The sequence below is a fragment of the Phoca vitulina genome, unplaced genomic scaffold (genome assembly GCF_004348235.1).
Source record: "Phoca vitulina isolate PV1807 unplaced genomic scaffold, GSC_HSeal_1.0 scaffold5, whole genome shotgun sequence".
In the NCBI taxonomy this organism is placed as follows: domain Eukaryota; kingdom Metazoa; phylum Chordata; class Mammalia; order Carnivora; family Phocidae; genus Phoca; species Phoca vitulina.
Genome location: NW_022589708.1, coordinates 63,449,594 through 63,513,998, shown reverse-complemented (window position 1 = coordinate 63,513,998; position 64,405 = coordinate 63,449,594). Strand labels below are relative to the sequence as shown.

At 35.9% G+C, this 64,405-nt stretch overlaps 1 protein-coding gene across 2 annotated transcripts; it reads left to right on the top strand.

Moving 5' to 3' along the window:
• The first annotated feature begins 18,896 nt into the window (after positions 1-18,896).
• Positions 18,897-35,626, top strand: UFM1 (ubiquitin fold modifier 1). 2 transcript variants are annotated; one of them, XM_032403118.1, is made up of 7 exons: positions 18,897-19,007; positions 19,084-19,140; positions 23,443-23,500; positions 27,031-27,070; positions 28,255-28,287; positions 30,110-30,173; positions 33,641-35,626. In XM_032403118.1, coding segments are annotated over exons 1-7 (255 nt in total). In that variant the 5' UTR covers positions 18,897-19,005; the 3' UTR covers positions 33,642-35,626. The 2 variants fall into 2 exon arrangements, with proteins under 2 accessions (XP_032259009.1, XP_032259008.1); XM_032403117.1 differs by lacking the exon at positions 33,641-35,626 and having other exon boundaries at positions 30,110-33,633.
• The last annotated feature ends 28,779 nt before the right edge of the window (positions 35,627-64,405 follow it).

Genomic DNA, 64,405 nt, shown 5'->3' with positions numbered 1-64,405 from the left:
AGAAAGAAAGAAAGAAAGAAAGAAAGAAAGAAAGAAAGAAAGAAAGAAAGAAAGAAAGAAAGAAAAAATGAAAGAAAAAAGCCATAAAAAACACAAAGGAAGAAGTAAAGCTATATTTATAAATAACATGGTGTTTATATAAAAATCACAAGGAATCTACAAAAATGCATCCTACAAGATCTAATAAGTAACTTTAGCCAAGTCACAGTATATGGAATCAATATTTAAAGAACAATTGGATATTTATTTGCTGGCAACAAACAACTGGAAATTAAATAATAAAATATAAAATAAAATCAAAATGAAATATTTAAGAATAAATGTAACAAAAATGTGAAAGATCTCTATACCGAAAACTTTAAAATATTTTTGAGAAATTTAAAAATGCCTAAATAAATGTAGAAAATACACCATGTTCATGGATTGGAAGACTCAATATTAATAAGGTGCCAAGCCTCCTCACTTTCTTGTTAAGACTATACAACCCCAATTAAAATCCCAGTGAGATATTTGTTGAAATTTCCACGCTAATGGAAAAATTTACATTGACATCCACAACATTTAGAATAGCCAACACAATCTTGAAAAGTAAAAAAGAAAGCTGAAGTACTTACACCACCTAATTTTGGAATTACTCTAAAGCTACAGTAATAAAGGCCGTGTGGCACTGACAAAAAGATAACACAGAGCACAAAAGCACAGGACAGAGTCCATAAGTAGACCTACACATATATAGTCAAACGGTCTTCAACCAATGTTACTAAGGTAATGCAATGGGCGAAAGGGTGGTTATTTTTTCACCTTAATTTGTTTTGTTTTCAGCAAGTGGTGCTAGAACAATTTCATACCTCTGTGAAAAAGCATTAGCCTCGACCTTAGCTTTAAACCACCCACTGAAATTTCTTTGAGACTGATAATGAGCCTAAATGTAAATGCAAAAGTTATTAGGCTCCTAAGAGGAAATACAAGAGAATATCTTCATTATTTTGGATTAGACAAAGATTTCTTATACCAGCTAAAAAATCAGTAACCATAAGAAAAAACAATTGGGCTTCAATAATCCAATAAGAAAATAGCAGAAGATCTGAACAGCTATTTCACTAAAGTGATTATGCAAATGGACAATAAACACGTGAAAAAATGTTCAACATCACAAGACATCTGGAAATGAAAATTAAAACCACACAAGTTACCACCATACAACCACTAGAACGGCTAATTTTTTTAAACAATGATAATGGCAAATGTTCACAAGGGGAAGAAATACTTGGCAGTTCATACATTGTTGATGGGATTGTAAAATGGTAACACCACTTCGGAAATCTCTTGAGCAGTTCTTTCGAAGTTTAACATACATCTGCCCAGCAATTCTACCACTAGAAATTTATTCAGGATCTATAAAATATATGTGACCAAAGTGATTTATACAAAAATGCTCATAGAAGCCTTATATGTAATAGTCAAAAAACTGGAAGCGACCCAATTGTTCATGAACAAAAAAATAGATATACAAATCGTGTATATCTGTACAATGGAATACTATTCAGCAATATGCTGATAATATGAATTAATCATTAGACTGAACAAAAGAAGCCAGATGCAAAAGATAGTATTCTATATAATTCCAATTATATGAATTTTACAATAGTAAAGACTAAGCAATGGTGATGGAAATCACATTGATGGCTGACTCTGGATGAGATGAATGGACTGGAAAAGAACACAAAGGAAATTTCAGGAATGATGGAAATATTCTATATCTGTATGAGGTGCTGGTTTCACAAACGTATATATTTATCAAAACTAATTGAATTGTACATTTAAAATCTATGCATTTTATATGCAAATTATGCATCAATAAATAAAATTAAATTAACTTTCTCATGCATATGCTTAAGTATATTGTATTGTTATATGATGTACTAAGAGAGCACATGTAATATAATGGAATAAATTTTTTAAAATGCTTTGATATCTGTTTCTTTATAGTTGATTCCTTTTGTAATCCCACATGTTTTGTTTTACATGTTTAAGAACATTACTCAGGTAGGTTTCACGTGAGTATTAGTGTCTGGAAAAACACTGTGCTAGAGATGGGACCTTACAACTAGTTGTCTAGCTCCAGAAGCTGTCGTCTTAGTCAGTACAGTGGGGAAAAGAAATTTATAAACTCTACATTCTCTAATTTAATCACAGCTAGACATTAAACTGAAGCCGGAACCTATAGGCCAAAATTCCCCATTTTCTAAAAGGTTTTAAAAGAATGTTTTTAGAAAATAATCACTAACTATCCATTATGCCTTGTTAGCAGTTAAGAAAAAGGTTAGTGAAAAATTACACGTTAGTTAGCATACATTTAAATCTACTCATATTTTGTGTTTCATCTTCCATGATGATTTCCTGTCCGTTGAAGAATAACCAGATCTGTTTTCTTTCTTCTTTAATCTGAATTTATCAGAAACACCTTAATTAAATGGCCAAATAGAGAGATGACAAATCATGAAAGCCATCTAAGAAACTTAGTTTTATAACTTCTTATAGTGTCTTTTTTTTTAAAAAGGAATTTATTTATTTGAGAGAGAGAGATAGTGAGAAAGAGCACGAGGTGGTGGGAGAGGGCTAAGCAGGGAGCCCGACGTGGGGCTGGATCCCAGGACCCTGGGGGATCGTGACCTGAGCCAAAGGCAGATGCTTAACCGACTGAACCACCCATGTGCCCCAACTTCTTATAGTGTCTTAAAGAACAAAACCAGAAATGAGAACTACATTGATGATATCATTTACAATATGAGAGAAAATAATCATGTTTTTGCTTTATGAACATTTTTATATTTTACTATTTCCAACAGTTTGCTCAAATTTAGACATTAACAAGTTACATATCAGGTGCCTAAAAACAATCTTTTCAGTGAAAACATTTTAATAAGTGTCATCTTATCACATTGTTATCGCTTTGCACTGGATAAAAAGAATTCACACAGAAAGGGAAGCTGGTCAGCTGAAATACTGAAGAAAGATGTACTTAAATTGACTCTTAACAGCACTTGACTTTACAGATGATGATCAGCTACCAAAGCTATTTCTTTCCTTTTTAGTCCCTTTTAATCAAGGCTATACAAACTGAAACTTGCAGAATTATTTTTTAATTTTCTCTTAACAAAGTAATGTGTGTGTCTATATATATCAAACATCTAAAAATATATATATTTCAAGTCCATATGTTGATGTCTCCTTACCACGAAAGCCAAAGTATTTCCTGTAACATAGTTTGTAATGAAAATTCCAAGAACTGCTACTTGAAACTTTTCACTAAAAATATTTGTTATAGGAAATCATATTTGTTAAAATGTTTGTTGCAGAAAACTATAGTTTGTTCACTCAAAGTTAAATAGCATGTTTTTTATAGAGATTGATTTTACCCCAAACCTTATAATAATGAACTCAGTATGATCTTGGTCCAATTAGCCCACACATGAATAAAAACATGGTAGATTTTCTTAAAATTAGGAACATAGTTAAAAGCATACTCACTGGTAAAATTTACATGTGAAAAAAAACTGAAAATCATTTTAAAAACTCATTTTGCCTATGTCAGTGGTGTCCTATTTCTTACAATGGTCTAAAGAGGTTATTGTAAGGAGTGTGATATCTTTGATGAATGTAACACTTCAGTGTGTAACTACCAGGACCTAGTTAATAGCAGGCAGATAGCAGGGAATGAAAAAATATTTAAAAGGTAAATATGACACATCTTAATGACAGCTTGTTAAAAGCTGTGAACAAATTGTGAATTGTAGTCTCGTTCCTCTGAAAATTGTGAATCATTTCAAGACTCCAAAATGGAGAGAAATCAAAATTTCGAGAAAAGAATATACGGAATTACAATGACATCCATATTGGATTTTTTCAGGGCAGGTGAACTATTAAGAAATTAAATTTTATGATATTCAGGAAAGACGAGAATTAAGGAAATGCAAATAAGAAAGTCTTAGAAGGCAAAGTAACTAATATCTTTGTAGCCAGAGAATTTCAATAATTTTGGCTTGTGTTCCTAATCTCAGACTGCTAGACCACACTTCCATAGCTCCTAGAATATAAAACCAATTAAGATTCATTCTGTGTCATTTATATTCAGTCTAAACTATACTATTTAGCCAAATGTTTAAATCTGTTTACTTCGCTACCAAAAAAAAAAAAAAAAAATCCTTCAAAAAATCTTTGAATCTATCATCCATTAGCTGCCAAGCAGCTGGTCAAGAAATGCTCAACAGCCCAAAAAATTTCAATTTTAGAAGCTATTCTAAGTCAAGAGCCTTGCCTTGGGAATTCAACATATCTGGAAAGTATCCCAACAATGGAACAGATGAACTATTTCTTTTTTCTCCTGCTTAGCTACAGGCAAAATCTAAAATTATAAAAATGATCATCACCCAATCCTTCACAGATTATGATGTTGGAAATCACAATAAAACAAAACAACAACTGCATTCCTTCCAAATTTTCAGATTTCTCGTTCTCTAACATTTGTATACATTCCTCCCAATGAAAGTCTAAGCAATATTCATAAGCTAAATACATTATATTAGGGCTCTATAGTCTTGTATATAAATTTAGCAATTCCTTTACATGAAGACATATATACTCTCTTCATCAGGTGGCTATATAGTGATCTCAAATTTTCCCATTTACTTTCAGTGGAGGCTTATCTTCATCTGCGTCGTTACTGATGTGTTTAGAACATTTACATTCCATGGTTGGGCTTCCATCCACCACCTTATTCTTTGTTTTCCCTTTGTTGCATCTGTTCTTTGTTTCTTTTTTCCTCTTTTCCTGCCTCCTTTAGAACTGAATGATTTTTTATTACATTTAATCTCCACTATTGGTTTATTAGCTATAATTCTTTATTTTTTGTTTTAGTGGCTACCACAGAGTTTGCAATATTCATTTTTATTTATCACAGTCTACTTTCAAATAATATTATACCATCCACTTATATTCAAAGAGCCTATGTTTCCACTCCCCTACCCCTTGCTCATTATCCAAATGGTGTCATGCACCTTGTTTCTGCATATGTTATGAACACCTACAACCAATTTTTATTGTTTTTCCTTTGAACAATTAGCTTTTAAGGAATATCTCAGAATTAGTCAAATTGTCATATATTTATCCAACTAGCCACCATTTCTGGCACTTTCCATTCCTTTGTGTAGATCCAAACTTCCTTCTGGTATCTGGTATTATTTTACTCCTGCCATTAGAATTTCCTAGGACTGTTGGCCATGAAATCTCCCAGCTTTTGTTTATCTGAAAAAAAAAAATCTTCATTTCACTTTCATTTTTGAAAGATTTTTATGGGTACAGTATTCTGACAGGTTTTTTTTTTTTCTTCCGGTACATTAAAGATGCTCTATTATGTTCTGGCTTGAGAACTTTGTGATGAAAAGGCTGATTTTCCTATCCTTGTTCCCATGTATATAATGTGTCTTTTTTTTTCCCTCTGACTGCTTTTAAGATTTTTTTATTTATTTCTGCTTTTCAGAAATTTGATTTTTCTGTACCTTGTTTTTGCTTGTTTCTTTGTTTCTTCTACTTGGGGTTGTTGAATTTTTTGGATTTCTGGACTGAAAATTTTCATTAAATTTAGAACAGTTTTCAGCCACTATTTCTTCAAATATATTTCTGTACCCATCACATTCTGGGTATCACCCTCTTTCTTACATATATTTTATATTTTCTCTTAGGTCATTGATGTTTTATTCATTTTTATGGACTTTCTTTTGGATAGTTTCTATTGCTAAACTTTCCGCAGTGTCAATGAGTTAACCACAACCACAACCAATAAGATTTTTATTTTAGGTATTACCATTTTCAGCCACGTTTCACCTGAAAAAAATATATATATATATATTCCATTTCTCTTGTCATATTCATGTTTTCCTCTATCTTCTCGAATTTATGGAGAAAATTGTAACAGGTATTTAAGATCATGATCTGCCAATTTCATTATCTCTGCCAATTTGGTCTGTTTTCATTGACTGATTTTTTTTTTTTTTTTTGAATGCCTGTTAGTTTTTTATTGGATGCTGAACCTTCCGGGTACTAGATTTTGCTATACCCTTTAAACAATGCTGGATGATGTTATGGCATGAGTAAATTACTTGGAATCAGTTCAATCCTTTTGAGGCTTGCTCTTAAGGCTTGTTGATGTGGGTAAAGTAATTAATCTGTGGGTAAACCATTTAATCTGAAATTAATTTAGAACTACTACTAAGGCATAACCCTTTCGAAGATTCTACCTAATGGCCTGTGGATTAGACTCTTTCCATTTGATGGGTGGGAACACAAATTATTTTCAGCTCTTTCTGAGCACTGGCGCTCGTTAGGCTTATTGTTTTCAGTCCATACGCCCTCTGCCCATGCCTCTAGCATTGAGGAGTTTCCTGTCATGCCTGGGCAGATCAGAACTCAGTGCAAGACCCTCTACAGATCTTAGGGATTTTGACTCCTCGAATTCTGACCTCTGTCTCCTGAGCTCCTTGAGACCACTGGGATCTGTTTGAGTTCCTCTCCCTGTGCTGTGTTCTAGAAGCAGAAAGCTGTGGCAATCACAGAACTAATCCTGTCTATTTCTCTTCTTTTTGTTGTTCCTGTTTTCCAGTATCTGAAAATCATTGTTCCATATATTTTATCTAGTTTTCTAGTTGTTTAATGCACAGGAATAGATCTGGTTCCTGTTATTCCATTATGATCAGAAGTAGAAGTTCTAGCTTACTAATTATGATTTCAACTCATTTTATTTATATTTTTCCTGCCCCTTAAAATTTCAATTTAATTAGTAAATTTTTATTTTCAGAATTCATTTTTCTTTTTCAAAATTTCCCTTTTTCATAGTGCATAACTCTTTTTTAGAGTTAGAGTGATTTTATGTTGTTTAGTCAAACTTTTCAAATTCTTGGGAGGCTGTTGGCTTGTTCCTTTTGAATTTCACTCCTGGTAGCTTGTTTCCTTATCTTATAATTTTGTGAGGTCATTTTAGCAGCCTCTTTCTTTACATGAGTACCTCATGTGCCCTGAATTAAGAAGCATGTGCCCAAAGACTATTGGTTTTTACCTCATTCAAGAGTCCTAGTACCCTAGAGGGAGCCCTGGACCATGTGTGAGTAATATATATGTTTTTATTCAAGTTTGATTTCTTCTACTGTTGAGGTTGGTGCCTCTCTTTTAAATCTTTGTTGTATTAGGATTGTTATTTAGACTGTTTCTTAGTGCTTTATTTTTTTATTGCAGACTTTTTCCAGTGGATTGCAGGTTGGGGTAAGATATGATGGATGGGTGCCCCAGAAACAGGTCTTCTGAGCCATGAGGTCTCTCCATTATTGCTTGGTAATCCCAGTCCCCAAGTTAATACCCTTAGTGTCTCCTAAGAACCTATACTCAATTCTCCCTAGAAGGAGGGTGGTGCCATTACTTGATGCTCCTTGCTTAGCTAACTTCTTAACCAACTAAAGAAAAAATAAGAGGAGGAATAGGCTAAGCCCCATCCTACTGTTTCTGTTCATACGTTCTGGCTTACATGTGCAGCAGGTACAAACCGTGACTTGTACTTATCATTGTAACCCCGTTAGCTCTGTGATTAAGGCAATGTCTTAAAGAAAAGCAGAAGGTTTACTGCTGACTGCTGTCCGACGAAACTGCTATGTAGTCATCACTCCTGTTTTGTGTTATGCCTTCATCAGTGTTTTCAGAGAAAAATAAGAGGCTGCATTAGAGATTACTAACATTATACTTTCTTAACCCTAAAATCCATTTTGGAAATTCTACCAGATAATCAATTATGTTATTCCTTTATTAAGGACAATATAAACGAGCCTATTTGGTAAACGGTGCTCCTAATATTGTACCCATAGGATTTTAACTTATAGAGGTGACTGAGTGATGACATGGAGAGGCTAATGCCATTGGAAGACTTTTATTACTCAAGAGAAGGGGACATATCACGCTATGCAAGCCCACATGGAAAACACCAGATATGGTGCAGGATGCAGAAGCAGGAGCGAAGGAGAAAGCTTAGGCCAGACCCTTTATAGGGATATCTGCAGGAAAGGCAAGGCAGAGCAGGGTAAACGGGTTAGAGTTGGTTAGTTTGCATAATCCAGGTGGGCTTTGGGCTATAAAGGTGGTCTCTAGTTTCCTGGTACCTGAGTTGATTTAGGGCAGAGCAAACATTGGCTGGTGTGTATGAGTTGGATAAGGAGGTAGTCGGGGCTGTAGGTTCCTTGAGATTGGCTGGTCTGCCGGATGAGAGGTGTGCTCCCAGCCGAGCCCTTTGCTATCCTGAAGAATTGGCCAGTCCTGAAAGGGGCAGCCTCTCCATGATCAGCAAGCCTTTCAAGATGTCAAAATATCACAAAATACAGAAAATAAAAAACATGACTAATACAAGTAGAAATAGAAATGTGTGTTTAATAGCTCTTGAGATATAACCTGGTGATTGAGAAATATTCCACGAAGATAGACAATAATAGTAAGATTATATCATTATAATTTACATCTAAGTTAATACTTTTTCTTTTGACATTACCTAGTTTATAAATAAAACACTCCATATTATGCTTCCTATAAGAAATGGGGTGGCTGGGTGATAGACATTGGGGAGAGTATGTGCTATGGTGAGCGCTGTGAATTGTGTAAGACTGATGAATCACAGACCTGTACCTCTGAAACAAATAATACATTATATGTTAAAAAAAAAAAAAAAAAGATAGTAGGAAGGGAAAAATGAAGGGGAGAAAGAAGCAGGTGAGACAAACCATGAGAGATTATGGACTCTGAGAAACAAACTGAGGGTTTTGTAGGGGGAAGAATGGGTTAGCTGGGTGATAGGTATTAAGGAGGGCACATATTGAATGGAGCACTGGGTGTTATACGCAAACAATGAATCATGGAACACTACATCAAAAACTAATGATGTAATGAATGGTGACTAACATGACATAATAAAATAAAATTTAAAAAAAAGAAATGTCTTAATGTATTGTGAACTATCTTTGAATTTTATGTTATAATAAGATATATTGGATATAAAGGTCTTTAACATTTATGCTACATAAAAGTCAAATTAAAATGACTGTATTCATGAACATTGTTTGAAGAGACCTAGAAGTGAGCAGGAAAATATTAAGTTATGCAAATATCTATTAGAATGGCATCTATTTCTTGTAATAGAAATTTGAAGTTCATATTAGCAATGAGTCAGGACAAAAAAAAAAGTGCCAGGATATGCTAAATCTCTTAGGAAGTAATGACTGATTTAGCTGGGAGGAAAAACAAAACTTTACGAGCAAATTTTATTTAGTAATCACAAAGTAAGTAGGACGTAAATGAACCAATATTTCATTCTCCTCTAAATGAAGGACAAAATATTCCCGATAACTGCTTAAGACACAGGAAAAATACTCTACCTCTCTGTAATAGTCTGATAGCTTCTGGAAGAAATTCTTATCAATTACAAGTTTGTGACCTATTCATTTATCATCATAGGTCCATCTTTAAACTACTAAGCAAAACAAGCAAACCCAAAAAACAAAAAATAAAAACCAAAAATACACATGCAAAACAACTCCAAAAAATGAAGTTTTGTAGGATAGAAGTTATTTTAATACCTCAGGAAGCAAGAGAAAAAATAGCTATGAATAAGAAAAAAAAAAAAAAGGAAATACTAAAGGAATTAGTATAGATTTTGGATAGAATCAACTAAACCAATGTGATCAGAGGTGCCGAAAGGCATTCAGAATTGCAGCAATGACAATGTGGTCACAGCAGGTAGTTGATCTCCTTTGCAAGATTTCTAAAGTTGTTACTTGAAATATTTAAATTCTGTGCAATTAATAGTTTTAGAATAATCTAGAATAGATCAATCTAATATCTACAGTTCTTTCAAGTCAACTTTTAAAATCAATTCCTCTTCCTGACATAGCTCTTAAACCATAGGTAAGGTTTTCACATAGTTATTTGGGTCTTTAAGATTTCTAATTCCTATACTCTAACTGCAAAACATCTATTAAGTATTCATATGCTTCCTTTGGCTAGTGGAATTGCAATTACAAATGCTTTCTCTAAATCCTACCATTTACACCAAAGGTCAAAAGCTCAAATGGCTGCAGGGGATGAACAGAACACGTGAAGGTGTGATTAGGATAATAGGAGCTGAACCATTTGTATCTGCACCAAATAGAACACTTACTTAGCTGCACTGCACAGACTAAACCCAGAACTCCCCACGGCTATTTGCTATTAGTTCATTACCCTACTTTACACACCACCACCTTGAAAGCTACAAGGAAGGTTAATATCAAAGAGCAATCCTTCATTTCTAAGAAATATACAATCCTAGGAGAATCAATAATGAGATTTCTAATGCAGGGGCTTTGATTCAGAATAAACACATCACATAAAGTAATGGTGAGGGAACATGTGAGGATATTCACATACTTTTTTATTTGAATGGCTTCTTTATATCATCATATTGGATAAGAATCTTTAATTAGCCTTTTCTAACCTCAGCTTTCACTAGAAGCACTAAATTATGTGAGTAGTCCTGTCCTTTGAATAGGTAAGCCTTAAGAACAATGCAAGAATCAAAATGTATAATCTACTGCATTAAGAATATTTATGACTGTAGGTAATAACACTTAAAAACTTTACTGCCATTAGAATGCATTACCAATCTATAGCATGTTTAATATTAATTCACTAAATAAATATTGAGTAGTGCTATATGCCAGATACTGTTCTAGGTGCTGAAAATAAAAAATGAGTAAGAACTCCTTGAGAAGCTCATTAAACAATTAATACTATAAATAAACATTGTATAGGATCAAGTTAGATAAGTTTTGTAAATAAATATCAGTAACTACGCCTTTTCACTAATCTCTTACAAACCGTGTGTGACCTTAGACGAGTACATAACTTTTCTTGTTTATTTTCTCATTTTTAAAAGAGATAATAGTATCCACCCTAAATGCTTTCTACGTTTTATTTTAAACATCAAATAAGGCAGTGAATGTAAAAGCACTTCAAAGAGAACAAAATGCCATGAAAATGTAAGGGAATATTATCAATGGCTGTTTCTTGCTTTGATTCTCACGATTTACATCTTTTTATATATATATATATCTATTAACATTATTTATACTTATTTTTAATACTTTTCTCTTTTGACTTTTGTAATAGAATTAAAAGCAATTTACCCACCCCCATTATAGTAATACAATAGTCTGTTTTTATCTCTATATTTACCTTTACCAATGAGTTTTATACTTTCTTATGCTCTTGTGATGATACAATTCTTATTTACTTAAGATGCCACACCAGTTTTAATACTTTCAAAGTGTCTCAGAGACTAACCTATATAATGACAACTAATAATACTTTAACTGAAAACAGGGGTCTGATGACCATGTTAATTCTTAAGGCAAATTACAAAAAATTAAACATTGTGAGAAAATCTTATCATATAATTCCATACAGAAAACTAAAAAGAAAAGAGAAAATATTAGTTAGAAACAAATCTAGGGGCTCCTGGGTGGCTCGGTTGGGTGTCCAACTCTTAATCTCAGTTCAGATCTTGATCTCCAGGTCGTGAGTTCAGGTGCTGCATTGGGCTCCATGCTGGGCATGGAGGCTACTCAAAAAAAAAAAAAAAAAAACAAGAGAAAATCTAGGACAAGAATTTACAAGATAGAATATTAAAATAAGAAGATAAGGAAAGGCAATTTCATTTTCCCTTTAAGAAATAACTACTAAGTTCATTCAATTTACAAAAATATTAAATGAAAATTTCCAGTATATATGGAAATAAATTTTTGTCTTCTTAGAGACTAAGCATTTCATACTATTATATGAAGGCACGTGCTTCAGTTTAAAGTACATTTCTACTCTTTTATTTGTAAATTCATATTTATATCAGTTATCATCATTATTTTTTATTTTATTTTTATAAAAATAATTTATTTTAATTGAAATAAACTGGTTTCTTTTCTAAATAACATATTCATCTATCCCTGTTTGTCTTTTATTTTTTTGTTTTTAAATCACTCTTTACCATTTTTATTTTCTTATGTCATTGTAATTATATTTCTTAAATGCCTTTGATCATTATTTGACGTTATGAAGAATAAGATTAAGAATAAGGAAGAGAAACTTTCAAGGACTTGTAGTGTGGTTTTGTATGAAATTTACTTCTTTTGCAATATTATTTCTGCTACATATAGAATAATTATGAGACACATTTCCCATAGGTTAATGTGAAAGCAGCTCAGTAAATTAAGACTCTGGTACAGGACTTTAGACAGAAATGAGAACTCTCTCCACCCCACCACCACCAAACCTGCCTGCCCAACACAGTGTAGCCTGAAGTGGACATGTCTTCAATATACAAGTGGCAATTCTTCAGTGATTAATTACAGGACTTGTTTTTATGTGAGAATGATCTTTTGATAAATTCATCTACAATTCCACATTTAAGAATGTGTTTTTTCGGGCGCCTGGGTGGCTCAGTTGGTTGGGCGACTGCCTTCGGCTCAGGTCATGATCCTGGAGACCCAGGATCAAGTCCTGCATCGGGCTCCCTGCTCAGCAGGGAGTCTGCTTCTCCCTCTGACTCTCCCCCCTCTCATGTGCTCTCTCTCTCATTCTCTCTCTCAAATAAATAAATAAAATCTTTAAAAAAAAAAAAAAAAAGAATGTGTTTTTTCTTATAGGAAGTAAAATAGCAGGAACTAAAGAAGAGAATCTGATTACATATCAGAGAAAATAGTTTTACATTATATCTAACAGGAACAAAGTAAAATATTGCTAATCTTACCTCACCAGTAAGATAGCCTTGCATCTGTGAGGTTTTAAGGAATACCTGATTTCACCAATAGTAGAGTTACTAGATTATTTAAGATCCTCAAAGCATATATCCCTGTGTACTAGAACAGAAGAGCAGTCAGGAAACCTGGAAGATCTGTTTTGCCCCAAACTGGTTTTATAAATTCTGGGCTTTAAATTCTGCACCACGGTGGCATCAGGAAAATATTTCCAAGTAATAATAGAAGTTTCTTTCTCCTTTTTAATCTTTACTTCATTACTCTTTCTTCTGTTCAAAGACACTAGTACTCCAGTACTTCATAGAGAGGAAAAGCATGTCAGGCAACAGAGAACAAAATAAGACAATTCTAAGCTTGTGAGTTGCAAAATATATAAAGTAGATACTTGAAAGCTTAATTTCTGAGCCACATACATTTTCCCTCTGCTGCCTTCTCAACCTTCTCTAGCCAAGATGTTAAACTCATTTGGGCTGAAGTAAGGAGGAAAAAAAAAACCATAGAGTTAGGACATGGAAGATATTCCTTAAAAAATGGACCTATTCCCTGATCCCTAGGAAAACAACCGCTATAGAATTATAGAACCCGAGAAAAGAGTCTAGTTTTTGCTCTAGTGGAACCCAGGAAAGCAACAAATTCCCCCCTCCATTCTGGAGAGAGAAACTCATAACCAGTTAAAGAAGACCCAGCCCTGCTGATTTCCTATATTCACAGAGTAATCTCTTATATCCCTTAAATAGGACTGGTGGGTCTGAAGACACCTTGCCATCATTCAAAAAGAATATATATCCCCAGAGAATAATGGGATAGCAGATATCTCAGATGATGTCAGTGGATATAAACTACAATGGGTATATGGACAGATGATGACAAACAGATATTCTGAAAGCCTGTATTCTACATACAAGAAGAACTGTAGTGGAACCACATTGGATCTAGAAATCCCAATTTGACTAAGAAAACTTTGATTTGGCCAAGAAAAATCAGGTTAATTTAGTGCCAGTAGGTAGAAATTGGCTTGAAACAGAGAGACAGAGAGAAAGAAAAAAGGAAATATATTTTTAGTACACCAGAGATCGGGCTGTGAGAAGTTAGTATCCATTATAAACCAGTGCTTCCCAATGCCCCTTTTCTTATTGCAAATATTTTAATGCTCCCTTTTTAATCCTGAATATAGGTTCCTGGATAATACAAACTACCTACACACATAGTTTTAAAAAATCTGTATCATGTCCTAACTGTAATATATAAGAGAAATAAAAGTAAATTATAATAATTTGGCATGTACTTTAATATAGGTTTCACATAAAATCTATACAGTGAAGTGAAATGAAGCTGTTATAGTGAACTGGCTAATACTTGTACCAATGTGTAAGGTAATCATGAATAAAATAGCCACAAATATACCTTGATACTGCTGTATTGATTGGAAATTCAAATACCATGAAAAGTGTAGCAGTTGATTACATGATTTTTCAAAAAGCTTAAGAAGTCTTGAAAAGTACCAGGAAAAAATAAAAAGTAAATCTCTTCTTGATTTTCATTGTACTTGCATACCTTGAAAATGCACGATTTTTACCCTTTCCCACTCTTTGCATTTAGCATTGCTAGTCCCCTGACAACCTGCCCACTAAAATTCCAGTATCACTCCCAGTTATTTTTTTGTAACTGTGTTTTTCTTTTAGTCTTTAGAATCTTTAAAGATAAACTTTTATTGGAATAGAATACACACAAAATACACAGACCCTAAGTATATAACTTGATGAATTTTCATAGAGTTAATACAGCAGTATAATCAACACCCGGGTCAGGAAACATGTTGTCAGCATCCATGAAGCTCCTTTTATACTTCCGTCACTGTGCCCCCACAAAAGCAACCTCCATTCTCACTTCTAACACCATAGATTAATTTTGTTGATGTTGAACCATATATATAAATGGTCTCATTCAGTGTGTACTCTTCTGTTTCTGGTTTCTTCTCGAAATGGTACTGTCTCTCCTGAGTTCCTTTTGAATTCCTTTTCAACATAATATAAAAAGATTCTACAATTATATGAGAGGAATAACTATTATTATATCTGGCACAGGATAAGAAATCTAACTGACTTTGAGACTGAAGTGAGAAAAACAAAGTATCTATGATGTAAGTGTAATATTTATAAATAAGTGATCATAGATTCATGGTATATCACGTTGAGGAGTGTAGGCTCTGAATCCAACCTGCCAGGATTCCAATACCAGCTCTGGCACTTTACTAGTTTTGTGACCTTGAAAAAATTAGTTTCTCTTAACTTCCTTATCTGTGAAAGAGGGATAACAATATTTGCTACCTCAAAGTATTGTTTTGTACTAGCTAAGGATACAGCTTAGATCCTTAAACTCCTGTAGTAAATAAAACCCGATTTTAATATCAGATATCTGAGTTCGATCTCATTTCAACCACTTACTTAAACTTAGGATAAGTCTTTTAATTGTTGTGTGCTACTTTCTTCTTCTAATAGTGGAATATTAATAGTATTAACCTCATAGCTGTTGGAAGAATAAAAATGAGTAGAACAAACCATAATCCTGTGTTTGGGAATAGATCTGTCAGAGATTATTTTAATTTTTCTAACAAGTAATGTTCCCATTAAACAAATAATTCACATGATATTTAGAGAGAAAATTTAATTATACAAGACTGGTAAATTCCCATTTTGTTTTGTTTGTTTGTTTGTTTTTACAATTTAAAATGTTTTCTCACAATGAAAGTATTTTACAAATTCTGTAGTTAAAATATTCCAAGTCTTGTGATTATATCTCACATTTACAAGGCTTATAGTCAAACAATGACCTTCCTAAGAAAAGCCCTTTTTTTTCTCATTTAATTTCAGGAAATATTTGGGAAGGGTATGGAATCATAATAATCAAGGGCAGAGGTGCCTGGGTGGCTCATTCGATTAAGCATCCGACTCTTGGTTTTGGCACAGGTCATGATCTCAGGGTGGTGAGATAAGCACCCTGTATGGGGTCCAAGCTCTAGGTGGAGTCTGCTTGGAATTCTCTCCCTCCCCCCTACCCCCACCCCAGCTCTCTGGCTCTCTCTCTCTCAATCAGAAAAATAAATAAATAAAATAATAATCAAGTGCAGCATATTTAGAGCTGTGATCTCCTCTAAGGCTTTACTAGGCTCTAATCTCACCTATATTTCATCGTTCTTTGGCTCTCAGGGATGTAAACTTATAGTCCTTATCTTAGGATCAACACAACATTTACATATTCCCAAGTACTTCTGTCTACCAGATCAACTCTCCCATTTAAGGTTTCTTTTCATTGATATATAACTTAAAGGCAATCATAGTTTAAAATCTGTATTTTGTGATTCCCCTTATACTAAATGTTCAAGATAATACTTACCACAAAGTAAATCTTAATACATTTTGAGCCATTATTATTATCATGGCCCCAATGATATTAATGTCCCATAAAGGATTGTAGGAAGAGTAAAGATAATTTTTAAAAATGACCAAATTAAACTGCAATAAAAATATCCATTCATTATCAATTGACCAAACTACAATTTTTTTCCTGTAGTATGAAATGTTTGGAGTAAAAGATCCTAAGATTTATCCCAGTGAAAATCTTTCAGGATTACATAATTAGAGTATCAGGTGATTTTAGTCATAATCATAAATATAGTCAAATTAGGGTGAAAAACTTAGGAAGATAATTTTTTTTTTTTTTGCTTCCAAATCTGATGTTTTCTATCTTATTTAAAGCTGGTTACAGATATACTGGTAAGAAGGATTTTTATGACTTCATAAGCAAATCTTTTTAGTTCTTATACAAATTTAATTTCCCTCCAATTCCTTTCTAATAATGAGAAATTGGTATGCTTTTGCAAACAGAACATTGGTATGTTTCATTTATATTTAATGGGTTCTAATATGGTCATACTGTGCACTCTATAATCATTTCTGCCTCTACATGATACTAATTGGATCCCTTCCAAAACACATTAGGCCATTTATGCTGTTACTTGCCTTAAAATGTTGCATTTGCCAATTACCTCCTAAAATCCAGAGTTCGCTTTTGTTTACGGTCATTAAATGTACTTCAGCACTTTAACGTTTCAGTAAATAAGGTTCTTTTTCTGATATATTTGCCAAATTTTGCTGGATGCCCTAGCAAAGTTTAAAAGAACAAATAATATTAAGTATAAATGAATCTATTTATCAATTCTTTTCTTGTATCAAGAAAATAAAACTCAGAAGGCTCTAGAAATTATGCTGTGACTCTGAGGATACAAATATATGGGTAGGAGGGTTAGGGTATTGAGGTGGGAAAGAATTCTAAACATTTAGGAATAAGTTCTTTTCAATATCTTTTGAACACAGTATTTTCCCCTTGTCCTTTTGATATAATACATTATATTAATATGTTTTCTAAAGAGGTAATGGAATGTGAGTACTGAAGTCACACTGTCTGGGGTTGAATCTTGTCTTCATTACTTTTTATAAATACAATAAAAACTCTATAAACAAAATACTTTTTCTCTTCAGGATTTTACAACATGTTTTTATACACGAGCAGAAATAAAACTATAAATAAAAAAGATGCAAATATTGTTTAAAAATACATATGTATTTTTAGAAATAAAGACTGTAAGTATGCACTCTAGTCTCTTCATTGCTTGGCTGACACCAGGTAGACACAATCAGTAGTTTTCTTCTTACTGCTGTTCTCAAAAATCGTAGTCATACCAACTAATCCCATAGTTTCAGCTATTAATGCTATACCTGTCAATCCCCAAATCTATCAATCAACATTTGCCTCCAGCTTTCTCCCTATGGCAAGACCCGCATTTTTCTAAGTGAAGAACACACATGAGTGTCACGAGAATATCAAAGCCTTTCTTTTCTAAGGCAGAGTCAGCACTCTCTCCCTGGGGAGCTGTGACCACAGAAGAGCACTCTGATACAAAATTACAGAAATTGGTCTTTAACATTCCTACTGCAGTTGCTTCCCTATTCCTCTTAGCTATCTCTCCTTAAAAAATCTAACATAATATCTGAAAAATTAGCTAGATCTCCTCATTATTTTAGTACTTACCTGTTTCCTATTTTGTCATTCATTGCAGTATTTCTTAGAAAAGGCATTACAGACATTGTGAGAGGGATGTTTATCTTGCAAACACAGATGATTAGATTTGTAATAAATTTAGAGGACATTCAGTCTGTCTTCACATACTAGAACTTCTGTTAGATCCCAGAGGGTTGGCACCTACCTATCTTACTCATTCCAGCATCCCCAGCGTTTAGCTTTACTGCCTGCCACATAGAAAGGATTCAAAGTTTGTTATTAAATTGAATAAATGTGCTGATGATCGGCACCCTAGTTCCCTGGTTTAATCCAATTAGGCCACACAATAAACTTTTGGAATCCTGTTCATGGATTGCTCTTTCCATCTACACTCCAAGTTGCTCTATCACAGGGATCTTGTCTATGTCACCAACTTGGTAACTGTTGTCTGTTGAAGTTAGACGTCAGTATTGTGTTTAGTGTTCAGGGGAAAAAATTGGAAATACAAGATATAACAGCATTGCATTGCTGGAAAGACAGAAGAATACTAACACTAAAGCGGGGCGAAGATTCCAGTTTCTTGAACTCAACACTCCAGATTTTCCGCGAACCGGTTGCCTTAGCAACTTCGTGGAACGCCGGCCCCCCCCAGCCCCGCCCACCTCCCGCCCCTCGCCACGCCTCACTCTGCGCCCGCCTATTCTATGCTCTTACTTCCGCCCCAGGCTGCCAGCTGGGACCTAGAGTCCTACCGTCTCTACCCATATTGGTATTGCCTGACTGAAAATACGGAAGAACATAATCGCAGTTAGAAAAATATTCTTCCATACAATCCATGCTTTAGTCTCAGAGCATAAAATGTAAAAGAAGTAGCTCTTTGTAACTTGGAGGCTCCGCCTAGCTCGAACAACAGGAGCCGATTTTCAGGCAGTGCCTTAGACAACAGCAACTTTGGAGGCCCCCAGTTTGCTGAGGGAGACGTGGACCTGAGTGGGGCGGTGCGTTCCCGGGCACGGCAGAGGAAGTGGGAGACCAGGCGGAATTGGCGGGCATCTCCACTGGGAGCGGCTCCACCATGTAAGTATTTTTTGACCCCGATTCCAACCCCTGGTCCCGCTGCACGACTTTAATTCTCTCCCGTTCTCTTCCTCAGGTCGAAGGTTTCCTTTAAGATCACGCTGACGTCGGACCCGCGGCTGCCTTACAAAGTGTGAGTAGCCTGGCGGCGGTGTGCCTTGCGGGTTAGGGGGGACCAGGCTGGCCTCCAGATCCTCTCCCACCCCAGCAGGCTGCATGCCGTCCCTTTTCCCCTCCCTCGCTCTTCCTGGAGCCTCCCCCATCCCACTCGAGCCTGAGAGGCGACATCCCGCGCCCGTTGCACTGAGTGTCAGCTCACGGCGCGAGGGAGCAAGGGCGTGTGACGGGAACGTGGTGACCTGTCCACGGGACTGCCTGGGTAGGTGTTGGAGCGGGAGGACGTGTAGACGACTCTAATGATTTGCTGGGGTCCTTAAAGAAGTCCCTATCTGCTCCTGATTGGAAGGGCCTTTTGCCGCTTTGACCAGCTGTTACAGGAAGGGGAAGACAACCCAGTTCAGATTCTGAAATTACTTGAAATGTTTATCACTGTCCGTCTTCTGATTCCCGTGTGAGTGACTCAACAGTCGGACGTCACAAAGTAATGAGCTTCAAGTCATACACTTCTTATGTTGGGATTTAATAAAGTGTGATTAGTAGGAATGGGAAAAGCAGAAATAAGGCAGTTTATCCACGCGAGGCCTTTTTTTCTCCTTTAGCAGTTGAATGATGGATTGGCACGGCCTCAACTACATATTCATCCGGAAATTTCCGTGATTTTAGATAAACATTATTGAGGTTATTGTAGCTGGAAGTCGCATAAAAGGCGGCAAAGGACAAGACTTCAATAGGATTTTAAGCATAGTTAATATAATTAATATCGAGACCCACTTAACCAAACTGTTAGCAGTTGTCAGCCTCAGTGACTTAACTATCTTTGACCCATGCAACTCCTACCCTTAAGCTTTTTCCCATGCAACTCCTACCGTTAAGCTTTTTTGATCATTTGATCTCTAGATGAATCTTTTTTTCACCTTATCTCAAATATACATGGTTACAGCCTAAAACCTTAAGGTCTTCTTCAGTAACTGTTCCAGCTAAGGTGTCATTTTCAAGTATGCTCTTGTGGATGACCACATTTTCTCCTTACATCTAATTTACTCTAATATTTCAGAGTAATGAATTAAAAGGAATTAATTCATTGATCAGACTGCTTTTTAAATCTGTCACTACCCTCTCCCCCCTGCTTTACCCGGTTCCTTTTCTTACCCTCCTAGAGTCCATGGTCCGGTCATTCTGTCTGGTGTCCACTCACCTCAGCTCTGGTGTTCTCCTCTCCCCAGTATGTTTTGCTTGGTGAAACATCCAACTCTGAGCTCAACCACCATGTTCTCTGTACATAGCTGAATGTCTTTAGAGAAAATTACACAATTAGGCTGATGGATTTTATGTAAAATTCACAACTATGCTCAGTAGTACCTAATGCTCTGCTACAGTTCCCAGGTTTGCTTATTTTTCTTTTTATTCTCTGAAAGAATTTTAAAAATCTATTCATACTTTTTACAATGCTTTTCCCTTTTTCCGAAGCCATCAGAGGAAAATTCATCTTTCCATCATCACATCTATAAAGCTACTACTATGTCTATAAACCCATAGTTTCTGTCCACCATCCTATTACAAAGGAAAACATGACTTTATTCCTATGAAAACCAGCTGTACCACTTGGGCTCTGGATCTCATCTATTTTAGTCTTCTCAAGATTAAAGTAGATGGAGTCCAGAGATTCCTCTCTCCTCATCATCTTTGATTTCTCCCTTTATACTGGGTTATTCTCGTCAATGTATAAATATTCTCTAGAAAAAAAGTGAGAAGGGGGAAGAAAGGACAGAGTAGGACAGCAGTAGTATCTGTAAGAGTGCCTGGAATTTTGTACCAGTTCAATTAATATTGGTGACTGAGTGAATATACTAGGCATACCTAGTGTTTGGTGTGTGTATGTATGATCTGTATATGGGTGTGTGTGTATATAAAATACGTATAACGTGTGTGTGTGTGTGTCTGTGTAAGGTTAGTTATGCTATATATCCTATTCAAAGTAATTGGTAACTAGTACTTGGGTACTATTAAATGCAATTTTTAAAATTTATGGGAGAACATGCTTTGACTTTTTAATGTTACTTTTCACTTGCCAAGCCAGTAAATACATGCTTTGATAGAAAAATGTCCTTTGAGTTTCTAGCATTACTAATAGTTGAATTCTAAAAAGGATGTTTCAGTTCCTCATTTATTCTGGGGGATGTCAGAGTTTTTACGGTTTTTTTGTTTTGTTTTTTTGTTTTTTGATAGATTCACTCTTGGTATTGCCATTAGGTTATAGAAATGTTCAATCAAATGTGCTCTTGTATATATGGGATGAATTAAATGTAGCTTTGACTTTTTCAGTCTGATTCCTATCTTTCATTCTCATTCCCACCTCTTCTCTCACCTTCCTTACTACCATAATTACTTAATCAAAGCTTCAGTCAATGTTCACATATTGACAAGGGAGCCCTTTAGTCCTCTCTGCTTTTACACATGTTCTTTTCTGTGTTTGGATTGTAGTCTTGGGACCACCACTTCTGGACAAACAACACCCTTTAATAATCAGAATGTCACCTCAGTAAAGATTTCTGTAATTGTCGGGGGAGTTCATCTCTCCCTTCTTCAGTTTCCTATAGAAACTTCATTCTCAGTTCTTTATAATAGCACTTGTCAAGTTTTGTCATATTTCTGTTTATATGTAATATTTATTAAAAAGACAAAATTTACTAGTAATTTATTTTAAAAATTCATCTTAATATACAAAATAATTCCCATTTTTTCAAACCACCAGTGTAGTGTTTAAGCACCAAATTTGCAAAATGATGCAACTGACAAAACAAATTCAAATCTAGATAAAATTTGTGGAGTTGCGGAACTCCCAGTCCCTCTGTGATTTTTCTGCCACTTAGAACATGCATTGAAATACGTTTTCATTTTACAATTTTATTGGATTATCTTTGGACAGTCTCACCAATTTAAAATACAGGTAGAAACATATTTTAATGAATATCAGTATGACATTTAGGTATGTATTACAGGGACATTTCCTGTCTGCAGTTCACAAGTGAATTGAAACCCTAAGGTTTTAAGAGTTCCTTTGAAGCACAGTTTTAGGAAAATGAATCTCAGTTTTGAAACTGTAAATGTACTACAGAAATACTTGCCAAGTACAATTGCCTACTTTGTATACTATCATATTCCCATTTTAGCAGATACTTTTTAAACAAATGGCTATCCTTTAGAATTTTGTTTCTATTGTCTCCAAAAAAAACAAGGAAAGAAAAGGGGAGAAAAATGTCCATTTTCACTCTTGAGTGGTATTTTGGAGAAGTAGAATGGTGGCAGCCAAGAATCTCCTACTGGAAGTCATTATAATGTGTTGTGGCAGCTAGTGATTTTTATATTCAGTGATCTGTAACTAAGTGAAGAAATGGGACACATACCTAAGATGTTACGTAATGGTAATTTATTACAACATTAAAGAACAATACTCTGGTGACAAATAGAGAAGTTTCAAAGAGAAATGTTAGCTTGCCAGTCACTTCCCTGCTTTGAAAGATAATCTGTTTAACAGTCTTGAGTCATTTTTATTTATTTCACATTAGGAACTTTTTATATATTTTTTAACTTCTTTCTTTGTTTTAAAGTGTTTTCTTAGGGTATAATGTCAATTCTATTTTTAGTTTTTAAATTGGAAAATTCATACAGATTGACCATTTATCAGTAATCTTTCATATACTTAACACAGTACAAGTTAGTAACAAAATCACATATTACTCTACAAAATGTTATTTCAGGTTGTATTAAGCCCTTTTTCTAATGACAATATAAAGGTAGAAAATCACTTCACATTTTATCATAGTGAACATACTCATTTACACCAATTTAATCTATTTCAGACTTGATTATTAAGAGTGCACTGGAAAGTTCATGAGAAGGTTAAGCTAGACTCTTACAATGAAAGTGATGATCTTCCTGCATCAGGTGCAGAGGTGTTTGGACTGGAGGTGGTAAAGTGGACTGATGACTAAGGAGAAATGTGACTTTTTGAAATCCATTTGTGGAAACCAGCAGCCTATATGCTAGACCTTTTTGTATCAAAGTATTACAAATATATAAGGTTTCACCTATATGGGTTAATTTTCAGGTGGAGCTGTGGGCATCATCTCAGTTATGAAACTAATTGCTTTTTTTTTTCATTTTAAAGTTAATGAGCATAGTGTGCAGTCAAAATAGACAACCTTCAGCCTCAAAAAACAGTTTTGTCCAGGTCTACCACATTAGCCAAAATAAGGAACAAGGGGCTTTAAGAATAATCAGCTTTTTAAAAAATTCTTTTTAATTCTTCTTGCAGACTTAGTGTTCCTGAAAGTACACCTTTCACAGCAGTCTTAAAGTTTGCAGCAGAAGAAGTAAGTATAGAAATTGGAACAACCTGTATGGAATGCAGTTTACTGGTATCTTTTTCAAAAGTCTTTAAATTTGCGGGGCGCCTGAGTGGCATAGTTGGTTAAGCGTCTGACTCTTGGCTTCAGCTCCGGTTTGATTTTAGGGTCATGAGATCGAACCCTGATCTGCTTCTCTCTCCCTCTCCTCCCTTCTCTCTCTCTCTCTCTCAAATAAATAAATAAATCTTTAAAAAAAAAAGAAAAAGCCTTAAATTTTGCATGTACTCTGACCCACCACTTCCATGCGGATTCATTACTAGGTTAATGCTATCAAAAAGTTAAGCCCTACTTACAGAAGTAAGTGAATGGAAGTTAAGACTTAATAGAAGTAGGGAAAGTGAGTTAAACAAATCTCTGTTTAATGCATCCATTGAAAATTTTAAGGAAAAGTTTTACTGAAATTGAAAAGGTTTGAGGATATGGGAATTTTTTTAAACAGCAACATTATTTTACAGCGTAGTCCGTAAACCTGTTTTTACTCATTTTGATTCTCAAATTAGAATTTTTTAATGTCTTTATCATATTTCTCAAGTTTTCTGTATGAGCATGTCAACTGGTTGCTTTTAAAAGTGTGTAGTCTTTTAAAGCATTTTGCGTTTTTGGTTCTTAAGAAATAAGATTTTTTTCATCCGGAGTTATCAGATGCATCCATAAAGCAGCTCTTTGGACATAACACTACAAGAGTAGCTTGTCTGGTGGAAATGGCATAAAAATGTGACTTGGGAGACGTTTAACTGTGTCATTAATTATTTGTGTGATATGGGCAAACCTCCCAATTTCTCTTTTCTTCAAATTTCATATCCTGTAAAATGGGAGTAATTAATATCTATCCTTCCTGTCTGATTAAATGATTTTGAGTAAAAATATAATTGCATTTACTGATATTTTGTGAAGTTAAAAGTGCTGTACAAATCTAGAGTAACTCAAATCCAAATGTTTTGATTCAGAATCTTCGAAAAAGTTTATAGTCACAGAAAAATAATTTTAGTAACTAAATAAACTGGCTTAACCCATAATCCTACCCTGAATTTAAGTTATTAATGGAAAATCAGCCAACACATCGGTAGTTACAGATACTGTGCGGGACCACTGACATCATTTATCACTCCTTCATAATTGAACTGAAAAGTGGTAGTACTTGTTTTATAGTCAATTTTAATCTTTTTCACCCATATAGAATAACTAAGAAGGAAACAAATCTGAGTACAGCATCAGCATTACTTTCTGCTGCACAGATCACCTGCAAGAACTATTCCTGGTCCTGGGGCATAGCAGATCCCACAAATTATAATTTAAGAAGTATGTCAATTTGAGCTATAATTAATATTTTATTATTATATTTTGTAGTTACATGTGTTCTTTGTAAGGCAAAGGCATTGTTGTGATCTTGGTCTTCTGGTGAAAGTATAAAAAAATTACAACAGACATGCAATAGAAAATAAACTTAAAAATTTCACTTAGCTGCTTATATTTATTGAGATTTTAATGTAGCTTATAACCGTTGATGAATTGCAGGTGTTACACCTTTAGAAAGGTTATGACTTTCAGGCAGCAATGAGAAGGACTTTCACAAGATGAGACATTATAGGATCTTACAGTGAAGACAAGAGTTGACTTGACAAACTGAGTCTGTGGATTTAAATCCCTAGTAAAATCTCTTAATAAAAAAATAAGAAAATTCCCCAATAGGAGTAAGAATTAATTTAAGTAATGAGTTGTGAAAACCTGAGAATAGCCTTTTAACATTCTAAGTTACAAGATTTAGGGGTCTGAGAAAGAAAAGAAATGAAAATTTAGGAGCATGAAATACTTTGCATCCAGAAGGAAACTTGTCAGTAGTGTAAGGTGAACATAATAGTTGCTGAATTTTACATCACTAGTGATGCTTCCCAGATTTCTGCTAAACTGTTGCTACTACATTCTGGAAAAGGGAGTAATTATGTCAGCAGTTGCTTATGGTTTTTAATGTTCATAGATATGCTGCCACTATATGGATGTGACTAAAAATGCATAGCTTATCCTAAAATGGACATAATCTAAGAATAAGACAGTAGGGTAACTAGAAACTTTGTAATCTCAAATTTTAGAAATCTGAGATGTTTTATTAAGTATTATAATCTCTATAAATAACTTTTGAAGTATTTTAATATTAAAGCACATTTTGAAGTTATTTTAAGTTAGGTTTATTTAAATTTTTAAATCTTTAAAAGGACATTTACAAATAAAAATAGACCATATAGACTGTGAAGTTATGTGTTTATTAGGTGCATAATCCAGTAACAGGTATTGTTCTCATGCATAGTTAAATTTTTATTTTAAAACTTGATTCTTTAATTTATAACTTAAAGTAAACTTTTAGTTGTTTTTCTTAACTATGTATATGTGGCCATTATAAATACCCAGAGCAGCATTTCCCAGAATACTTTTCCAAGGCCACTAGAACCACCAAAACAACAACAACAAAAACAATGAAAAACTAGAATTAGTGGCCAAAGAGTATGGGAAATACTTTATTCACCATTTCCTTCTTGACATTAAATCAACTATATTAGCTGCATATTAGCTGATTTTGAGAAGAATACTACTTTAAGTGTTTTCCAGATTTATTTGATCACAAAACTCAACTGTAATATCTATAAAGCTAGTCTATAAGCATAGAAGTACTTAATAAATATTTGTTAGATAAATGAATGAACTTATGAGTACATGAACACATTTTGACAACTGCTGGTCTCAAAAGAATTAGGACTTCTCTAAAGGGAGAAGTTCCATACCACATTTTATTGATTCAGAAAACAAATCTTTTTACACCTCTGGAAGTACATCAGTGGAGTCTTACTCTCACTATTAGCCAAGTGGCAGTCACATAATTGTCTAGTTGACATCATCTGCACCCACTTGAACTTAGTTGTTATTTCCTGGTGGCATAATTAGACTGTTGCAATCCTGTGAAATGTAAGTCAGCAATATATTCAGAGGAGAATTTGAGGAAGGAATTTGAGCTTTGGTTGGTCTTCCATTAAATACAAGATAGCATTTGTTTGATCTTACTGCTTCTACAGAGAAATTTTAGGAATGTTCTAAGCAAGTGGTTTGCTTTTATTTTTGATTATGCAAGAGAGTTACATATGATAAAAGTAACATGTCTAAGTCTGAAAGAGTAAACATCGATCGTAGCTTTATTGACAGTGTTTTTCTTTTTCTGTAATGCATAAAATAAGATGCATTTTCCAATCCCTGGTGTCCTACATGCAGTGAAATGCAGTATTTAGAAAAAAATATTGTTCATTAAATATAAGCCAATTAGTAGTATTTTCTTTGATGACATTATTTATCCTAAAAGATAAATCACATTTTAGGATTATAGAATTGATTATATATACCCCATCCTTGCTAACCATCTTTTATAGTTTATGTATATAAATATTTATATATTTTTTATATAAACTTTCACAAAGATACAAAATAATTTTTTTCCTTTTTCTCCTTTTTAGTTTAAAGTTCCTGCAGCAACAAGTGCAATTATTACCAATGGTAAGAAATTATTTTAAAACTATTACCTCAAAGCTATAGAAATTGTTTTAAAAAGTCAAATTAATTAAAATCGACTTAAAAAGGCCAAAATTTATATTAACATAAATGATATACATAATTGTAAATACTAAGTCAAGGTATTGTCCATAATGAGCTCTTTTCGGTTTCTTTATGCTTCTGGTATTTTATAGCACTTTACAGTATCTTGTGTCCTTACCACTTCATGCCAGATTATTACTAAAAATAACTTTTCCCTTTATTTAACAAGGTGTGTTGTTGTTTTTTAATAAGTTGTAGATGCTTTTAGAATATAAGAAGTTAAATGGGAATGTACCTTTGCTATAGCTTTTTATTGCTTTCCTGTAGTAAACTATTTCTTGTAAGCTTGAAATAATGAGGATTTTATTCAATTAGATCTATAGTTTAAATTCTGAATATCTTAGAATACTAGTAATAATTGTCATGGAACTAGCCGTGTGAGAAGATACTGAAATAAGATGAAGGGTAAAGATTGCGGGAAGGCCTTCACAATCTTGCAAAAATACAAGGTAGTATTTGTTGGTGCTGGCCAGTGGTTCAGGTGCAGTTAGGATAGTCTAAGAGAACATGGGTTTAATGCACGGTAGCATGCTTTAGTTTAGATACGACAGAATTTCTCATTCTGAAACATTCCGTATGCTGTCATATTGCAGTGTTTCTCTACCTGACCTACTTTCCAGAAAGTTTTAGATTTACAAATTAGCTGTTAGGAAAGTGCTTTGTAAACTTTGATCAGGTGTCACTGCAACTTGAATTAAATGACTTTGGGGGCTCTCCTGGGGAGATTTTATGCCTTGGGAGCAATATGTAAATGACGAAGGACATAACCTAAAGTGCTTTTGACTTTATTTTTCACTGGGTGTGGTGTGGTAAAATACATTGTCTTCCATGGAACTTATCAGGATCATGGCATTGACAGGTGTTCTTGTCTAACCCAGCAATATATGTGAATGCATAATAATAACGGATATTTATTTCAACATATTTCAACAGGTAACTTACTGAAAGATTTGTCATTCATGTTTTTGGATTTAAATTGTTTGGCTTGTGCCTGTATACATAGTAATGACAAATCTCTTGTTACATTAAACCATTTTAGCTTTAGAAATAAAACCACTTAGATAATTTTACGACTTCTTTTCTAGATGGAATAGGAATAAATCCTGCCCAGACTGCTGGTGAGTATTTGTCTGAAACTCACGGACATGTGGGTGGGGCTCTGCGTGTCAGTTGATACTGAACATGTGATTCATTCTAATTAGACTAGATAGGGTTTTTACCAGGATAATAGCTATTTTTTAACGGTTATGTAGGAGTCTTTACCCGTGTCTTGGAGTAATAATTTGTTTTGTTATGGGTATCAGTTATATATGCTTTTGGCTACAAGTAAGAGAAAACCTCACTAATAAGCATTAAAAGGTGTTTAATACATGGAACCAAAAGTGACGGTAAGATCGTACTCTTTCGGGAATGATTTGGACCTACCTTTATATGATAGTGGTGAGGTAGTCCATGGGAAGTGCTTACAAGTCTGCATTATCCGTAGTAAGCATTCAGGAAGTGCTAGCTGTTAACTGTTACTTTAAAAAAGAACGGTCTTTCAGGGGACTTAGTCCACACTCAGAGCTTCAGACTTGGTATTATACAGTGCTGTATATTGATGTCCTAACAAGCAGGCAAAGTAAAAGTGATCTTAAACTTTTTAATAGGTAGTTTTATATTTTTTAGATGTACCTTTTTTTGGCTTATAATCTAAATACAGTGTTTTAAAATTAAGCATGTGTTAATATAATGTGATCTCTATTTGAGCAGTAGTTATGTTTAAATCATTCTAAAGTACTTCTGTATTATAAAAAAATTATATTGTCCTCATAAGGCCTTGGAATTGAAATTTAACCGTATAGAAAATGAAGAGGGATTTAAAATTGTAATTTTTTTTTAAGATTTTATTTGAGAGAGAGAAAGAGAGAGAGAGCATGAGAGGGGGGAGGGTCAGAGGGAGAAGCAAACTCCCTGCCGAGCAGGGAGCCTGATGAGGGACTCAGTCCCGGGACTCTAGGATCATGACCTGAGCTGAAGGCAGTCGCTTAACCAACTGAGCCACCCAGGTGCCCTAAAATTGTAATTTTCTTTTTTTTTACTTAAATCAATAGTTTTAAGTATATAATGTTATTAAATTAAAAAGATTATTGAGAATCATGAGGCATTTTATTGTGGAGATGTCTTTAAACTTCGGTTTAAAGGTTTTATTTCTTCTTGCTGTAGAAATGTTCAGTAGTTCATACTAATTTGAGTTACCGCTTATTGTAACATGCTGCCTGTTGTATTACCCTTAAAAGTTGAAATCTGCATATCATGGGACATGAAGAAAATTTCAGCAAGCAATTGAGCAAAAATAGGTCAGATCAGGTTTCTAAACCTCTGTCATTTGTGGTAATTTAGATTTACTATTCTTGGGGCGCCTGGGTGGCTCAGTCGTTAAGCATCTGCCTTCAGCTCAGGTCATGATCCCAGGGTCCTGGGATCGAGCCCCACATTGGGCTCTGCTTAGTGGAGAATCTGCTTCTCCCTCTGTCACTCGCCCTGCTTGTGTTCCCTCTCTCACTGTCTCTCTCTTTCTCTGTCAAAATAAATAAATAAAATCTTAAAAAAAAAAAAAAAAAAAGATTTACTATTCTTTCTGTCCTCAGATACTTTATTGTGTATTAAATTAGCAAGTATTGATGGTTAAATTACATTGTTGTTTGCTGAGTGTATGCATTAGCACTTTTGTGGCTAGTGTTCTTATTTAAAATGTTCAGACATTTGGTTGGGTTGTCAAGATGTGAGAGGAATGGGAACAAGCCTTAAAAAGCTTGGAGTTAGATTCTGAAAATACTTGAGCTTCTGTACCTACTTACTTTACACTTCTTTGTATCTTGTATTATGATCATTGTTGGAATGTTAAGATAACTTGTCATTTTTTAAATACCTAACTTTATGTTTTGTTTGTTTGTGTAGGAAATGTTTTCCTAAAGCATGGTTCAGAACTGCGAATTATTCCTAGAGATCGTGTTGGAAGTTGGTAATATCTGCTACCTGGAACATAAGATGACCTTTCCAAATAAATTTTGGTATTGTTGTAAAACTGAAATCAGCCATTTAAAACACTATGAAAACACCAGTAGTTGATGAAATAATGAAGGGTGACTCTGTCCCTTCTTGTTATTCACACTCTTCCTGTGAAGAGGGACTGCTTATGCGTAGAGGGTATCATCTCCACAGAAGATCCTAGCCTGTCATTGCTACCTCACAACACACAGGTAGTTCATTCGGGCCAAGTGGATTATCCAGCTGTGTTTTGTAAGTGGTGGATGCTTCTGATAACTCTTTCTGAGAACATTTGGAAAATTAAAGTTTACTGAATCTTCCTATTTGTCTGAGTTAAACATTTAAAAGGACTGTGGGTCATACATGGCAGTTTGCTTGATAGCATCTGACTTACACACTTAAAAATAGTTGAATTCTCAATTGTATATTGTTCATGATAAAGGATATAGACATATCAATGAATATGTAACTATCTTTAACTTTTTATCATTTAGGTTTTCTTAAGTTTCAAACTATATCAGAGACTCCAAAATTGAATTTTTTGATCTAGCCCTTTTGTGTAAAATTGATACCTCACACCAAAGAGTTTTAACTATCATCTTGCAGAATCCACTACTTGGTAAGAATTGAGAATAAAGTTAGAAGCGTTCTTTGCTAAGTTACGTATCCTTTGTCAGTCTCCGAATACAACCTTTAAAACAGGAATCCTCAAGAAATTCTTGTCTTATTGTGAGGGTAATATTTCTAAATAGCATTCAGGAAGAGAGTATTGGAAAGATCTGGAATTCATAACAGAGCTCTAGGAAACGCTAATTGGAAATGCTGATTATTATACTTACTAAAGACCCAACATTTAAGGAGGTGTTAAGTTTAGTCACTCAAGTGAATAAGAAGTCAGGAAAGGGATCCTGGGGAAACCCCAATGACCAGTTTTCTAGTAAGGAGGAAAGAAACAAAAGACACAGTGAAGGGGAACAGAAAGCTGTAGCAAAGCATCACAGAAAAAGCCAACTGGGTTGGCAAAAGTGCAGTGTGTGTTGTGGAGAACGAAGGGGAAAAGAAAATATCTGACATTGTCAGAAGGAGCAGAAGGCAATTAGAGAAAGCAGAGTGTAGGCTTTGTCAACACACAGACTTCAGAATTCCCCTTATGATAATCTAAAGAATGATACGCATAAGGGAAGATTTTATTTGCCCTTACAGAGGAAATCAGTATCTATGCAAATCTTGAAAGATGAAAAGAAGGCTCATAGTGATGCAGAACCAGTGCTTGGCCTGCTGCTATATACTGGATGGTGAGCTCCCTGGAGGCAGGCTTTGTGTCTGTCTTGCTCTTTTTAGACCTGGAAATGTAGTAGGCTTTCAGTAAGTGCTTGCTGAATTATTCATGAATAAATTATCTCTAAGACCAGTTTTTATCTAAGCGTGTTTCAATTATCTTCCCTGTCATAGGCATTAGGTTTATTGGGAAAAAAATGTATAAGGAGATGCAACTGGGTCAGCATCTCAAGGGTGACATTGGTAGTTAAGTTTAAGAAATTAACCAGATATTGTCATATATTTGACAAATGAACAGTAAGATTCTGAATTGTAAATGTTGAAAAGTATGCTTCTAATATTTGGGGAGTTTTTATTTTTCTAAACAAAACTGATGCTCAAAGACCCCAGTTTCTTAACATCATTAAGCCTCAGTTAACCAGAAATTTATGAATACCCATTCTCTGAATTTTTAAATTTAATTTAGATTTCCCTCCATCCTGTTTGTACAACGAAATCTGCCTGCTGTGTTACCTAAGTTATGATTTCCTGTGCCATAAAGTAATTTAATATTTTTGTCCTTTGGTTTTGAAAGTTTTGTTATAGTAAGTCCTTAAATTAAAAACATTTCCTAAAGAACTGGATATTTGTTATTAAATAAATGTGATCTGTAAGCTCTTTGTGCAGAATGTTTTGAAGTATTGTATTTTGTTTAAATACATTATTGGTACATAATTAATATCTTAGGGAAATACATTTTGTCATACTGTAAACTGTATTGTCTGCTCTTACTTCATTATTAAAGCTCCTAATCAGCACACCTGTTGAGCTGGTGTATAACAAATGTTGCAAAAAAAGGTGGGGGGTGGGGCAAAGATGATGAATCACCATAGGTCATAGAAATGAATATATACTTCCAAATGCCCGTCCTTTTTCAGGAACAAAAAAGAGAGCAGTTACAGTAATTGTGTAGGCTGATATGTTCCAAACCTAAGTGATTATCAGAGCCACCTAGAGAATTAAAAATACGGATATCTAGAAATCACCCCTCAAGTTTTGAATCCTTAAATCTGGTATGTCATAGAAGAATCTCTGTTTACAAAAAGCAGTCCTGGTGATACTTGTTGTGAAGCTGGGTTTGAAAATGATAAGGCCAACCTTTTCACTTTGTAGATGAGCAAAATTAAGTCCAAGGGGTAGAAGTGACTAGGATATGTTCTAGAATCTGGGAAAGTGTACATCCACTTCTTGGTTCTCTAGTAGCTAAGTGCAGAGACACTAGCTAACCGTCTCTCTCGCTGGTAGTAAAACCTCATTTTAAAGTGTTTATACAATAGTTTTTGTGGATATTTTATTTCTTAAAATTAATTCGAAAAGAAAGTTAATGGGAAGAAAATTCAATCCCCTTTAAGGCCCCCTCTCCCCAAATTAAGATATTAAAAATATTTACCATGTCTTTTACCCAAGGCATTGAAATATTTTTGAACTTGGAAGCATTAATACACTTTAATGGAGCAGTTCTGAATTGACTGTTCAGTGTTCCCAAGGCTGTTTATAAAGCAGCAGGTTACATAGGTAAATTACATATATATATGTGTGTGTGTGTGTGTGTGTGTCTATATACATATGAATATATATTACTTATGTAGTTTGTGGTTCTATATGTACATACACATGTATATATGATTTACATAGGTAATTCACCCAAAAGAAATGTATTGAACATCTATGTGTCAAATATTTTGATATGCTTCCTCATTCTTCACAATTCCAAATTATCCCCATTTTACAGAAGAAGAAAGGCTTAAGTAGGTTGAGATTTGGATTTGACCCCTTTTATGACTTTGGAACTCTTCACATCATACAAGGAGAATTTTTAGTATCTTTTTTTCTCCGCAATATACCAAATCTGTATCTGTATTGAATTATAAATTTAAAAATAGAAAATGTCTAGGACTTCAATTCTTATTTCAGAGTACTTAATGTGTGTGTAATAATCATGAATGGCATTACTTTTCAGTACATGGTGTAAATTTGATGGTGTAAATGTAAAATTATAGGACATTCAGTAAAAGTCAGTCAAATAAAGATAATTATGATTCTGGTGCGAGAGCAGGACTGTGGCGCCATATTCATCAGCTTCATCAGACAATTTATGTTCCTGTCATTTTATGTATCTTGCAGATGCAGCTACAAGATTGGTACCCTGCTCTTCTGACCAGATTGGTGCCCATAAGCCCCTCCAATACAGAAATTCTGGAACTACCCTTTGATAATACTAGAGATAGATATATCATTATTTAAATTAGGCTATGTAGTTAAACCATTCTATTTGAAATAAACATTCTCAAAAGGTTTAGCCTATCCAGTCTATTAGCTACAGCCTCCAAATTGCCTAAGCCAGGTACTTGGGACTCATTAGATTTTTTTTCCTTTCTTTTGCCATAGCAAACCCATCACAAGATTCTATTCCATTTACAAAATCTGTCCAAGATCTGTAATTAAAGCCCTCATCCTCTCATAAATGCTATTAGAAAAGCTTGTAGTCTCTCTGTTCCCTCTTTCACACTGTTGTTGTAATGAGGTTTTTGGCATGGAAATACGATTGTGTAGTTCCACTAGTCAAAATCCTGCTGAATAAAAATCTATATATGACCTGTGAGAACCTTCATGAACTGCTCTTCGTTCAGAGTCATCTGGTACCACGACTGATTTGCACTGCAGCTACATTGAACTACAGATATTTATTATCTCCATTGTGCCATGGTCTCACCCCTCCATGCTTCTACTTTCTCCAGTGGTCTTCCTGAAAAATCCAGGATTGATTCTTCAAGTTTAAAAGCTGGGGAGCCTTTCCTCACTCCTCCCGAGCAGAGCTAGGTTGTTTAACTCTCCAAGCGACCATTGCATTTTGGACATTCCCCCATTGTAGCAATTGTTAAATACAGAGTTATATTTGTCTCTGATTTAAAGTATAAATTTTATAAAAGTGTAAGATTGTGACTGAAACAGGATTTCCAAATTACCTTGCCCATGATAGATAATAAATACTTCATGATCAAAAGACTACATAAGAGAATAAAAACTTTGAAAATCGCAACAATTTGTGGCTCATGCCTAATAAATTCTTTTGCTAGAATATTTGGTTAATGAATATATTCCTCACCATTTCTTGTAGTAGAGAATTTACTCTTGACTCAGAAATGAATTAATCGCTCTTTTAAAAGTGAAAAGCATTCTCCCATTTTTAACAAATATGTATTAATTATTTAGCTGTATCAAGGGAATTGCTAAATGCTGGAGATGAAATATAATCAAGACTCATTTCCTTTTCTTTGGGTCCCCAAAATTTACACATTTCAGAAACAGCAAAATCTGAAGATGTAATTACATGGAAATAAAGATGTTTATCAAGCCCTTTTTTAATGTGCTGGGCACAGTGCTAGGCACTTCACCATCATAATCTCATCTAATCCTTAATCTCTGTACAAAATGCTGGTGTTAATTTTTTTTTCTTTACTGTTAAGAAAGCCAAGATTTAGGTTAATGTGTCCAAAGTTAGAAGGAAATTGGCTCCTAGGGCTATATGATTATGAAGTCTACCCCCCAAATCATTACATGTTTGCTATCATTTTCCTAGAACTATATTGAAATATTTCTCCAAGATGAAAAAGGGTACTTCACAGGTTGCTTTTGAACATTTCTGTGATCTCACTTGGCTTGAAAAATTTAACATTCAATAATCTGTATAGACGCACTTAGACTTTTTCAGTATATATATATATATATATATGTATATACACACATACACACACACACAAAGAATTGTGAACATTCGAGAAGTAGGTTTATGGCTCTATAATCTGCTTTGCTATACAGAGGGTGTTGTGGTAATTTTGTCTTTGGATGCAAAACAGCGGCCAAGGTTGGCAGACAAACGCAGAGAGCCAGTTTTTGGCATAAATCTCTTGATTTTCTGGCAAAACTCGTTAGCAATGTAAAAACTGTTATTGAGAGCATATTGTGATGATACATCATGTCAATATTTGTTTGGCTGTGTAACACTGTGGATTTAATAAATTAATTCTTAAATGTACAATTTACAACTGATGAGCTGTTTTAGAAATAAACTGTATGTGGTACGTGTTGTCAGTGCCACAAACATTTTGATGTCTCAGACTTGCCTCTCTGATTTTCTAGATAAATGTATGGATGGATTAGGGCTCATTAAATTAGCCTTCAGTGTGCAAATTAAGCAGGAATGAATAAGTAAATGAGTGAGTCACAGAGGTCTTAATCCTTTGTGACTTCTGTCATAAATCCATTATCTGCTAGACTGTTTTACTCGGCATTCTCAGTTTGGGCATAGAGTTAGAAAATGCCTAAAAAAAATTGTTGAGTTACTAAATCATTTTTTGTATGCTTATTTTCTTGGTATATGAGAGCGGTATACCTGGTACTTTGAGCCCAAAACCTAAATTATAAAAGAAGAATCACTATTCTTCCTAAGAAGGAGTTCATATGAACGACTAATACTTCTTGAGTTTCTAGTATGTATTAGGCACTAGATTTTATGTTTTACATTCTTATTTAATCCTCTTTGTAGTCTATGAGGTCAATAATATCTTTTCACCATACTTTGGATTTTTAAGCTGGATCTTTCAACGAGATTTGGTACTTTCCCCAAGGTTCTACAACTACTAAGCAGCTGTGGTGTCAAGCCTTCATGTGCCGCTGCAGGACGTACACTCCTAGCCACTGCACCACACGGCCTCTGTGCGGGGTGGTGGGGGCGGGGGGGCGGTCCTGGGGCATTAGCCTAGTTCAAAACCCGGAAAGCTGGTGCCTCCCTCTGGCTACCTTCTGCCTCTCTCTCTAGCTGCTTCTTCCTCATTCTCCTGGCCTCTCCAACCCCTCCATGTGTCTTGAAGCCTGTGAGAAAGGAAAGTGACATGAATATAGTTGCATTTACATTTCTTCATGTTGCTTCATAGATATCTACTTGAAATTCTTTCAGTCCTTTATTCAGGTATTTATTTATCAAGAATGAGAACATGAATTAGACCAGCTCACTGCCCCTCGGAGTTAAAAGTCCATGCTCCCGAGGCTTGGAGAGCAGGCTGTGTGGGCAACAGTTCCTAGACCTTCAGCCAGCTCTCGTAGGTCTCATTGGATGTTCTTATCCCTTGGTTAAGGCCTGACAAATCCCTATTACAGCTTCGGACTCACAGAACTTTAGCCTCCACCAGATTATTTGAATGGCGTCTAGTAAAGAGTAGAGGATCCCTGAGGCCAAGGTCAATGAACCTGGGGAGAGGGAAGAAACCATGTGAAGCAAAAAAGGTAAGGCCAGGAAGCAAGGTAGTAACCAGAGGAGAAGGACAAAAATAGACAAAACTTAGAATTTGGGAATGAAGACGGAAATAGAAATTCTAAACTGGAAGACTGATGAAGAATCAGAAATCTCGTGGGTAATGTGTCAAGGCATGGTAGGTATTTTGGGGTACGAAGTGGCAAGAGCAGTGGGTAAATTCGTATAGGTGTGTCTCAGAGGGTGTTCAAAAATTCAAAATTAAATTTGACACAACTACTGTCCCAGCCAAGAAGCAGGAGGAAATCTGAAGTCGAGGACCTGATCTGTTTGGTCCCTGCTGATGAGAAGCAAAGAGCTATGTTGGGAAGATGCTTAAATAGGTTACTATAATATAGTGTGTTATTACAACAGATACAGAGGATGCACATAATTATTCTTTTTAGAAACTGCACTGAAAAGTAGCTATAAGAACAATGGTATCTCCAAATTAATTTTTCAAGTGAAATTGTTCTTGTAATATCTAGAGTGACCAAGTTAATATCAATGAAACAATATGATGTCTAAAGTAAGAAATGCCAATTTTAAAGTGTAAGCCTCTATATTAGTTTGGTATTTAAAAAAAATACCAGAAACTGAGTGACTTATGCAACAGAAATTTATTATTTCACAAACAATTCTGGAGCCTAGAAGTCTGGGTGTCAGCAGGGCTGGTGTCAGCAGGGCTGGTTCCTTCTGATGGCTCTGAAGGATAGATCCATTCCAGGCCTCTCCTTGGGTGGTTGACAGCATTCTGTTCTGTCTCTCTGCATCTTCTTCCCTCTCTCTTTATGTCTCTTTGTTCTAATTTTCCCTTTTTATAAGGATACCAGTATATTGAATTAGGACCAGCACCAATGACCTCATCTTAACTAAACTAATTATATCTGCAATGACCCAATTTCCAAATAAAATCACCTTCTGGGGCACTAGAGGTTAGGATTCCAACATACCTTTTTATTTTTTGTTTTGTTTTGTTTGTTTGCTGGTGGTTGGGGAAAAGGACACAATTCAACCTATGACAGCCCACCTCATGCTGCTGGGCAGTTGCAGCTTCCCAGATAAGCCTGACAAATCCCTATTCATGAAATTCATGAATTATGAAATGTGCCCACCACCATCTTTGCATGTGTGAATGCAATTCACAAATCCAATCAGAAATGTATTAATAAAGCTCCATAATTTAAAAAATTTTTTATAGATTTGATTTATTTCTTAGAGTGAGAGAGAGAGAGCATAAGCAGGGGGAGTGGCAGGCAGAGGGAGAGGGAGAAGCAGGCTTTCCGCTGAGCAGGGAGCCCGATGAGGGGCTCGATCCCAGGACCCCAGGATCATGACCCGAGCTGAAGGCAGACGCTCAACCGAGTGAGCCACCCAGATGCCCCAAAGCTCCATAATTTAAAAAGTCAATTGAATCCATTGGAATAAGTAGAAGGGAAAGTGAAATGCACTTTAATCCCCAAATTCACCTTAGCCTCTTCCAACAATCCACTGCCTATGCTGATGCAGAACCACAGCAGCCAATGACACTGAGTTTCTCTTTTCTTTAGGCCCTTGGCTGGACTCACAAAGGGCATAGCAATGCTCTAAAGGCCCACAGTTGAAGGAACAGAAGTTCTGGCCTATAATTCAAACACCTTCATGATTAGTCCCCCAACAGTCATCAGCTTGAGTTTTTGACAGTGGCTGAAAGGCTGTATCTGTAAGATCTTTTAGCTTGGATGTTTAACTGAATACAACCATATCATTCAAACAAATGAAAAGCTGGGGGGGGGGGGGGTTTCTTTTCGGTAGCCAGACTACTTTCCATGGCTTACACTAACTTACAAAGATGCGACAAGCTGTATCCATCATTCAACTACCCATTTGGTACCCCAAAAAAGTGTGGGCAATCCAAAGTATCCTCTAAAAGAACAAAGTGTAAGCAGGGAGAGGCTGTTAAGCTGGAGACTTCATATTAAGTGGGAAATGGAAGCAGCAGAGCCAATTATAGGTACATTTCTGCTCATTGAAGAGACTTCAAAATAGAAGGTTCTTTAAAAAAGAAACAGCCTCTAAAGACTTTCTTTTCAGTAAAATTGAAAATATATATATATGATAGGGCATATATAAAAAAGAACATCCATCCTGCCTGCCAAAGAAATCGTTTTCTTCCTCTTACCAGATTCCAGGCGCAAGCTAATTGCCCCTCCGAGGTGCTTTGTCGGAGGCGTTCTAAATAAACCACTCTCAGCGGCCCTCTTCAGAGCAGCTCCCCCTAGGAACCCGCCACTGAGCCTCCACACTATAATTTGTTTCAGATACTCGGAGCAAAATACATTCTTTCCCGATCTCTAAACTTGATAATTAGGTGTATTTAGTTAGAGTCAAAAATAAAAGGAAGTGGAAAGTTACCCAGATGCAAGTTATTCACCTGACGTGAGGGCAGAACAGAGTGGGGGTTTCAGAAAGCAAACACGCTTTTGGTGCCCATCACACCTGACACTTTGCTGAGGGCTTTGTCTAATGTACCTCTTCTTCACGACGATCCACTCATGTATTCATGTTATGGATGTTGAGAGAAATGGAATGACTTCCATGCCAAGTAAATGGTGGAAGTGGGATTCAAACCCATGCTGGTTTGACTCCAGAGCTTACACTCCTTCCACTCACTTCCAGCAATTGAGGCATAGGAAGAGAATGTGCAGAGCATGCCAATTTAACCTCTTAACCCGTCACCAAGGTCCCTCACCTTCTGGTCCCTGGTGTCTTTATCAGAATTCTATCTCTGCTACATCTCACCCTACACCCTGATCCATAAACCCTTTATGGGCATTCTTATAGCCATTCTTTTGGTCATGCTCTTCTTGCCTACAACGTCCCTATCTGCTCTTCTCTATCTGCAGGGTTCTTAACTAGGTGCAATGCCATTCTCTTAGGAGATGCGTGGAAGCGTGTACAGCACTGACGGTTCCCTCGCGGTGGGGGCGCTATGGGAAGCAAGCTCCCGGAAGCCGGAGCTGCAGAGCAGTCTGCGAAGCCGTGCTGTACGGAGAGCTCCGTACAGCGGACACCTGCTCTGAAAACGTCCCCAGAGCCCCACTGAGAGCACTGACCCCGAATCTGGCGCATCCCTCCGGCACCACCACCTGCATGCCGTGTTTGATGTCCCACACGCTTGGACCTCCTTGGGAATTCGGGAGGACTTCTTTATGTATTAGCCTGTGTGTTTGGTGCTAAGCAGTTTGAATTTAATTATATGTTATCTTTTCATATTACATTTATTCTCTCTTTATGTTGCTTGAGGGAAGGCACATGTTATATGTTTCTTTCATCACAATCCCAATGACAAATATTTATATAGCCTACCTAGCATGTATTTGCCAGCCACTGTTTTAAGTGTTTTATGCACCCTCCCAATAACACTACGGAATGTTAGTGGGTTTTTTTTTTCTTTCATTTTATAGACAGAAAAACTGAGGAACAGAGAGATTGAGTAACCGATGCCAGTCACACAGTTAGCAAGTGTTGGGGGCTGTGCTCAAACCCAGAGATTTGGGCTCCAGAGTCTGATTCTGTTAACTACTAAATTCGATGGGCTTTCCTAAAAAAAAACAAACAAAAAACAAACAAACACCACCACCAACAACAAAAAACATGTCCTGAGTGCCTAGTACAGATCAAACACAAAAACTTTGGTTTTTAGAAAATATTAATACAATTCTGGAGTGACATATAGAAGATCCAAAGATGGAAACTTAACCCAGCTAAAGGGGATAAGGGAGGCTTCCCAAAAGGATGAACTACATCTGGAGCATCAAGTTCAAGGTAAGGAGCAATGGAAAATGAGGCTGAAGAGTAGGCAGAGACAGATAACAGAGGAGTCCTATCAATTAGCTTAAACCTAATCTTGCAGATAGGAGGTTTTAAGCAAGTGGTTACCCAGTCGAGTAAGGGTTTGGTCAATATCACCTTGGCATCTGTGTGAAGACGATGTGAGGAGAGTAAGGTTAACAACGGTGACGGCTGTCAGGGGGCTGTGGTAGTACGGAGGAAAAGACGTGGTTGAGGATGATGGTAACCATGGCAATGAGGACGCAGGCCTGCCTGAACTAGGACATCACTATCTCTGCCATGGACTGATGTGATGTCCTCTCCACACCTTTCACTCAGCTTCCTTCAGCATCCACCTAATGCAGCCCCATATGGCCCGTACAACTCTGCTTGGGTAAGTGGATTCCAGGTCAAGCCTGTATTCCTTATATTCAAACAGGGAGGCAACATCTTGTACTGAGATGAACAGTAAGCTGGGGATCCTAGAACCTGGATTCAGTTCTAGTGTTGTGTTTTGATTGCTTGTGTCTCTTGACCTCTACGAATATGCTCAGCAACTTCATTTTGTTAATGTGGTTTTTTCACAGTGATTGATTTGCTGATGTTGAACCATCCTTTTTTTGTGTGTGTTTAACCAAATGATTATTTTTTTATTATAAACTAATACATGCTCATAGAAATTTTTTCTTAATATTGAAATGTGTAAAAAACAAAGTAAAAATTTCCTATGAACTCATTTTCAAGTTGTTTTGCCGTTGGTGATTTTTGTTTCTTTTCAAAGCTTTCTTTGTTTTTTGCATAGAGTTGACAGCTATTCATTTTTAACTAATATTTATTGAACATGTCTATATTCTAAGTTTTGCTCTAGGCACTGAGGAGGCATTGGCATTAAGTATATCCCTAACCCTTAAAGGCTTTTGATTTTCGTAGAGTAACAAATAAGAATAACAAAAAAGTACATAAAATAATATTAGGACACGATAAGTGCTAGGAACAAACAGTACAGCAGGATAGGAGAATAATAAATGATGGGAAGGATGGTATTAGTTAAGGTGGTCAGAGATGGCTCCCTTGAGGAAGTATTATATGCACAGAGACATGAATGAGATGAAGGAACATGCTCATGATGGAAAGACAAGCCTGCCAGGCAGAGGGAAAGAATGGATTCAAGGTCCATGAGGCAGAAGCAGTCTTGGCATGCTTCAAGAACACTAAAAGGACCAGTGCAACTGCAGTACTGGCCATGGGGACAAGAGCAGGACCAAATGAGGTCAGAGGAGCATCCAGATCATAGAGGCTTTGCTAAATTCTTTGGATTTCGTTCTGGTGCTATAGGAGGCCACTGGAGCATTTAGCAGGAGAGTGATGTGATACAATTTGCATTTTTAAGGAATATGTTGGTTTCTGTGTGGAGACTAAACTATAAGAGAGAAGGAGTATAAGGAAGGAAGAATACAAGTCTGGAAGTCTTGCAGGCAAAGTAATAAAATCGCTTGGATTAGAAATGAAGGTGACAAGAAATAATCTTATTCTAGAGATATTTTAAGTGTGGACCCAACAGAATCTGTTGAGAAAAAAAGATGAATCAATGATGACTTCTATGTTAAATCTGAAATGTATGGAAAAGAAAGGACTTTTGGGATTGACATTGATAGTCTCAAACATCTCCCTGGAAAGAATGCTTACTTGGTCTTGCTATGACCTCTATCTTTTATATTATGAGTCGAAGTGGTACTGATTGAGATTTATCATTTGTGGTGAGTCTGACTGGACTAACTTTTCACTGGGTGTTATATTTATCCATGGTTTACAGATGAAGAAATTAAGGAACAGAAAGTTAAGCAACCTGCTGTAGGTCTCATCACAAGTTAGTCATGAGTCACAGTTTGCACCAACGGACTCTGACACCAGAGGTTATGTTCTGTGCTATTGTGCTACACGGCCCCTCCTCTTGTCTCTGTTAACTCTTGGTCTAAAATCCTCCTAGAGAAATAACAGCTTCCTGGCAGTTCGATGGTGTGCCATCCTGACTTACTCATCTGGCAAGACCAGTTAGTACAAGGATCACTATGAACTCATTCCTTCATCTGGGATCGGATGGGAACCCATCTTTGTCTGGGGTGGGACCAATGCTGATAATGTTTTTAAAGGCTACCAGAAATGTGTCTATTACACTGGTAACTTCACAGATCATCTTGTATCTCTAGCTATGCCCCTACAGATGTGACTCTTCTGTGTGATTTCTAAGGATAATATTTTTTTTCTGTTAGTTGCTCCCAAAATTACAACAGCAGTAAAAAATTTTTCTTTGGTCTGGGCTAAAGTTCAAGAAAATTGGTTGAGAATGTATGGTGTTAAGAAGGTTCTGTCCCTAGAGAACATTTTTCTTAGTGTTAAATGAAGAATCAACTTTCTATCTTTGACCTTTAAAATGGGCTCATATTGCCAAGAATATTACTTAGTACTTCAGACGGGAGACAACTTTGAGAACCATTAAGTCCATGACTATGAAATGTCATCAGATACACATTATGTGTATACATACATATACATATCAGGAACATATTTTTGCCTATAAAAATATTGGAAGTCTGAATAATTTTGGTTATTTATTCTCTGTGTGTATTGCATTTCCAAATAAATTCACCACAAGGAACATGAGTTGGCTGATCTATGCAGTGATTTATAATAAAAGGAGAGAACATCTGATTTGTCTCAGCTTTTGAAATAAGGCACATTTTTATTAAGTTGTGCCTGACAGAAGCAGTTAAAATTTGGCACTACTGTGAATCTTTTCTTTCTCTTCCAGATTTTATTGACATATTGGGATGGACTTATCTTTTTACTAAAGTAAAGAGTATTTATGGGCTGTGGTTATTTGTGAATTTCTTTACCTTGACTTTCCATTATTTGCACATATATATAAATAAAAATTAAATTTCCTTTGTAAAGATTAGTCTTCATTCCAAACATTGATTTTCATAATTTCATTGAGTACAATTGATCCAGAGTGTCTGTACTTTCGTTATATCCTTGATTTTGGGCCAAACATGACACAGACATTTCTACAACTTGGAGAACAATCTCTGTTACCAGGTCGGTCTTACTTTTCAGCCTGGAGATGTCACCCTGGACCCTTATATGGAGAAGGAATGTTGTATAATTAAAAAGACAGCTTCGGATTCAAATCCTGGATCATTTTTGTTTATTTTTTAATAAAATAAATTAAAAAAATAATGATACCAAGCATGAACCAGTACATGTGGAAGTACCTGGAAAAGTTCTCAGTAAATGTTAGCTTAATTTTTTGTCCTATCATTGTCTCTCTTTGTCCCCACCTTCTTCCCAACAAAACAAACAAGAATTGTATTTTTGTTGTCTTGTAAAAACCATTAAAAGCTAGACATTTATATTCTCATTTCAAAACATATGAACATCTTTCATTTCCTTACCATCTGTATTCCCATTAAACCTCTGAATTACACATTACATTTTCTGGGTTGCTATGTTTTTTTGTTTTTTTTTTTAATTTCCCTGGCTAAGTAAATGTTTATTTTATCCCTTATTTCTATTTGATTATTTTAAAAAATGTTGTCTTCTATTTTTAGGATCTAAGAAAATATACATTACCAGTTATGGTGGAAATATGATTAACTATGAAATAGTCATTTTGTAGTAAAGGAAGCTTGATTGGAGTGAGGTCTCCTTTGCACTCCATGTGCTTTCTTTTAAAGATTCCTGGTGAACTGTCATGGATGTTGTTCCCAAAGGGCAGGCATTTCTCATTATTCAGCACTGCGAGTCACTCTCACTTCCAAACTGAGGCATAGAAATAGCCCTCTTTGATTCCCTTATATCTCTAGAGGAGGCCAACATTAGATGGAGAAATCACAAGTGGAAGGCAACATAGATTTCTAGGTCATTCCATGAAGGATAGCTGTCTTTGAGTCACTGGATGAGCAGAAAGCTCTGCATGAGGAAGAAGTAGTTTCATGTTGGGTTCACTCTTAAGAGTCTGGGTTCATATCACAGACAACAAGCCAATCTGTCTTGTCTAAAGCTCTAAGTGGAGAAATTCATTTTATTTGTGAAGGTGAGTAATTCACTCGGAAAACTTTCACGAACTATTTACATCAGGCCAGGAATTGTGCTTGATGCTGTGAAGGATAAAAGAAAACCTGAAGAAAACTTAGAACCTGGTTCGTAGATGCTGATGGTCTAATAGCACCACTGTCCTAAGTTTCATTGGTTTATTTATAGTCTTGCAAAGTATCTTTACACACTTAATTTCACTTGATTTTCACAACCCTATTACTATTTCCAGTTCACAAATGAGTTAACCAAAACCCAAATCCGTTGAGCAATTAAGTGAGAAAAACAGAACTTAAATGAGGTTGGTTGAGAATGTATGGTGTTAAGGTTCTGTCCCTAGAGAACATTTTTCTGGGACTTCATGAGGACTTCAATGTCATTTCTCATTATATATAGAATTCCTAGATGGGACATTTGCCAAATACATTTTTTTAAGATTTATTTATTTTTATATTATTTTAGAGAGAGAGAGTATGAGCAGGGGGAGGGGCAGAGGGAGAGGGAGAGAGAGAATCCTCAAGCAGACTCCCCACTTCCCCACTGAATGAAGAGCCCGACCTGGGGCTCAATCCCTCAACCCTGAGGTCATGGCCTGAGCCAAAACCAAGTGTGGACTGCTTAACTGACTGAGCCACCCAGATGCCCCCAAATAAATTTTTAAATAAATTTGTATAATATTGTGTTATAATTTGCCTTTAAGTGATTATTTTATGTCTTAAAGTCATTAATGAAGAATTATTCTAAATTACTAAGTAATATATCTCATTCCACTAACTTCCCTACTAAACCCTATTAGTATGCAACATTTTTCTGTTTGGTAAGTCATTTCATGAAATTATAACACACACACATATATATATTCTTTTTTTAATTAAAAGTAAAAACTGTTAGTATTAATTAAATATCTTCTAAGACATGAAGCCTATAAAATTATGAACTTGTGAATACAGAAAATGTGCATTGTTATCACATATATTCTGAATGCCTAGCAAGGGCTCATTAAATATTTATTAAGTCAGTGCATGATAAATGATAAATGAATGCAAAAAACAAGGCCACCAGGACTACCCCTATGATACATTTAGAGAAAAATTAGAGCAGAACATTGCATATTACATTTTAAGGGAAATAAACATCAAACAGAAGGGAAAAGGGGTATGAGTTGGAGCAATTGAGAATATCCTGAGGGGTTAACTTAAATGTGAGTCTTTAAATCTCTATCCAAAAATTCAACTCAAATATTTGACATGAATTCTATTATAGTCAGTATTGTTTTGTTTCCATGTTTACTTTACCCCTTTTCATCTTTCGGCACTGTAAAAAATAATATAGATGAGTTACACATAAGATTGCATTTTCCACCATCCAGACAAAGAGAAGATCATTACACAACTGCCATGAAAGGACCCCAGGTGCAACCTTTTAGAAGAAAAAACCAAAACCTACATTAATCCAGGCTGACTAATAATTGCTCCTAGTGTTCTATCCTGGACAATCTAATTAATTAACTATTATTTCCCAGTAATGATCAAACTAGAGAATCACCATACCTAATCACCCTTTCTTCCCTATGTGAAAAATTCTTTTTCATCATTACATGAGCAAAGGCAATGAACAGCAATTACTGGTGAATGAGCAAGCAGCTTACTCTGTACACTTTGTTAGGAGAAAAGTAGATCTCTCCCCAGGAAAGAAACATTAGCATAGCTCTGATTGGATCTGTATGTGAGAGTACTGCTGTATCACAGAGTTTCAGAATTTTATTGTATCATTGGGTTAAAAGCACACTAAGTTCTTATGATCTAACTGAATGCAGCGATACAAATCACAGGATATGAATGCTGAGTATTTTATATAGTCAATGAGTGGGATAAATTTTGTGCAATCAAATCAAAGTTGATTTCTCTGATGAATACTGTAAGTGCCTGGGTGTTACTTTATTGATTACTAAGAGCTTCCTATGTTTCACAGGCCTCTTTGCAGGCCACAAAATTCTGTTTCATGAAAACTGGAATCCAATGGTGGATCCAAGATCCAACTCCACTGCTTTGGTGGAGATTAAGGTCACAGGAGTGCCTCTGATTAAATTCAGGATTTCCCTCCTAGCTGACCTTAGATTCTTCTCAAGAATTTGGAGCAGTGTGTAACTGAAACTCCAGAGTTCTGTTATCATAGCATAAAACATTCTTGCCTTGACATAAAATAGCATCAACAGGGGCGCCTGGGTGGCTCAGTCGTTAAGCGTCTGCCTTCGGCTCAGGTCATGATTCCAGGTCCTGGGATCGAGCCCCGCATCGGGCTCCCTGCTCCATGGGAAGCCTGCTTCTCCCTCTCCCACTCCCCCTGCTTGTATTCCCTCTCTCGCTGTGTCTCTCTCTGTCAAATAAATAAATAAAATCTTTTAAAAAATTATTAAAAAAAAAAAAATAGCATCAACAGGCTCCCATAAAGATGATCTGAATTGCATCTGTGATATCCTTGGATAAGTTGTCTGAAAAATGATGCTCATGAAGTGTTCAAAACTTATCCTTAGATAATGGTTGATGGAAACTGGCCATTGAAATGCTGGGAAATATTAACTAAAAGCAAAGACTGTGGTTCTAATGTATTTTGTGTTAAACCATTCTAACAGTTATTGACCAAGAATCTTCTTGCATATGTTTCTACTTAGGAAAAAAATATATCAACATATAAAAAAATGCGTCAGTGCTTTTGATTTCTACTATAATCAAATTGTTACTATGAAATATTATGAAATTCATAATGAGAACCCATATTTGTATATTGCTTTGAAGTGCTTTTACATATATTATCTCGATAAATTCTAATAACCACTCTGTGAATAAGATTATTTATATTTCGCAAGTAAGACTGCTGAGGGCTCAAAATGATTAAATATCACGCCTAGTTTATTAGTTGAGTTAGGATTCACTGAAAGAGAAGCAAGAAGCACTTTGGCTTAAACAAGATAAAATTTCTTTTTTCTTAAGGCTTTATGTTTATATTTCCCTCTCAAGTCCAGGGCTGCTATAGTGCTTTACTTGTCAGAGATCAAAGATCCTTTTATCTTATTGCTTTACAGTATAAGGCATTCAGTCCCAAGGTCACCTCATTGACAAAAAGGGCTGCTGAAGCTCCAGCAATTGTGATCATATTCTAGTTAGAAGGAAAAACAAGAAAGGGAAGCATCATCTTTAAAAGTCATACATTCCTTCTGCTGACAAGAACACACAAATTGTTTGGTTCTGGGCTCCATGTGCCTAGCTGAAAATGGGGGATTCCAGTACTATGAAAACAAGAGGGAATATCTATAGAGGATCAACTTCCTGTCTCTATTACACTTAGCATCTCACTTCTAGTAAGTGATGAAACTGGGACCGCAACTCAGGCTTTCTTGCTTCTTATCTCAAGGTGTAACTGCCATATGTTGTCATATAATAAGAAAAGAGGTTGGGACGGAGCCTCGCTATGTCACCGTTTGGAGCTGTCATGGTATCCATCATGATTCCTGCTTGCCATCATTTTCTTACAATTGTTTAGATATAAACTTTGAAGAAACATTAATATCAGTTCTGCCATTATGAAAGATTAATCTGTACAAAGAGTCTATGGAGTTAACATCCAAAATTATTTCCCTGATTGCCTTGAAAAGTCCACAGTGTTCTTAATTGTCTGTTGCTAAGAAAAAACTGTCAATAAGCAGTTTTGAAATGCATGTATCTTCTACCCCATGCAAGATTTTAGATCAGGATTCACTTATTTTCAGTGACTGAGTAAATAAATATCATTTGGGGGGACTACCAAGGATAAATACCCTACCAATTTCAAAGCGATGGAAGAATTTACATCTTGTGCTTAGTTGTCCCCTTTGGGACTAACCTTAGAAATTATGAATAATTTAGCCAAGATTGGGGCATATAATTCAGCACTGGAACTCTTCTGAGTTTTCTTCTGAGGGAGAGACAATTTCTTTAGCATTTTGACATTAAGATAGATAAAATATTGATGTGAAGAGTGGCTTAAAAAGTTTGCTCAGTGATTGGCTGAAAACAGAACTATGCTTGACAGAATTTCAGCACTTTCATATAGAAATGTCTTATATTTGGAATTCTGCTTTCAGGCCGAGATTCCCCCAAAAGTCCAGAAGATGTGAGAAAATGAAACAAAAAAATGCTGAAGGATATAAAATGCTTAATGAATGAAAAGGGGGAAAAATGCTTCATTACATTGATGTTAGCAGAACATAGAGGTTTAAAATAGCCCGAAGAAGTAAAAAGCCTTAAAGTCTGTGTCTGGAGATAGAAAAGAGGAAATAAAGAAATACACTATTTCTCCCAGTTCAAAGAGTTACAAGTGCAGTTAATCTGAAGAAGAGAAGCGGATCTGGAAGTTTACACTTTTTTTTTTGTTACAAGAGTCTTCATATTTTAGGGACTGTCAGAATCACTTGCAAGGCTTGTAAAAACACAGATGACTGGTCCCCAGTGCCAGAGTTTCTGATTCAGTAGATCTGGGGTGAGTCTTGAAATTTTAATTTCTTACAAGTATTTCCAGTGCTGGTCGGAGCACTGCACTTTAAGACCACTACAATACAGAGTAATTGCTCAAGGGAAATGATGGGCATTACATTTAAGAATAGATAGGATAACATTCTATGCAATGTTTTCAGTTCTCCGGAAAATGGACTGGCTTTTATTGACAAAGTAGATGTTTTCATTACCAATAAACACAATATTCTGAACTATGACCATTGAAGCAAAATTCACTCTAGTTCTGTGACCAGATAGTGCATATTCTAGCTTATCAGAAAGGGAAAAGAGAGGGAGATGTGTTGTGATTGTTCACCATCTGGGAGCATGATGATTTTATGGCACTCCCACATCTCTGGCATGACACCAAATTATGTGTGTGGAAAGACAAACAGTGCACAATTAATCCAGATGTTTAGCCTGTAACTCGACATGAGGCCAAACATCTAGAAATTTCAAGTAAATCAAAGTTTCAAGTAAATCAAACATCTGGATATTTAATTGATTTTTACCGTCTAATCCAGTCTAATATTGTGGGATCATGAAGACTCAATCTTGCCCTTCCTGCAATTGTCAGACTAAGGAGTCGCCTCCCACCCCATGTGTCTGTCTACTTCTGTTTTTTTCCCAACACACAACAGCAATGCTACATGGATCCCTGATGCACTTCTGTGTCTTCAAGGTTGGCCGTCTAAATATTATTTCACTTGTCATTTCCTTACTCTTCAGCTGTTAAAATTTCACAGCAAGAAATCCATGAAGCTACTTAATAAGAAGTTTTATGTGTAATGATTCCATCATGGTGGCAACTGCAAAAAGAGAGGACCTCATGAATATGTACAATACTAGGTGGCCACATTCCATTTGGATGGAACTCTGGAATATCCAGTAGATCTACTTTACCATGATTTATCCAGACAGTCACATTTGAGCCAGCATTTTCACTCCTCAAGCCATTATATTAAGAGAGTTTAATAAAAGTAAGATAGAAGAAATGTTTTAAATATGTGTGAATATACATCTACATTTTATATAGAGCTATAGTCAGATTTAATAATATAAAACACATATATAGTCAGATTAATTGTATATGCCTCTGTTTAGTTTCTATCTGATCTCCTACCTGAGAGAAAATACAAAAATTCTAGTCTGGGTGAATGGTGCATATTTTTCAAGTATTATTAGAAGCAACAGAATTTGAGTCCAAGAAACGGATTTGTTCAGTCCACTGTGGTTTGTTTGAGATTTGAGGTGTGACTTACTTCAAGTCGAAATCAAATGAAACACACACACACACACACAGAGAAGGTATCTCCATTAATTTATTTTCATATTGTTATACAAGAATTTTTTTTGCATTATACATTTTGGATTAAATAATGCCTTTTTTTAAAGATTTTATTTATTTTGACAGAGAGAGAGCACAAGCAGGGGGAGTGGCAGGCAGAGGGAGAGGGAGAAGCAGGCTCCCCGCTGAGCAGGGAGCCCAATGTGGGGCTCCATCCCAGGACCCTGGGATCATGACCTGAGCCGAAGGCAGATGCTTAACCGTCTGAGCCACCCAGGCACCTCTAAATAATGTCATTTTAAAGCCTCTATCTCTCATTTAGAAGTCTGATATTGTGGTGCTTCAATGACAAGTAGTTTTTTTAGGTAGTGCCACAAATGGATAGGAACTATTGGCTTTAGAAGTGTCCTTGAGATAAAAACATCATGCTGTGCTATGCATGATGCTGAAGAACATAAAAACTTCAAAGGGAATAGAGTTAAGAGCTGATCCTAAATTCTAATTTAGTTCGTGTGAAAGAACACTCATTCAGAGACAAGGAAGAGACTAGGCAAGTGTTTCTCTGCTGGATACCAAACCATACAACAAGGTAGCGAAATAAACCTTGAATTATGAGACTCTGCGATTGACAATATGAGCTGCAGGATGGGCAGATCCTGCTAAAGTGTGCTGTGCTCTGTAAATATCCAAGGAGTCATCCAAACGTAAGTATAGCAGTAGTTACATTAACTATTAACAATAATTCTCCAAATCTCAACGCACTGAAACCCACGTCTATGATGAACAGAAAGTCCTAGCCTTTCCAGAAATGCTCACAATAACTACTTGCATGTGAAATCCATGTAGTGAATACAAACCTGAGTTCCCAACTCAGCCAGGGCTTATAAACCAAATTTGTCTGGAGGGTTGAAGAAAACCCAGCTGGCTGGTGTGGCTGACACAGAACAGGTGACAGGGGTGTCGTCCCAGGGGAGAAAAAGAAGTAAGGGAATGGTGGGGGGGGGGGGGGGCAGCTCATATTGTTTGGATAGTTCAGTATTTGTTTGAATATTCAGTATTTGTCGGAACTCTACATTCTGACTGAATTCATATTCTTTCTCGTGAAGCCCCCACATCCAACAACAATCAGAGACTATGGCACAATATTTGTTTTAAGGGTTTTTGAATATTCTGTGATAATTAGAAGTGGCTGTAAGGGAACCATGACAATTAGGAAGCTGGTCTACCAAGAATCTCTTAAGAGAGACCCCTAACTCTACTGGACGGCATACTAGAATGCTCACTCTACTTCTCTGGGAACAATGCAGCCTATACATTTTAAAAAGTATTTTAAATTTTTACAGTAGCTTTATATTCATGGAAAAATTGAGAAGATAGTTCTTAGAGCTCCCACATACCCCATACCCAGTTTTTCCTATTATTAACATCTTACATTAATATGGTGCATGTGCCACAATTAATGAACCAATACCAATACATTATCATTAACTAAAGTACACAGCTTACTTAGATTTCCTTAGTTTTTACCTCATGTTCTTTTTCAGTTCCAAGATCCTATCCAGGATCTCTCATTCCATTTTGTTACCATGTCTCCTTAGACTCCTCTTGGTTGTGACAGTTTCTCAGTTTTTTTCTTGTTTTTGATGTCCTTGACACTTTTGAAGAGTACTAATCAGGCATTGTAGAATGTCTCCTAATTAATGTTTTCATGATGATGATTGCACTAGGATTCTGTGCTTTGTGGGGAAGACCGCCACAGAGAGATAATGTCCCATTTCCATCACATCACTTACAGGGTACATGTCAGCAGGACTTACCGGTATTAACATTAACTTTGATTACCTGGCTGAAATGTTTGTCAAGTTTTCCCATTACAAAGTTACTCTTTTATTGACCTCTCCATATGGTGTTCTTTAGAAAAAAATCCCTCATGTATAACCCACACATAAGGAGTAGGGCTTCTCATAAATGTTGGTCGGAAAAATTGCCATTTTCATCATTTATGAAGTAGAAAAGTAGAATTTTCATTTTCTCTTTCTTCAAATAATTATTTGTGGCATAAGGGTCAACACCTCCTAGTATTTATTAATTAAGATTCAAATCAAATCAGCTTCAATCTCCATTCCCCAGGCACAGTGGGAAACTTATTATTTTTCCCAGTGTCTGTGGATTTTCTAGTTTTTTCATTTTTTCATTTTCTTATGGTTCTTCTAGTTACCTCTTGTTTTGATTTCCTGCTTCCCTGGAATGCAAAATCCCTTTCACAGTATGCTTCTTTGAGGTTAGTCTTTTTTCTCCAACTATCCACTCAAATGTGGAGAATAGCACCGATTCCTTGCTTTTCCCAAAGCACTGGGTAGTTATGTGTAATATGATCTCACTGATGTGAGGAATTCTTAATCTCAGGAAACAAACTGAGGGCTGCTGGAGTGGTGGAGGGTGGGAGGGTTGGAGTGGCTGGGTGATAGACATTGGGGAGGGTATGTGTTATGGTGAGCGCTGTGAATTGTGTAAGACTGTTGAATCACAGACCTGTACCTGTACCACATAATACACTATATGTTAAAAAAAAAAAAAGAAAAAGAAAAAGATAGTAGGAGGGGAAAAATGAAGGGGGGGAAATCGGAGGGGGAAACGAACCATGAGAGACTATGGACTCCGAGAAACAAACTGAGGGTTCTAGAGGGGAGGGGGGTGGGGGGATGGGTTAGCCTGGTGATGGGTATTAAAGAGGGCACGTACTGAATGGAGCACTGGGTGTTATATGCAAACAATGAATCATGGAATGCTACATCAAAAACTAATGATGTAATGTATGGTGATTAACATAACATAATAAAAAAAAAGAATCTGTAAAAAAAAAGATTTACTTGAAAATGTGCATGGTGGGAATGGTGGAAGGATCATGTACTATATCTGGGGAAATAATGTTACATGACTGCACAGCAAGAAAGAATTTAACATTGAATATTAGGCATCTTTAATATTGGGCGCACAGAACTATTTTACCTTTTGTCCATTTTTTATTTTTTGTCCATCTGCCATTCTCATCATGAGGAATTTCTCACTGGGTTGCTTTTCATTCCTGGGTCCTGGATTTCCACCATTTTTCCCAGAATTTTCTTTTCTAAGTAACTCTTCTTCAGATTCTTGGCTTCTTCACAGCCTCCAACTCTGGATCCTGGCAAAATAGAATATTTTCATTTATTGTTATGTTCTAGAATTTATGATTATGGTCTCATTCTTAGCTCACCTTGCTGTGTGCCTGGGGCTATCATTCCATAATCAGATGACTCATTAAGATATTTTGCTGTACAAAGAAAGTTTGGTCTTCTGAAGAATTCTGCTATGGGCTCTTTAACATGTTTCTTTCCTTTCCAAAATCCATCCCTCTCTACCCACCACCGTCCTGCCCCCATCCTCTCTTGTAGTTAGAAACTGTAAATATCAATCGAGAGAGAATTCACTCTAGTACTTCAGGGATTAATTCTGGGAACTGGCAACAAAGGTGATTGAAGATAAGTGAAAGAGAGAACCATAGAAATCAGAAAGTTATATGTAGGAAGGACTGGAAGTCCTAAAGGGAGAAGGTGTCGCACAGAAATAAGGAAGCTGCTCTCACCCCTGGGCTGGAGCGCAGGAGCCCGCACTTCCTGCTGAGCAGCTAGGGGTTCTGCTGCTGATGCACAGCATCCACCCTGAAGTTAGTGGGACCGTCACTGCTGGTGACGTCATGGCTGCTGCATCTGAACAGGAGCTCTGACTGTAGGTACTGAAGTTGATGGCATTTTCTAGTGCCCTCAGTCACTTTCAGTTGCCTGCTACTTGTCCTCATGGAACGAGACAGCACCCTACTTTCCCTCACATTTGAATCCCTTAGCTGTGGCCTCGATTGGTGGACCCTAATCATAAACCAGCTGCCTTGGGAGACTTGGAATTGTTGCTTGCAGGCTATCAGCTCCTTGCAGGACGAAAGAAAACAGGACAATGGAGCTGCGTAGCCAGGGACCTTATATGGAACAGTCCACCCACTTGTCTTCTCAGCATTCATAAACAAAATTCTATCCATTTTTAACTTCCCAACAGCAAAAAGAGCAATGACATCATCACACAAATAGTCCTGATAAGATTAAACAGTCTCCTTTCCCCAAAAAGGGATGACAAGAGTCCTATCAGTCACAATATCCTTATCTGACGAATACTTCCTTTTTTAGTTCTATCAATTGCCTTGATGTTCTATATCCTAAAGAATAATTCTAATATTAACCACCACCACTTTAAATAAAGTAGTAGTAGAAAGAGAGGGAGGAAGTATCAGTTAGCATATGTAAATGTAGGCATAACAAGTGAGGGAATATGCATGCATATTGGCTAAATTTTCATTCCTCTAACTGGCTGCAAGTTTCTGATTAATATTCATAATGCATTTTTTCTTTCCATACATGTTGCCTCTTCCCTTAGCCATCCCTCAGCTTGTCAGCCTTCTTCCTCTGATGACTTGAGCTGCATCTTCACTTTTAAAGTGCTCAAGGAAATGCTTTTTTTGTGGGTGCTATAATCTGCCATTAATTTTACTACTCAACACTGAAGTACTGCAGCTCTTCCTCAACTTATGAAGGGGTTACATCCTGATAAGCCCACTGTAAGTTGAAAATATCGTAAGTTGAAATGCATTTAATACACCTAACCTACAGAACATTACCACTTAGCCCAGCCTACCTTAAACATGCTCAGATTACTGACATTAGCCTACAATTGGGCAAAACCATCTAACACAAAGCTTATTTTATAATAAAGTGTTGCATATCTCATGTTATTTATTGAACACTGTACGGAAAGTGAAAAGCAGAATAAAGTTGTATTGGACGGAATGGTTGGCAGTGTTAGCGTTGCTCACCCTCACGGTCACGTGGCTGGGAACTGCAGCTGGCTGCCACTGCCCAGCTTCACAAGAGAGGATGACACCCATATTGCTAGCTGGGGAAAAGATCAAAGTTCAAGTGTGGTTCCTACTGAATGCATATCGCTTTCACACCATCATAAAGTCAAAAAATCGTAAGTCAAATCATTGTAAATCTGGGACCACCTGTACCAGATACTCCTCACATAGTCCTCACTTCTTCCATCCCATAATAGCAAGCCCATTTCCTACTGACGTTTGAAATCAATCACTGCATCCTATATAGTAGTCCTCTTTTTCTTTTTTGTTTGTGAGGTCATTGGCATGAGGATCTCCAAATATCCAGTTGTCTGTTTCAACTTTCAGTTCTCTGGAAGCATTTTGTCCTCAGATGGAAGCATCCCTCTCTTGAGAACTAAGACCTCTTTACTAGGCAAGGCTAAAGTTGAGGGGACAAGAACCAAATGTTATTTTAAAATTGAGGCGTGAGGATTAATGATAAGAGGAATCACTCTACTTCTATGCCTTGATTCCTGGGCTTACGTATTCTGGATATGGGAGAAACAGTACCATATATCGGTTGCTGGTTTAGAGCATATAGACACTGTTTAGGATATGGTCTCAGCCCTGGAACGTGTTGTCAGCTAGCCAAGTAGAGTTTGCAATAGGTCATTTCACCATTCTAACAGAATAGATATTTTTGCATGATGGGGCACATAGGAAGACCAATGAATACCTTGGGAATGAAGCCTATTTCCTTCTTTTGCTATAAAATGAGTTCTTGGGTCAAAAGCAATGTGATGTGGGATAACATGAAGGTGCATAATGAGTCAAGTTAGGATAAAAATAGTGCTAGAAGTATGATTTTGGATAGAATCTAGAGTGTCTACTAAAGGGAGGATGAATTATGTCCCACTCTAAGATGGTAGGAATTCACTGTGCTCAACCTGATGGCAGCTAGTTTGCTAGCCACTGCCCCCCTGCCCACCAGTAGTGGGGTCATGTGATGTCTGGCTAGGCATTCAGCATTGACAATAGCGAAAATCAGCCTTTGGTAAGAGGAAGAGATTTCAGAACTTTTGGATCTACTGGGTCATGAGGCCCAAGTAGCAGAACAGCTTGCCTTGAATCCTGGACTTGTTGCAGAGCTTTCTCTTATTTTGGCACATGCTCAAAAGTGGCAGCCTTCTGATTGGTGAATGGGTCAGAGAAGCACATTTGACTGGGTGACATTTTGAGTCCTAAGGAATTAGTGTCAGTTTAGAGCCAATGTCTAGTAATTCCCACAAATTTGTATATTTTTCTTTTCCCAGTCTCCTACCTTGGTAGGTGGCTGCAGGAAGATTCAATTGCACACTATGGCATTTTCCCAATGTTCTTTCTCAAGAGCATTCATCCTGTCTTCCGCTTGATTCACAGAGTTCTTGGTCTGTGCATTGAATCAGTTTTGGAAATCTACCCCTTAAGACTGCTCCAAAACCTGATAGAGAATTTGGTTTCATTTACAATGACGTGGATGGAACTGGAGGGTGTTATGCTGAGCGAAATAAGTCAATCAGAGAAAGACATGTATCATATGACCTCACTGATATGAGGAATTCTTAATCTCAGGAAACAAACTGAGGGTTGCTGGAATGGGGGGTGGGGTGGCTGGGTGATAGACACTGGGGAGGGTATGTGTTATGGTGAGCTCTGTGAATTGTGCAAGACTGTTGAATCACAGATCTGTACCTCTGAAACAAGTAATGCAATATATGTTAAGAAAAAAAAAAAGAAGAAGAAGATAGCAGGAGGGGAAGAATGAAGGGGGGGAAATCAGAGGGGGAGACGAACCATGAGAGACGATGGACTCTGAAAAACAAACTGAGGGTCCTAGAGGGGAGGAGGGTGGGAGGATGGGTTAGCCTGGTGATGGGTATTAAAGAGGGCACGTTCTGCATGGAGCACTGGGTGTTATGCACAAACAATGAATCATGGAACACTACATCAAAAACTAATGATGCAATGTATGGTGATTAACATAACAATAAAAAAATTTTAAAAAAGAATTTGGTTTCATGCATATCAAATAAAACTTTAGTAGTCCACGCATCTATTTTAAGCTATAGGATACCAACATCAAATTTTTGTGGGTCATAGAATTCTAATACTACTCTGGAGCTGCTGCCCATTTACATAAACATGTCTACCTTTTCTTTGATGGTTAATCCCTGCTCTCTAGCCTCTGCAATTTTAGGATCCTATCATCCTCACTGAAGTCAGAGAACCCATTTCTATAAAGGCATCTCCCACTGGCCTCCCCATCATGCAGAGCACAACTACTAGAGCTTTCCAGTCTTGCTAGTATGTTTTACATTGTTATGTATCTCAGTGCTTCAGTGAAGGAAGTCTCCATTGGGCCTTGGCAATTAGAATATTGCTAAGTAGTTCACTCGAAGATTTCTATATCCTTAAGCCTTAAGATTCATTTCTCTACTGGCATCTCAACTTTATTGAATAGAGTATTCATTCAACTTTATTGAAGAGTCCTCAGTAAAGGCCAGGTTTTAGTCAATCATTCATTCAAACTATTGGTGCCACACCTGGCTTCTGGAATTAGCATGTTGAATTTGGAATTTCTGGTTAGTTCATCCTTATCAATAAAGTTGGTCACATTCAACATTACATTCTTTCTTTCAGGGCCAAGAATGCTTATAATCTATTTCCCACACTGGGGCACTGGGTTGCTGGATCAGTTAGGCATCCGACTCTTGACTTCAGCTCAGGTCGTGATCTCAGGGTGTAAGATCGAGCCTCGTGTCCAGGTCAAGGCTCGGTGGGGAGTCTATTTGAGATTCTCTCTTTCCTACTCCCTCTGCCCCTTCCCCTGCCCTCACTCTCTTTCTCTCTCTAAAATAAAATGAGTAATTAAAAAAAATCTATTTCCTCCATAAAATGTGCAAGTATCTACAATTCTTTTAGCAAATCATGCTTCCTAATAAGTTGCTAGAGGCACTGCCTCTGAGACAGTGTTACCCTGGCTACTGTGGCTGGAAACTATGACATTGCTGGGGCTTTGGTCACCCATAGCCGCTAACTTCTTATTTAATTGTGTCATACTTAGAAGACTATGACTTCTGTAATTTCTGCTTCCTTGAATTTAACGCAGTTTTCCTTTTAGTATAACATAAAAAGAGCTTTTGGAAATGTTTTAAGGATGTGTGAAAAGAAAATTAATTCTTCATAGGATACAAGGGTAAAATATTAGGCTTCATGAAATATATTATTCAATTTGTCTCTATGTATTTTTGTTATTATTTATTCCTACCTGAAAAGCTAAGATAGTTGTGTTAAAGTGTCTTACTCTGGTTGCTTTTGCTAATTTCCCTTTGCATTTACAGTTTTTTTTTTTTCCCTTCACGTGTTTTGATGCTGTGTTACTAAATCATCATGGTGTATTACATATTCTATCAATGTAGAATGTCTCCTTTGACCCAACTTAATTTTTGCTTTGATTTTTGTTTTTTTGCTTCATATGATTCTTGTTACATCTGCTTTATTTTGCTTTAGTTTATAATACTTCTTCTGATTGTTTTATCTTTACTATTTAATACAGTTATTGCATAAAAAATATAGAGTTGGATTTGTTTTTTTAAAAACAATATGAAGGTATTGACTTCTTAAGAAGGAAGTCTTGCTTAGTTCCATTTACTATAATAATTAATATATTTGAGTAGCTGCTTTTATTTTACTTAATTTAAAGGAGTAAATCACCTAATAATATATTAGAAATGGTTCAAAATAAAAATGAAATAAAAATTTATCATACAAGGAATATTACATTATAATAGAAAGTCTGAACAATAGTGATGCTTGAATAAAATTGTCAAAAAATAGAAAACTAATTAAGAGAAAATAAAATTATCAATAATTCCACCACCAAGCAATAAGCACTATTAACATTTGGTGTATTTTTTGCCTTCTGTACAAATTAGTTTGCATCTCTAAGATCAAACTGTGTAAACCGTATTACTTTTTTCTAATCATCGTTATATCATAAGCATTTTCCCACATCATTAAATATCCTTTGTAAACAATATTTTTAATGATTACATTTTGTTGTCATATGTCATAACATTCTTTACTAATTATAACTCTGTTATGAAAATGTGCGTTTTTTTCTTGTCATTTACTATTATTAATACATCTTTGAATGCATTTTAATTAGTTTCTTAGACTCCAAAAATAGCATTGCTCTGTCAAAAATATGTTTTTAAAAACGGGTCCATGATACATAATGCATGACTCCTTTCCAAAAATGTGTACCAATTTATGTTCCCACCGTATTGAGTTTAAGATTGAAAGTTAAATTTAGTTCCATTCTGAATGAAAATATTAACATTTTGCTCATCATTTTATTTCTGGTGCTTACACAGTGCTTGGCACATACAGTAGAATTTCAGAAAAAAATTTTCAAATGAATAACTGAATTATTCCTAAGCAGACAATGTGCTAGAGCAGAAAAGTTATAATCCTTTAGAGTACAAGAGGTTATATTTATTTGAAAAATAGATTAAGTGGTTTCTCAAAGTTATACAGCTATTTTTTAAAAAAAACTCTAGAAGTAGAACACAGTTTATTGATTCCAACCCTTGTGCTCTTTCTTAAACACTTAAAATTTTGATTTCATTAATTTTGAATTTTTTCTAGTTGATAGTGTCTCTATACATCAATGATCTAAAATACCATACAATTTTAAATACATATATTTTATTTGCTATTAGATTAAAGTCCCATTTACCATAGTCACAAAATTCAGCATGTACACCAACACATACATATAAATCAGACTGGTCAATAATCAATGACTGGTCAATAATCAATAACAAATTATTATAAAAAGAACTTACAACTTGAACTATTTATCTTTGTATACATGAGTGATTTCTATTTTATATGGGTTTTCCCCTGAGAAAATTCTCCAGACCTGATGTGTGAGGAAGCTAGAACTTAGGCAGGAATGAAGTCAGATGATGATGGAATTTGGGACTGTCAGAACATTTAGAAGTATAAAAGAAAAATCCCAGTGAGAAGGAAACCCACAAGAGGAGCTCCTTTCAAATATGCATGTAAGGAGGAAATAAGAGAGATACTGAATCAGAAAAACACACAAGGAAACATTGGCCTCAAAAATAATATTCTGTATTTCTTTAAAAATAATAACCCATAGATCCAGGAAATTTAGCAAAGACCAAACAAGACAGATAAAACCAAAGCCGTATCTAGATACATCATGGTCAGTTATAGAAAACAAATGATAAAGAAAAAGATCTATTGAGCAGAGGAAGGAGACACAATACATAAAGAACTCCAATAACTATGAGAGCTATCTTCTCATCATAAAAGTTGTAGATTGCCAGACAGTGGACAACTTCGTTAAAGTGGAAGAAGAAAAGAAGAAGAAGGAGGAGGAGGAGAAAGGGGAGGAGGGGAGAGGAGAAGAAGAAGAAGAGGGAAAAAGAGGATGAAGAAGGTGAGGGAGGGGAAGGGGTGAAGAAGGAGGCGAAGAAAGCTGTCAACCTAGAAGCCCATATCCCAAAAAAATCATTCAGAATTAAGGCAAAATAAAAACATTTCAGATAATTAAGTGTTGATACAAAGTTCTGCTTTCACCATGGCAAGAAATGCCCACTACATCATCTCTCCCATGATTAAATATGGCTTATGAAAGGAAGTCAAAACTTGGAATGGCACCCCAGATGGGGTGTGCATGTGTATGTGTGTGTATGTGTGCTCTATTATTTTCTTACACAGCTGCAGAGTTGAATAGAGTCATGAGAAACCAAACGTCCTATAGAAATCCTATATATCTGACCATAGGAAACTGGAAAAGAAGCAGATTGGGTCAGGATGCAGGAGGTAGGTGGGAGGAAATTCCAGAGGGTAGAAGGCTGAAGAGGGGGATTCCATAACTTGCTATGAACCTGCACAAGTCTTAGGCTCACCCCCTGGCTGAGACAGACCCCAAACCATATAACAAAGATGTTGAGAATTGGACATATTTAAAAATTGGCCCAAGCCTCAGACTAACACCTGACTGTTGCGTGTATGTGATCTTTGGGATATAGCAAAAGCTGCTCTAAGAGGGAAATTTAAGCAATACAGTCCTACCTCAAGAAGCAAGAAAAATCTCAAACAACTGAATCTTACACCTAAAGGAGCTAGAAAAAGAAGAACAAACAAAATTCAAAACAAGCAGAAGGAAAGGAGAAATAAAGATTAGAGCAGAAATAAATGAAATAGAAACTAAAACAACAACAACAATAATCAAAAACACAATAGAACAAATCAATGAAACCAGGAGCTGGTTCTTTGAAAAGATCAACAAAACTGATAAACCTTTAGCCAGACTCAAAAAAAAAACCCAAACCAAACAGAAGAAAAACAAACAAACAAACCCCCCCAAAAAAACCAAAAACAAGAGAAAAGACTCAAAACCAGAAATGAAGGAAGAGAAATAACAACTGACACCACAGAAATACAAGGGATTATAAGAATATTATGAAAAATTATATGCCAAAAATTGGACAATCTAGAAGAAATGAATAAGTTCCTAGAAGCATATAACCTCCAAAAAATGAACCAGGAAGAAATAAAAAATTCCCAACAAAGTCCACAACCAGATGGATTCACAGTTGAATTCTATCAAACATTTAAAGAAGAGCTATTACTTATTCTTCTTGAACTATCCACTCCCACACAAAAAAGAGGGAAAGCTTCCAAATTTATTCCTGGTGAGCATTACCATGTTACCAAAACCAGATAAAGATGCTACAAAAAAAGAGAACTACAGGCCATTATCTCTAATGAACTAGATACAAAAATCCTCAGCAAAATATTAGCAAACTAAATCCACAATATATTAAAAAATAATTTACCACAATCAAGTGGTCTTTATTTCTGGGATCCAAGGGGGTTCACTATTCAAAAATCAATCCACATGATATATCACATTAACAAGAGAAAGGATAAATACCATATGATTATTTCAGTAGATGCAGAAAAAGCATTAGACAAAGTACAACATCCATTCATGATAAAAACTCTCAACAAAGACAAAGTAAAGACCAAAAATTAAGGGAACATACCTCAACATAATAAAGGCCACATATGAAAAACCCATAGCTAACATCATACCTCAACATAATAAAGGCCATATATGAAAAACCCATAGCTAACATCATATTCAATGGTGACAAACAGAGAGCTTTCCCCTAAGCTCAGGAACAAGACAAGGATGTCCACTCTCACCACTTTTATTCAGCATAGTACTGGAAGCCCTAGCCACAGCAATCAGGCAAGAAAAAGAAATAAAAGGCATCCAAATTGGTAAGGAAGAAGTATAACTTTCACTATTTACAAGTGACATGATACTATATATAGAAAACCCAAAAGACTTCACCAAAAAACTATCAGAACTGAGGTCACAGGATACAAAATCAATGTACAGAAATCTGTTGCATTTCTATATACTAATAATGAAGTAGCAGAAAGAGACATTAAGAAAATCCCATTTACAATTGCACCAAAAATAATAAAATACCTTGGAATAAACTTAACCAAAGAGGTGAGAGACCTGTACTCTGAAAACTATAAAACACTGACAAAAGAAACTGAAGGTGACACAAAGAAATGGAAAGATATTCCATGCTTATAAATTGGAAGAACAAATATTGTTAAAATATCTATACTACTGAAAACAACCTACAGATTTAATGGAATCCCTATCAAAATATGGCATTTTACACAGAACTAGAATAAATAATCCTAAAATTTACATGGAACTACAAAAGACCTTGAATAGCCAAAGCAATCCAGAAAAAGAACAAAACTGGAGGTATCACAATTCCAGATTTCAAGATATACTACAAATATGTAGTAATCAAAGCAGCATGGTACTGGCACAAAAATAGACACATAGATCAATGGAACAGAATAGAAAGCCCAGACCTAAACCCATGATCATATGGTATATAACAAAGGAGGAAAGAATATGCAATAGGAAATAGTCTCTTCAACAAATGGTATTGGGAAAAGCAGACAGCCACATGCAAAAGAATGAAACTGGACCACTTTTGCACACTCTAAACAAAAATAACTCAAAATGAATTCAAGACCTAAAACTGAGACTTGAAACCAAAAGAATCCTAGAAAAGAGCACAGGCAGTATTTTCTCTAACATCAGCCCTAGCAACGTTTTTCTAGATAGGTCTCCTTAGGCAAGGGAAACAAAAGCAAAAATGAACCATTGGAACTACATCAAAATAAAAAGCTTCCCACAGCAGGGGAAATAATTTAAAAACCTAAAAGACAACCTACTGAATGGGAGAAGATATTTTGCAAATGAATCCAATAAAGGGTTAGTATCCAAAATATATAAAGAGCTGATACAACTCAACACCCCCAAAACAAATAATCTGATTAAAAATGGATGGAAGACATGAACAGACATTTCTCCAAAGAAGACATACAAATGGCTAACAGACACATGAAAAGAAGCTCAACATCACTAACCATTAAGGAAATGCAAGTCAAAACCACATGTGATATCACCTCACATCTGTCAGAATGTCTAAAATCGAAAACACAAGAAACAAAAAGTGTTAGCAAGGATGTGGAGAAATAGAACCCTCATGCACTGTTGGTAGGAATGCAAGCTGGTGTGGCCACTGTGGAAAACAGTATAGAATTATAAAATTCGTCAAAAAATTAAAGATAGAATTACCATATGATCCAGTAATTCCACTACTGGGTATTTACCTAAAGAATATGAGAACACCGATTTAAAAAGATATATGCATCCATATATTTATTGCAGCATTATTTATAATAGCTAAATTATGGAAACAACCCAAGTGTCCATTGATAGATGAATGGATAAAGAATAGGTTATATATATATATATATATATATATATATATATATATATATATATATA

Excerpts from the sequence above, each read along its gene's own strand:
- UFM1 (XM_032403117.1), top strand. Across the intron at positions 19,141-23,442 it reads CCGCGGCTGCCTTACAAAGT|ACTTAGTGTTCCTGAAAGTA; the intron begins GTGAGTAGCCTG and ends TTCTTCTTGCAG. Across the intron at positions 27,071-28,254 it reads AAGTGCAATTATTACCAATG|ATGGAATAGGAATAAATCCT; the intron begins GTAAGAAATTAT and ends CTTCTTTTCTAG.